Below are 60,948 nucleotides of genomic sequence, written 5' to 3' on the forward strand. Positions count from 1 at the left end.
AGGTAAACCCATGTGGGGCTGGTCTGCTTTGATGCAGGGGATTTGGCAGTAAATTGAAAGTGACTGCTTATTTGCAACAGTAAACACATTCCAATAGAGGCAGTGCTATGCTAATAAAATGAGATGGGGCAATGACTAGGAAAAAAGATTCTCTTAGCCTGCCAGTAAACCTTTTGACTTCATATATAATGTAAAGACACTGGAAGCATGAAATGCATTCCGCTCTCTGGGGGGAATAGAACGAAGCAATCTTGCAAGGAACTGGCTCAGAACCTCACCTCCTCCAAACCACAGTCTATTTCCCCAAATGACAGGAACACTCAGAAATTAGCAGGAATCTGGGAGAGGAATGCCCAAGACAGTCAGATGGAAAATTGCCAGATTCAAATGCCTCAATGTCTACCTCCCTCCCTGATGCCACGATAGGTCTTTTAGGTCAGATGAAAAGAGATGCTTCTCCAATAGCACCACCTCAGCTCTGCTCAATGGCATAGGGTAGTGAGCATGCCATGCAACCTCTTGTAGGAAAGGTCAATTTGCAAGAGGACGTTTCCCTTTTGTTTTTGCATAATGCAAAGGCATAGACCAGAAAACCAGCCAAGTCATCGGAAAAACAATATCAATACAAAGCTGAACAAAAGACTTGCAAAGACTGTTCAATTCTCAACCACTATCCAGCATATGCATCTGCCACTACAGTTGTATATCTCAATGGACTGTCTGACCTACCCTTTTTATGAGCTTGTGAGTAGGGCACTGACCAGGAAAAACATAGTCTTTTAGTTTCGCTTAGCCTATAGGCTATTCATTTGAATTACAAACACGATTAAGTCAGATTTACTGACATTATAAACCTGCAAAAACCTGTTTTAACTATACTGAATGTCTGCAATTTTGATAGATCAGGGTAATCTAGATAATTAGAAAATAGATAATGACTATGCTCTACATTGAAAATAATATTCTGTAATGAGAGTAAATGTGAATAAAAAACAAAAACATTAGTGCACCTCCATAAAACCACACTACTACAAGACTACAGACACACTCATACCCAGTTTTACAACCTCCCTAAATCCCAAAGCTTTGATTCCACTGAAAATTGGCCTGCCTCACTAAAACCCAATTACACAGCAGCATGATTTAGAGGTTATAACATAAATACGATTCAACAGATCTCAGATGGTAGGAAAGCTATTCATAATTCATCCCCTCAGCTGATAGCCTGACATTTCTGAGTAGGGCAGAATGGTGGTAGAATGGTGGTATTCAGTAATGGTGTTAGCAGTGTGATCCTGGAGTGTGCACAGTCTGCTGTTTTAACATGCCAGAGTCTGGGTACTACAGTCTAATGAAGAACAAGTGATAAGGGTTTTGGATAGTGACAGATGGCATGTTGCTTCACTGCTTTACAAAGTGCTGGGGACAGATACAGTCAAATTGTGCACTTCGATGCTTTATAAGGTCAATATTCCTCCAGGAATAGGAGAGGAAATTGTATTTTGTTAAGGATTTAACCTGCTTCAGCAAGAGTTCTATGAAAGAGACTGTAGTTACTGCTGGAAGGAGCAGATGGTAAACATTTTGGCTTGCCTTTTATGACAGAAAGGTTGAACAGATTTGCTAGACCATAGAAATTTGATTGGCAATCTGGATGTGTTTTATGCTTCATTGCTTAACTAAAACCAGGGACAGAGTGAGCGTATTTCCTAGAATCAAAATTAATTAAGTGTCCAAATTAATTCTTTCAATTTGAATACTTCAAAGCTTTTGAACAAGTCTTCAGCGCCCCAGGAAAAACATGAAAACCTTTTAGGTTTGTGTATCAGAGAGATTATGAACACATAGAAATTAAACAAAACAAGTATGTTTTAATGGTCTCCGTCTGATTAATAACTGATGAATATGACATTTACATGACATTGCCAGAACAATAACAAGTACTCAGCATGGCCTCATTTCTAACAGCATACAGGTTATTATTATTAATCCTTTATTTAACCAGGGTAGTCATATTGAGACAGTAGCCTCTTTTTCAAATGAGCCCTGGCCAAGAAAAGCAGCACTTAATTAAAAAAGACACCACATACAGTATAAAAACATACAATATACAACATAAAATAACAACAAACAAGCAACAGAAACAGTGAGCAGATACAGGCTATAAAAGATAACCTAAGCACATTTGCATGTATGATTCAAAATCTCTGTTACACACGGTTTAAAGTAGAATGAACATGCTAAGTTTAAACTTTTTCTGAAGTACATTCCAAGTTGAAGGAGCATTTCCATTAGAGACTCACCTCTGATCTTGTGAACAACCAGGTCCACTTTCCCATAGGTCCCCTTGCCGAGCTCTCGGATAACCTCATAGTACTTGTTGATGTCCAGCTTCTCCAGGTTCTGGGCTGCGATAAGCTGGAGTTCCTCCAGGATGTCGATGGAGCCACGGGAGACATGGGACGAGGAGCTCATTCTTCCAGAGGGAGAGGCCAGGAGCTGAGTAATGTTCTGGTGAATGCCGTTGCTAAGAAGAGGAACAGGAGGAGAAGGAAGAAAAGCAAGGTTAAAGAGATAGGCACCATCACTGACTGTGGCTTTTGTATCCATCCGCTCATAAAAAAAAACACACAAACAAACAAACACACACACACACACACACACACACACCTCTTGTTATCACCAACATCAAAGAGAAGACTGAGTTTTGTATCCAAGCCAAATACGCTCTTATATAACCTTTGAGTCCTGCAGTAAACAAAGATCTACTTTCCGCTATGTGGAGCCCCTTTCAAGTGTGAAAGATCACAGGCCTCTGTTTCCCAGCAAGCAACACCATCGGAGAACACAGGACAACTGCAGAGGTAGGAATGGAGAGGGATAAATCCCATTCCACATTACAGATCTGTCTTTCTCATACAAAATTCTGCTCCTTCCTTTCCGTTAAGCCTTTTAAAACCTTCTCGAAATATTTCTTCTGTGAGTTACACAATACCTCTTAGAAGTGTTTTTTGACTCTGTAGGTTGAGCCTCAGTCACAAAGAACATCAACTCAACATCCAGTTGAGTAGGAATGGAGAAACGCAGGGAGAACAGTGAACCCAGGTAAACTCCAGTTACAGAGTGTCAATTAGGGTATCACTGTTGTGGAGCTGGGCGAAAAGAAGACAACGACATTTGTAACGGGATGTTTATGATCTTCACCTAATTGTAAACTCTAGAGAAGCACTCCTCTGAACTTGCCTTGCTTGTGAAAGTTTGTAAAGCTGGTCTCAGCTCTCTGTGGATCTGTTTCTCTCCCCCCTCTGATACGAGAGAAGCCAAGTAACACTCATTTGCAATATCGTTTCTTTCATCACCCGCAGAGGCCAAATCTCTGAATGACTGAATAGACTTCACAACCCTGATGGTGCTGCAGAATTGTGTCATTTCTCATTAATGAAGACACTAACGTGTTGAATTAGACAGGATGTACATCCTGTGCATAAAGTCCATCTGGGTATGTCTTGGGGGACAACTCCACTCCATTATGTGTGTGTGTGTGTGTGTGTGTGTATGTGTGTGTGTACAGGAGCTTGTGCGTGTGTTCCCAGAGGGAGCTCTTCACACAGGGGAGCCAGCTGGCCACCACAGGCCCTCATGAGTACTACTGTAGATGTGGTACTAGCCTCAGTCAAGGCATCATCACAGAACAACACAGAACAGCCCTGCCCAGGCCTTTCCTGTCCACTCCCACCTATAGAAACAGTCCAGAGCCAACAAACAGACATTAACACACACACGTACACACACACACACACACACACACACACACACACACATCCTCCAGCATGGCTCCTGTCATATCAAAGAGCTTGGAGATGAAAGGAGAGTCAAGCCTTAGTAATTATGCGCTGTTCCTCTGCAGCAGCACTGATGCAACCTTTACCAGCCAACAGTCTCCAGCCCAACTCCCCTCCCCGGGGTAATCATGCCACCGTTATTCCCCAGAGGGCCTTAGGGAGCACCAACCCCTGCCACGTTTTCCCCTCAATGGGATTCAGCTCATTTGTATTCAAGGCACAGCTGAAGCACCACTTACTGGGTCTAAATTGCGTCACAGGCCATTCTACCCCCCCCTGTGACACTCGTCTTGCATAACACACTGGAGAAAAGGTGAACACTATCTGGTGAATGAAGGGCCTTAGGGGGCTGCACTGCAGGGGGGGGGGTGGAGAGCTGGGCGGTGCAGAGAGAGGCTTGGTCACTGAGGACCGATCTCTCTCCTCGTTGCAGATTATAGGGAGCTCTGACTGTGTACTAAAAGGCAGGCGACAGCGGTGAAATGGAGTGCTGGTGTTAGTGCCAAATGACTATAGTTAAATGTGACAATCACCGAAAGTGTTGAGCAATAGTCATCTGTGTCCTGCTCTCCTCACACACACACACACACACACACACACACACACACACACACACACACACACACACACACACACACACACACACACACACAAACACACACACAGACCATATACACACACAACAACCCACACACATACTATACACTCACACACACTCACACACACACACACACACACACACACACACACACACACACACACACACACATACACATGCACTCCACCCACTATCCCCGTACAGAAAGAGCAGCACTGCAATAACTGTCTCGGCCAACAATCAATGCTGTCTGCCAAACTCCGTTCTTTAACATTTGCACCTAATAATCATGTCTAATGTCAAATCGATACTTCAGGCCGTTAAGAAATTCAGTACAACACCTACAAAATGTCAACATCTCTCAAGCTTAATATCAACTTCAGTGCTTCGTTTGCAGGTAAACTGTACCTCAAGCTGAGATAAACAATCTGAGATAAATAATGTTTTTTTCTAGAGATAAATAATCAATCATGTAAAATGATTAATGGTACTGTCAAAAGTCACACAGATGAAGACAGACAGACAAGGACATTCAAAACAGAATGAAATTGAATCACAGTTGTGAGATTTACTGCTTCTGGCACTCACTGTCTCTCATGGTTACGATGTGGATGATTGCTGCCCAGTCCATGATTAAATGAACAGTCTGGCACTGGGACACACTCTGTCCTTACATACACTCTGCACCACTCTCTCCGCTTTGTCTTGGTTATGTTCACATTCAAATGGCACTGGTGTATCTATCATCAATCTATATGAATGTGTTCTTGAAGCTGTTTCTTTTGTCTACAGAACAAGATGTTCTCTTGTTAGTATTATGTGCATGAACAGAGATGGATGCAATACTCTCCCAGAGAGGTTCAACTCTCCATTGATGCATTGGGATTGAAATTTCAGTTTTGCTGGCCTGGCGGGTAGTTCAATTACCTGGGCCATTGACCATCTTGGCCAGTGCACTCAAGGAAAACATTGAGGCAGTGTAATGTGTTCTTTGTTTAACTGAGGAGTGGAGGCAAATTCACCTCTGTCTACTGTAAATGTTTAATCAGACCATGTCACAGTTGCCCCACATTTCTAAGTCAAATGAACACAGATTTTCATAGAGAAGCACAGGGCAATCGGGCCTATGGTGGTCTAAAATGCTGGATCAGGAATCGGAGATAGGGAATGCTATGTAATGATCCGATGCCATGCCACAAACTGCAGTAAAAAAAACTTGCCAAACATGGCGTAGACTTGACGGCTGCACGGCTGAGATGACACACGAGTGTGGTGACAACAATAACAACCATGTTTGCAGCCTGGAATTACTGTCACGCTTGAGACAGCCACCAGTAAAACAGCTTGCTGCAAAATGTGACACGTCTGGTCAATTGGTCCGCAAGTCGGCAGCTGATTTAATGTTCAGACTTTTTTTGCGTTGTTGGAAATCAATGACACACTCAGCTTGTTTTGTGCTGCAGTATTTTGGCTTGACTAGCGAGTTTGTGTTGTGATTTTCAACAACCATAAAATATATTTCTGTGTTTCAAAATAAAGGTCTGAATATTTTGATTGGTTGCCAACTTGCAGCCCAAATGACCAGACCATGTCACAAATTTGCAAGGAAAGTGTTTCGAGGGGTGATAGTAGCATTTCACATTTTAAAAAAGAGCCTTGCATCACATTGGTACTTGGTATCGGACAATATTCAAAGTACTCGGAATTGGAATCAGCAATGAAAAGGTGTTAGCAGTGCATCCCTAGTTATGTACAGTGTGTATTATAAAACCACATCTGTGTGAATAGGTCAGTCGGTGTGGAGGAGAATGCATTGGTTGTCATGGCAACTCAACACGTAATAAAACCTAGTGAATAATAAGGGTCACAGCGTATCCAGTATTTTAGAGTGGAAATCATCTTCACTGTAAAGACAGCACCACAATGTCTCACAGTGCTATCATTCTAATAGCTCTTCATACTTCTACCATATCAATGTCTCACTATCCCACTCTAATGTCTGTGAAGGCTGTGTGTTCATTTCTGAGCTCAACTATATCTGTGTCTTTGGGTGCTCTCCTCCTCCTTGCCTCCTGTTCTCTACCGTATGGGTACCTTCCAGAGGGCCTGGCCGCCCAGCCTCAGCCACATCCTCAGGAGTGTTAGTGCCAGTCTGCTGCTGCTGCTGCTGCTGCTAGCCCTGAGCCCCTGTACTCCCAGAGTGTTCATGGAACTGTGGAGCACATCAAAGCTGCCAGGCCTTGGCTGGGCGTCAGCCTGCACACAGGGCTTTGTGCTAGCCTGTACGGCGGCGACACATCCCTGGACACACCCTTGCCTTTCCGTGCTCCCCACACAGGGCACCATACTCTCTGCTGATAGACAAGGTTGTGTCCCAAGGACTGTGTTTATGTGGCAATGTTTATTCCACCAGTCAAGGGGGAATGCCAGACAGGGTGGCACCTTGGTGCCCTGAGCGAACTAGAACTAGAATAAGAGAGTGCTTAGACAATGCCTGTATCCCAAACTATCAGTTGTTATACGTATGTCTTTTATCTAACATATTTTAGTATGATGTGTATTTGAGTGGTATAATTTTTACAACCATAATCATATAGTTGGATGGAGAGGATTGCTTTCTGGTGTCTGTCTCCAACCTACAACAGCAACAAGGTCAGCTGGTTTCACTGGGCTTGTTTACATAACACAAGCCACTGGCTGAATGGAAAGTCCTCTAACCTGCTGCTCTGGCTAAACACACATATCTGTTGTTCATCTGAATATGATACCATGATATCTTATACCAGTGCTGAATAGACTGTGCTATAATATTTCTCAAAAACGTAGCTTGGATGATATGTTCTAGATACTGTGGCTAAATGAGTGTGGATCACTTCACAATCATCTTTCCAAGAACCCCTCTCCGTAATCGCCAGCACTCCTTCAACATACTGTAGGTCATGTGTAACTTCACCTGATAATGATAAATATGTTTGTCAATCTTAATGTTCTAGCACTGTGGTTCCTACTAGCACCTATTTTTGAAGAAGGTTTCACATTCCATGATTGGGAAACATGGTTGTCTAATCAACTTGGTTAGGCATCTATTGTGTTTATTAAATGACGGAAATCATAAATAAAAAAAAACACTGACAAATAACAATCAATCAATCAAGATAAGAAAAGTATAACAAGAGATCTAGTGACATTTGCAACTAACTATGTGACTCTACTGCTAAAACTACAGTGGTGATGATAGCAAATGTGGTGTAGCTATTTGTAGAAAGAAAGGATAGAAAGAAAAATTAGGATAGAATAAAGTGTGTGTGTGTGTGTGTGTGTGTGTGTGTGTGTGTGTGTGTGTGTGTGTGTGTGTGTGTGTGTGTGTGTGTGTGTGTGTGTGTGTGTGTGTGTGTGTGCGCGCGCGCGTGCGTGCGTGTGTGTGTGAGAGACAGAGAGAGACAGAGTGAGAGAGCCGAAAATCGACAAGGCGACAGAGAGGCATCTATACACAGTGCACACCACACAACCGTACACAGCATAGTACATACAAATTGCTTTTTGCGCCACTAAAATGTAGGAATGCACTGGCATTCAATTATTATTTCGAACAACCAGTGTTCACTATTATTATGCTTTATCCATTGTTAATTGTTTAGCTTATTTTAATATGTAATAATATGTAAATAATACAACAAAACTACAATTTCAGCGATGTAGGCTACATCATGAATTCCAAACACTGCTAGACAATCGTCACTTGTAATCATGCGAGTAGTCCAAAGCATTGCAATGAAATGTATGTATCCCTAACCCAACAACTACTGTATGACCATTGCTATTGAAAATCAGTGCTATAAAAAAAGCTAAACCCGATAAGAAACGCTGAGTAATTGCACTGATACATTTATTGCAATGACCCAATCAACAATGATGATGCATTGTTATCAACGTACCTTTCAGGTTGTACTGCATGCAAGAGCTTGTGCTGTCATTCCATTCCGGAGAAACTTTAATTGTATGACTGGAGCAAAGGGCTATGGACTGGGTTGATTCCTCCGCCTTCGTTTCTGAACTCTGCAGATGCTTTGTTATCGATACATGCACAACCTCGCACAATACTGCTGGTGTTTCTGTCTAGCTCGTTGGTACCTCTGACAGTCTGACTTGTATTGCCCTATTGTCTCTGCACGGCTGCTGGATGCAACTACTGCCAGGCAGAGAGGCTGCAACAAAGCCAGCCCACATCGTTCACCGACCAATCGGAGAGCACACCGTCTCCGTAGATACCCAACATTCGCTACAGCGCTATGAGAATGAACAAAGTGGAGGACGCACTATTGAACATGTGCCATACTGATTAAGATATTGCATGGAGTGTTTTCTTTGTCTGTGTAATATGCCTGTTGAATAAAATGCCAATTGAGGACGAACAAGCTTTGGGGTAGAAGGCCATTGGCAATTAGGCATATCAGTAAAAGACAGCTCAGGACAAGGGTTTTGGTCATTTACACAGTATACTATGGAGTGAAACTGTTGTTCCCTAAGAGATGGAAAGTGATAGGTAAGTCAAGTTATTCTTAGAAAATACATGCTGTAAGAATATGCAGCAGCATCTGATCACCTGCAACCTAGCAAAACCATATCAATATGGAATATGAGAATGAGAAAGGTATTGTAATTGTACTGTGTGTAGTCTTTTCTTGCATAATTTGATTCAGTGTAAAAAATAAATAATTGAAAAACATTTTGTTTAATTCAACATATTTCTATTGCAGAAATGTATTTAAGAAGCCTTTGTTTCCAATGACAGCTTCAAGACGCTTACTGTACGAAACAACTCATATATCAGGTGGGATTTTGGCCCATTCTTCAACACAGACAGACAACTTGACGATTCCGGGGGGCCCGCTGGTGAATCTTCAGTTCCTTCCACAAATTCTCTATTGGATTTAAGTCTGGTGATTGACTACGCCAGTCCAACACCTTTATTTTCTTCCTCTAGAACCAATTGAGAGTCTCATGCAGTATGTTTTCGATTGTTGTCCTGCTGGAAGATGCGTCTCATCCTCATCATCCTGGTGGATGGCAAGAGATTCTTCTCAAGAATTTCCTGGTATATGGCTCCATTCATCTTCCCTTCGATAATATGGATTCCACCAGTACCATGTGAAGAGAAACAGCCCCATGCCATGATGCTTCCACCTCCGAACTCCGAAAAGTTCGATTTTTGTCTTGTCTGACCAGACTCCCAGTAATCTACAGTTGTCTCCAAATGTTCTGTAGCAAACTTCAAATGAGCTTCAACATGACTTTTCTTCAGTAATGGAGTCTTCCAGGGGGATTGCAAAGGTGGAGTGCAATGCCTATTGTGTTGTTTGTGACAACAGTACCCGTTGCTTCCAGGTCTTTCTGGAGCTCTGCATTGCTGCAGAATGTAAGAGTAGTTCAGAATAATTATATTATAATAATTGCAGTTATTAGCAAACTAATGACATGTGGGGTAAAGACAAATTGGTTTGCTGTTCTTTTCATTTGTTACCATTCATGCATTCATACAGTATTTCACACTTGACTTGTTCCACTCAATTGCTTTAGTGAATTTTTTAAATGCAAGAAATCCATCCTTGTGTGGACAAGAATGTGAACAGAGAACTGAGATTGTGCAAAACAATAGGCAACTGCATCCATGTAGCTTATTATTATCAGGTTCTGTTCTAAGCAAATGGACCCCATCCCAGGCCTTCTCATTTACACCGTTTAATTAGAATTTCCGCTGGCCTGTTGTAACTGGATTTACTCCACGTCAGATTATTTTGGTGGCGTCTGAATCTTCCTCCTCTGCTTGGCCGTGTCTGCCAGACACAGAACCTGCGTCACCACTGTGGATTGGTATTCTGCTGGTAACCGGATTTGCCTCAAGTGAGACGGGACCATTTCTCAAAGGCAGAGCTGGACAGTTGATAATACGGAAATTAGACATGCAGACAAAAGCAGTAGGATAAAAGACATGAGAGCACATACACACACACAGACACACACACACACACACACACACACACACACACACAGACAAAACACAAACACACACACACACACACACACACACACATACACAAACACACACATCCACACACTATGTCTGTATTGTATGTAATGCATAGGGCCAGATAGGTAAATTAATTAAGTGGTCATCAAAAATACACTTCCACAGGCCACCCAGTCTTCACTGTATTCTCAGCCCTTCTCCTACTCAGACCCAGCAACAGCAGCCCTTTATGCTAGAACGGAATGCCTAACAACTCCTTGAATTAACATTAGTCTAAATCCCGAGAGAGAGAGAGAGAGAGAGAGAGAGAGAGAGAGAGAGAGAGAGAGAGAGAGAGACAGAAAGAGAGATAGTGTGCATGCGTGCGTCCATGCGTCTGTGCGTCCATGCATTTCGTGTGTGTTTGAAGTGAGAATTGCATCCCATTTTGGCCACTATACACATCAGTGGAGTATTGCTCACAACAAAACCACCAATAATATATTTATATATGATGAAATGAATTACATGAAATTAAGAGGCAATATCAACATGCTGTAGGCCATACCAGCACCAGTGTTCTCAGTTAAATGCTGGCTCAACTTGATAGTCAACCTCCATCAACACAGTACTGACCCCCTCCTCGGGTCCTTTGTCCTGACAGTTTACAAAAACCCTGTCTGCCCTCCTGAGTTACAGAAACACACATTCTCATATTGTTGGGGACTGTACAAACACACTCTGGATTCCGAATGCTTGGGAAATCTGTACCAATGTTGTAGCAGACGGCTATTTAAAAACACATTCCACATGACTGGGCACATGACAAAAACAGAGTCCAAAAACAGTCCAAAATAATATTATGCTGGACAAAGAAAGAAGAAAAGAGCTTACAGATGAAAATGTTTGAAAAATAAGCACCGCATTATACCCCTCACAGTGAAATATACAGTATGTTATGAAAATTGGATCAGGGTTGGATCAAAGGTAGCAGTTTCCTACACAGTACGTTCAGAAATCCCATTTCATTTTATAAAGAATAAATTCTTATTTTCTAATATCTGCAATCTCTTCATCATCATATGCTCCCCTGGCTCTCCCCCCAGTGTCCAGAGTTGCTTGTCTCACTTGACACTGTGAAAGCTTTTGATCAGGTCGAATAGGACTTTCTCTTTATTGTTCTGCAGAAGTGCAGGCTAGGTCAAAAAAAATCCTATTTTTAGTTAAGCTACTTTATGCCTGACCAATGGCGTCTGTATAGAATAATGGCTTTTGATATTTTTGTCTTTGCATTGTGGCACTAGGCAGGGATGTCCTATCTGTCCATTGAACCCTTCGCGATCTTACTTCCACTGGCGTACCACACACCCCCACAGCCCCCACAATGCAAAGTATAACTTTAAGACTTTGCTAGAACGCACAATAGCCGATCTTTATTGGTGGTCACATCTCCCCATATCCTTAGCAGGCAGAGTTAATGCTATTATAAGATTAATATCCTCCACAGATGTGTATTTCCTTTTCTATGTATCCCCATCCTTATCAAAAATATATTTTCAACACATTTTAATATTTTTTTAATCACCAGTTTTATATGGAACGGAAAACCCCCTTGAATTAGAAAATACTTCCTGCAGAGGCCAAAGGTGTCTGGAGGTATCTCATTTTCAGCTCTATTATTGGGCTTGCAATGTCTGTGCCCTCTCCTTCTGGGGCCAATCTTTTGTGGCGAACAATATACCTGCCTGGTTACAAATTGAGAGAGCATCATGCCAACTCTCCTCTTTAGCTGCACTTTTTCCTCATTGCCTCTGTCACAAGCATTGGCACAATAGTATCCTATTGTTTCCCATTCTCTTAGAAACTAGGTCAAAATTGTAGAACATTTTGGATGGCAGGGTGGCTCTCTCCTGATTCCTCTTTCTGCAAAACATTCCTTCCCTCACTTGTTAATTCATGCTGTCGACAGAGCCTTCCCCACCTTTGACACGTTAAGCACTGAATTGCATCTGGCCCAAACTATTTTTGTTTGTTTGTACAAATCTGTGACAAGTCAGTGACTTCATAAGACGTAATACTGGTCCAACATTTCCTAATATCCCCGATTGCCGATGGAATCACTGATACATTTTAACACTAGAACAGCTGTGCCTTTTTTACCTACTAAAAGAGCCGCATCTTTACAATGCCACTAGTTGGCCGCTTGTAAATTAGCCTGCTTCCTACACAGAAAAACTTCAAAATAGCTTTATATTAGCTTATCCTGATGTGATTTTGAAAATGTAAGAACCCTTCATGGCTGATTAAGTGTTAAAGTGCTGCATCATGGCCATCTTACAAAGACCAAACTAGCTAAAATGTATTCTAATGTTTACCCCCTATGTGATCGGTGCAGTCAATTCCCTGCCTCTCTGGCAGTACAGTGTCCAGTAATTGGACAGTATTTTTACTTCGTTTGGCACTACACTCCAAAAGTTTGGATTTGAAATCAAACAATATAACTGTTTACTGTAAACTAACTGTTATGTTAAAGTAGAGATTCTCAGCCTTTATTTAATGGTATTTGTGTACATATTCACCATTCAGAAATTACAACACTTTTTAGACATAGTCCCCCTGTTTCAAGCCACCAAAAGAGATGGGACAGATTTATCAAATGTCCAAATTAGCTCACCTTTAGTATTTGGTCGACAATTATTTGCATGCTATAACTGCCTGAAGCCTGCAACCCATTGATCACACATGTTTGATTTCTGATTTCAAAACCAAACAAAATATTCACTGTCCCATTACTTACGCAGGGCACTGTATGTTCTGGCTCTGTCCAAGGCAAATTTCTGGAGCTCTATTTTTTCTATCAGACATCTTTGGACGGGCCGGAGAACTAGACCCATTCATTGTTCTGTTCGGGGTGCTGGGAGCAGATGGCCAGATCTTGGGTACCAGACGACCAGGAGACAATATTACCTTCCTAGATTGATCCTACTGAGTGGGAAAGTCATACTGCCTGGATTAGAGATATGTTGCAGCATCTCCAACTTGAGAAATGTAAGTTCATCCTGCGGGGATCCAAAGATAAATTCTCCATTCCATTGTCCCCATTCCTTTTTCTATGCCTATGCCCATGTTTAATATTGTTACATCGACAAACTTGTGAACAAGGAGTAAAGTAGGCTACTTTGTCATGTTCTAATATATTAGTTTTTTTGTACCTTAGTACAATATATACAGTACATATATTTATCTGTACATTCCTGTATGCCATGTTTAGTCTTGTTGTTCAATGTTCATATTGTACTGTATTACATACATTCATACATCTGTTCTACGTATACTTGAAAAAACAAGACTTAAGAAAAAAAAGGTAGAAATCTCATTTCGTTTTGAATGATTTGCATGTCAAATGCGTTTATCCAATGTGATTGGTAGGAGCCATGTTTATTAGCAGTCCGTCTAACAGCTGGGGCTCCTTCTCTGAAGGTTACCATGGCAATCTACCAGAGTGGTCGGCACCCAGCATCCCCTCGGGCTAGAGTCCAATGTCTCAAATCTCAACTCCCCTCACAGCCTCCTAAACAACACCACTCAAACCCAGGGGAAACTGCCCATCTTTTTACACCTCCTTACAGCCATTTCCTCTCAGATAACCAGCCTTAAGTTCTTTGACCTGATGTTGATCTTGTATTTTGTTTTCTGTACACGGTGTTACTCTGTCAGGCTTGTGGAAAAGATCAGATGAAGATTGATGGAGTTATGTAATTAGGGCCTTGCAAAGGGAGTGTTTGCATGGCATGGGGCATTACTCAGTAATCCCCCAGCGCTGTGGCAGTGCTTTGAAACCTGACAGCCACTCATGTATATATGTGTGTACGAGGTTGCCAGCATGTTAAGAAGTTATCTGGCAACCAGCCAGCCTGGAATCTAACTTGGGAACACAAGTGACCGCAAACAATAGGCTAGGTGCACGATCTCACTACTTCCTGAAAGGCAACTGGTATGAACATATCCTGTCTCACTCTATTGGTTTAATTGATTAATCAGCTGTGCACTGTGTGTTCCAACGGTTTACCGCACAGCTGATTAATCAATTAAACCAATAGAGTGAGACAGGATATGTTCATACCAGTTGCCTTTCAGGAAGTAGTGAGATCGTGCACCTAGCCTATTACCGACCTCTGGCGGCACCCATTTCCACCCTCTTTTGTTTACCACAGTGACTTTGGCACAAGTACTAATAAGACCCTGGAGTACTGATTCCTAGATGATTTGGGCTTCGTCATCAGGTTTCCAAGGTGATATTCACTGTAAAAGCTGTTGTTTTTTTAGGCGGAGACTGAATTTGAGATGTTTTATAATATTCTAGCTCTATTTACTCTGACACAGTAACATAGATTTTGATTCTGACACTTCTACAGCCACCCCACAGGTGTTAGCTTTCATTTGATAACAAGATCATTATGAAGGCCCTTGTGATTGTGGAGATATTCTATATTCACTGTGGGCATGTCATTTCGAGCAGAAAACCAGAAAAATGAGGTGGATAAGAAGCCCCCCACCCATCGAACAGTATGTAATGAGAACAGGGGAACTGCACTGGCTTATGTAACACATCTAATGGGACCTTCTATTTAATCCTCTCAACCCATTGATTCTATTCTATTGATCATTTTTGGAGCTGTCTGTTTATATAAGCACAGAGTAGTAAGGAAATAAAATCAACCATCCCATTGCTTTTCTTAAGCTCTCCTGTGAATGTGAGCATGTGTCATGTGACATACAGTATAGGTCAAACGTTTGGACACACTTCCCCATTCAATTGAATGGGACAGTGTGTCCAAACTTTTGAGTGGTACTGAATGTGCTAGTTTAAACAGTTGAGTTAGCAGTCGCCCACGGAGGCCAGGGCACTTGAGCGATTGAGAGCTTCTAAAAAAGCAGACACTAAAATACATACACACACTGATAAGATAGATAGCAACCAGGTGACCCTCATGAGTGGACAATAACTAGAGCTAATAATGCCTTGTATTTGTCCAATATACAGATAATGGAGTATTCCAATGCATTATTTGGGAAGGGACAGTGCACGTTAATGAACAAAGTCCATGTATTACAATGTATTATGAGAAAACTTGTAAACAAGCCAGATTATAGCCAAGGCTAGTTTCCATCTGTTGTCCCTTAGAGCAGAGGTTCCCAAAGTGGGTGCCGCCAAATCTGCTCGTAAAAAAAAAAAAAAAAAAAAAAAGAAGTATAATATAAAATTATAATAATAATACATGAATAAACGTTTGTTTATTACATGTGCAATGGAGTTCATAAGCAAATAAAATATATATTTCTCAGATTTGAAAGATATTAATTTACTAACTAGGCCTACTAGTTACTAACTAACTACTCCTCACTGAAGTCTTGGACCAAGCGGTGAAAATGGTTAATTATGTAAAATCACGCCCGCTGAAGTCACGGCTGTTCAGCACATTGTGCAATGAGATGGGGTCCGAGCATGAGGGGCTCTTATTACACACAGAGGTCCGCTGGCTGTCGCGGGGCAAGGTGTTATCCCGTGTCTATGAGCTCCAAGATGAACTGATGTCAGTGAGCACGACATGCCATACAAAGAACAATTGGAAGATGAATCGTGGTGGATTAAGCTTGCTTATCTGGCAGATATTTTCAGCCACCTTAATGACCTCAACATAAAAATGCAAGGGAAGGCTGAGAATATCCTGACAGCGACAGACAAACTGAACGGATTCCGATCCAAATTGAGACGGTGGCAAGACGGGGTGGCCAAGAAAAACACAAATGTTTACGTTGACGGCCAATGACGCAGCACACAAGTCAGCGTCTTTCTTGAATCTGATCGCTGCGCACCTACGTATGCTGGAGGAGAGATTTGAGTCCTATTTCCCTCCAATGAACGAAGACTTCGACTGGCTCCGGGATCCGTTCAACCCCCTCTCATCAGCATCAGCCGCTAGTTTGAGCAGCAAAGCTCAAGATGAACTGGCAGAGCTCATTATGGACCGCACACTGAAGCTCAAACATGGTGAGCTAGGTTTGGATAGGTTTTGACTGCTTGTGGGACATGAATATCCATCTCTCTCAGAGAGCGCCATCAAGGTGCTTTTACCCTTCCCAACCTCCTACTTGTGCGAGCTGGCTTTTTCTTCTCTAGCATACGTCAAGAACAAGACACGCACGCGTCTGTCAGTGGAACAGGACCTGCGTGTCGCGGTGTCCACTATCTCTCCCCGCATAAAGAGACTCTGCTCCCAAAAGCAGGCGCATGTGTCCCACTAATGCGCACAACATATTTCTTTGTTTTGTATTTCTCTCAATTTTTACAATTCTGTCATGATTATTATTGTTAAATTATTATACCCGTTTGGTTCAGATGTGAAATAATAATCTCAGAATGAGCATTGAAATGAGAATTACATTTTAAGGCATTATTTTAAGCCCCCCAAAAAAGCATTGTTCCATTGATTGATTATACAGGCCTTTGATATTTTATTTGTGTGAAGAATTCCCTCTGAGTCTCCTCCCATATTGTACAATCCTTGAGGGCCACAATTTTATTTAATTTAGCGATAGTTTGACTGACCTATGCATTCTTGCCCATCCATTACAGTTCATTTATGACTTTTATTATCTTGTTAAAATTCATTGGGGCAATACTTATGTATTATATATAAACACACATTTTCAAACCAATTCATCGTGTATTGTTTTTAGTTTAAGCTCCGAGGCATTTTTAAAATCTTCGTAGAGTTGGGGTGCCTTGGAGAAGGGGGAAAGCTTCAGGGGTGCCTTGGTTAAAAAAAGTTTGGGAACCTCTGCCTTAGAGGATGTTACCTGGAAACATAAAACTTCTAAAAACATACAATCATTCGATTAAGACAGCAATGACAGTAGTACTAATAATAGCAAATGAATCAGAAAATATGGTACTAGCCATAGCAAATAAATATAGGCCATGTTGCATATTGAGGGAAAATACATGTATGCAATGCATTGTGTTGCAGTATTTTGGCTTGACTAGCGAGTTTGTGTTGTGATTCTCATCAACGTTGAAATGTAGTTCCATGTTTCAAAATAAAAGTCTGGACATTTTGATTGGTTGAATGATCAGACTGTGTCACCATTACTTGCAGTATTGCCTCAGATGTATTTTCATTCATCATAGAGAAGCATAATTCACTTTGATTGTGTGTATCCTGTGCATTGTGTGTATCCACGCACAGTAGGCTATATGTGCCTCTATCAATAAAGGGTGTGTGTACATTATACTTGCAGGATTGCCTCAGATGTATTTTCATCAGTCATAGTCACAGTAGACTATGTGTATGTTCATATATCAATTTAAGTACCTGTGTTAGAGTGTGTGTAAGTAAAGTAAAGTTTATTTATATAGCACCTATCACAGACCAGCGATCACAAAGTGCTTTACATTATTATAAAAAGCATAATTAAAGAGCAAAAGTAATAGCAGGTTAAAAGAATAGGTAAAAAAGTCAAAATAAAAACAAGAAACAAATAAGAAGTGTACAACAAATAATAACCGACACAAAAAGACAGGCTTTTGGGGTTAGCCCAGGGGTCTTCAACCTTTTTCAACCCAAGGACCCCTTGGATGAGAGACAAACAGAACAGGGACCCCCACATGTAATATATATATAAGCCTAAAATAACTTTTATATTTACTTCATTCACCTTTTATTTCACCATATTAACCTATTTATATACTGGGTTATTAGCCTATATGTGTTTATGATTGATAAAACGTTCATGCATGATTGGTTATTATTATTATTATTATTGTTTTTGTTGTTGTTGTTGTTCTTGATGAGGCTTATATTTTCTATTATTATTATTTTTCAACAATGAAACGTTTAGCTTCAGGAAGCAAGGTATGCCTACCTCCTGGGTGGAGGTTGTCAGGCAGAGCATCATGTCATCCTCAGGCTGCAGTCTGGAACTGTATTTGCTCTTCAGGTAGGTGAGGGAGGAGAATCCTCTTTCACAAAGATAAGTTGTTGCAAAAGGCAAGAGGCTCACCATGGCCTTTGCTGTCAGTTGGGGGAAGTATTTCTGGCAATGGATCCAGAACTGGGTGAGAGGCTGTGACTCGTACACATTCTTGTGTGTACTGTCTGTGGTCAGGTCCAGGAGGATGTCATCAGCAGTTCATTCGTCACCCTTAGCATAGCCGTTTCTGTATTGTGGGCTGAGCGAAAGCCTGACTGAAATCTTTCAAACAGGTTGTTGTGTTTGAGGTGATCCTGGAGTTGGGAAGCAACTTCCTTCACTAGCACCTTGGACAGGAAGGCAAGGTTGGTGTATGACTTGAGCAGAGCAGTGGGAATGGGGTCCAGGGCGCAAGTGCATGATTTCATTCCTCTAAGGATTTCCATAATGTGGCTCTGTTGAACCTCTGTGAAACATGGGAGAGATGGCAAGCTCCCAGGCGAGGGGTTGGTAGCAGAGGGAGACAGAGAGGAAGAGCTGGGCATCAGAGAGCGAATGTTGTTGACCTTGGATCTGAAAAAGTCAATGAAGCTGTTACATCGCTGCTCTGTAGCCTCAGTAGTGGGAGATGGTTGTGGCTTCAGGAGATGATTTATGGTGGAAAAAACTAGCTAGCTAGTTATAATAATAATAATAATAATAATAATAATAATAATAATAATAACTTGCATTTATATAGCACCTTTCAGGGAACCCAAGGTCGCTTAGTTATCTAACCAGCTATACATTACCACTAACTCTAAACTAGCTTGCTAGCTAAAGTTACTTGAGGTAACTTACCTCTAAATATGGATCTGGCTGGGGCTAAGTTAATTTATTTGAGGAGGTAAACACACACTTTATTTGTTTTAAGCACTTTGTTTTAGATTTTTATTCTGGAAAACTATGTAAATTAATGCATATTTTAAGTAGATAATGTATCATTTGTATATTTAAACATACAAATTCAGAAAACAATAAATGTACCCATCCATGGGTTTGACCTTTCATCTGACTCCGCCTCAGTGTCCTGCATTCGGGTCCCCAAGTCCCCTGCCATATTTTGCTCCCCTTCGCGTCAGTCGCGCATAGCTCTGGCTGTGGTTGTGATAGAGACATGAGCCAGGTAAGCTTTATGCGCCTGGGTCTCCTAAACACGTAGAGACCAACCCCGAGTCGATCAAAGCTTCCTACGCTGAGCTATGGTTTCCCGCACCTACCGCACAATACCTCCGGAAAACCGCAAAAATTAGGCATTCACCGGTAGGGGGTAGGTGCGGTAAAGTTACCATAGCTCATCGCAGGAAGCTTTGATCGACTCGGGGTTGGTCTCTACGTGTTTAGGAGACTCAGACGCATAAAGAACATGAAAGGGCTCATGTCTCTATCACAACCACAGCACAGCTAGGCGCGAATCATACGAAGGGGAGCAATATATGGCAGGGGACTTTTTTTAGGCAAAACTCCGGTTTTGAAAAAAAGCACTCCGTACCTTTAAGAGGTGATAACCACTAATAAGCTGCCAAACCAAAAGGTCTATCATATCAAAACATAATCTAGGGATGTATAGGAATACAAAAATCACATCTAGAATTTGCCCAGAATTTGGTAATGAAATGTTCAATTTGGGGGTTTGGCCCAAGGACTAATCAGAAGTAATAGCTAATCATATTATGGTATATTTCACTCTGAAATCCAAATCACAGATGTTCCTTTGCCAATAAGTCATCCCAAATAAACAACTTAGTATAAAAAAAAGCCATTATTAAGTAAAATGTCACATGCATCAAAAGCTCTCAAAATTAAATTCTTTATTGGAATATTTTCCATATCGCTTAGCTATCTTATGACAGCAGCAAACGACTTATTTAAAAACGAAAACATTTCTTTACTGACTCAAGATGGTTCTAAAATGCACTGAAAAGCATTTGACAAAAATACATTGCACAAGGTCCTATCTTGCAGTAACTAATTCTCTTCCAAAAAAATACAAATTATTATTTTGTACATTTAGACTCTTATGTACATTTATGACTCTTTTGTACATTTATGCCTCTTATAGTGTTGTACACTACCTACTGTGACTTGGACATGGTTAAGTGATCTGTGTTAGTCAGGAGAAGAGTGTGTGTGTGTGTGTGTGTGTGTGTGTGTGTGTGCGTGTGTGTGTGTGTGTGTGTGTGTGTGTGTGTGTGTGTGTGTGTGTGTGTGTGTGTGTGTGTGTGTGTGTAGTGTGAGTGTTAAGAAATACTGCACATCTCAGAAAATTAAGCAGCTGCAGCCACCTCCCTGCCTGTGAGCAAAGGGGGATTATAGATGCACAGCCAGCGGTAGGCGCAATACATAAACCGAGATGCGCTATCACCAAAGCACAATTCAGCTATTCCCTATTCATTCCATTTATTAAAGGCAGATCTGTGTTTGCCACGTGTGACCTCCCAGAGCTGAGCCAGAGAAAAGAGAATACTATTCTAATCATAGCTGTGGAGAAGGGCTGACACAAGCCTTGAATATGACAATTACTGTATCTTTCTATCTGTTTGGAGGACGAGGAGGCACATGTGACAGTGATTCGGTTTCTTCACTTCATGGTCAACAGAACCATTTTGAATGTCTGGTACTGTGAGTGTAACTACCAAGTGTTTGGTATGTGGTAGACACGTGTATGGACATCAAAGAGACAAGGCAGTTAAGACTGGCTGACTTGAGCAACGTTTGCAGTAGCACATTTCTTAAGGTGAAAGGACTGTTTCAAAATAATCAGCGGCAAATTCTCATCGAGTGTGAAATTCACTTCTGTGTCTCAAGACCTTTTCCACAGTAGAAAATATCATGAAAACCTGCTTCTCAAAATGAAACCAATATATTTTCAAAGAAAGATGACACATGAGGGGTTCTTGTCTCATCACCAGCCTGAGAGAAACTGTGAGTGTGTGAGTCAAAGAACCTCTTTGACTCACATACTCACAGTTTCTCTGTTTCTCCCCTTCTCAAAGAAAGATTTTTAAGATATTGAGAAAAGGTTCAGCAAAAGATTTCAGTGTACAACAAATATATTGCCAAATATAGACAGGAGGAAAATGGTATGACTTTCAGTGCTTAAGATGAGTAGCACAAACACATTGCGTGGTATCCGAGGCATGGCCTTAAATGAAATAGAGGTCAACAATAACATATGTGACAGCAACTGCTGAAAGCGGGAACAACCAATCAAAATGTTTGGACTTTTATTCCGAAAAATGTAAATAAATTTCAACGTTGTTGAAAATCAATGACACACTCGCTAGTCAAGCCAAAATATTGCAATGCAATGGATTCGGTGAGTAATCCCCAATACTACCTAGTTAGTGTTGCATTGCAATCTTTTGGCTTGCAATTCATTTGGCTTGCAAGTCATTGATTTTCAACAACGTTGACATTTATTGATTGCAAAGTCGGCTGCCGACTTGTTCCTGGTTCACCGGCTGCCGTCACATGGTATTTGTACAGTGCACTCTGCTATTCCATAGGCTCTTATCACACCTCCTATAGTGCTGCCTCAGTGTAGTGGTACGTGCCTACACACAGGCAAAGCTTGAAGGTTTTCAACGATTCTAAACCTCTCTGGAGTCAGTGAATAAGCTCTGCTCTCAGCGCTGCAGAAGTGAAGCTCTCCACCCCTCCTGGCTGGGGTCTCTCTGCTCGCCAGCCATCAGACATGCCACTGTCCTCTCCTCTCCCCTCGACAGCAGCCCTCTCTCAGAATCAAAGCAGGAGGATTAAAAACTGCCTGCTGCCTCTTCTTCTTCAAGCTCTTATTTATTTATATCCAGAAGGCAGTGAATGAAATGTCACTTTGAACTGACTTCAGAGGGGGCCTTTTTCAAAGTGATCATCATTATGGCATAGCTTGTGATTAGGTCCCCATCTAAGGATAAGCTGAATCCCAGTTAGCTTGGGCTGATCTCTTTGACTGTTCACTGCACAAGGACATAGAGCATGGACAGAGACAAATTAAGCACAGGCCATATCAGAGTGCAGCTAGACACCTCATGGATCTATGCTGACCTAATCAATGACAAGGAATCCGTGAACCTGAATATATAATGTCTAAATGTCAGTGTATGCATAGTAATGTCATAATGTGCTTGGCAGATATACATCATGCTAATTTGTGGAAATATAAACAAATATGGTTTTCAACTGTTCTCATCCTGAAACCTCAGTTGATGTTTTCCATATCTATATATACCTTTACCTCAAATATTTTCGTACCATAACTACAATGAGACACATGTAGCAACAAAATAGCCACGTCCTCAATCGATCAGTAAGCAAGCTTTGTAGTAAATTGAGTAAAAAAACGAATGGATCTCTACAAGTCTCAATCCCTAGAGGGACTAAGGCTTCTACTTGGCAGACTGTGATGTTTGTGTTATTGTAGCTATTTAGCTGCCCAATAAATCCTCTCTTTTGTGTATAGTTGCTTTAGGCTATATTTTACAGGTGTGCGAGAGAAAGGACGTTGCATTGTGTACTGTGTATTGACGCTTTTGTTAAGCAGACGCAGTCATGTGTAATGTTTATCCTAGCTCACCCTCTGTGTACTACTTGCCTCCTTGATGGAACCATAGAGACATTTAATGCTTTTCTCCCAGTGTGTGTCAGAGTCCTCCAGGGGGCGCTATAGTGATGGGTTCCACGTGCTATGCTAGCCTGTGTTTGACTGAGCGGAAGACTACATGCCACCTCTCCAACGTCGCACACTTCCCATTCACTCTCTCTCTCCCCATGATCTTCCTCTGTCTTTGTTCCTCTGCCGAGAAGCACCGTGGAGCTGCTGCAGTCACCGCGTCAGTAAACAAAAGTCACAGTCACCGAAAACAAGCACAGTCAGCGGTCACCAAGGCACAGCTAGGGCAGCAACAACACTCACAAAGGAGATGGAATTAACTCAGGAATACAGGATTATAAAGCTTCAATGGACAAGAAATACTACTAATTAGTCCCGCTGTCAAAGATAGCACTTCTCTTTTGTCTCCTCTGTTGTGGTACTAAGCTGCAGGCGATGACTTATACACAAAAACAATGTCCTCGTACAATATCACGCATACTCACAGGATCACATTTACATTCATTACATACATAATGGGCCAAGGATATTCTAACAGCCAATTTATTCGTGCTTATTCAGGAATCTGTGCACATTTTGGGAAGAGAGAGAGTTGTCATAATCCCGGATAGCATTGGCCTGTGGTAAGGTGAAATCTGTCATAGACCAGAGGGCTTATGGACTTACTCAGCACTCGCTAGAGACCAAGACACTTACATGCATACTGCATCCCTTGTAAATATGCATTGCATGGATTTTAAAAATACCTGCCTGGAAATGTGAAGTGGATCTGTATGAAACTGTACTATTGTTCTCTGGTTGACAGTGCCCAACAGTCCTACGTGGCTCCTCCCCTAGAAGGTAGAATATGTAGGTAACCTATGACTCTCTTTCCATCATATACCCATTTATAGACAAGACCAGGAAAGTAATCAAACAAACTTAAATACTAAATGTTACAGTAGCATTACTAACTAATTTCCCTGCTTCTTTGCCCCAGATGTGCGTGTGTACATGTGTCCACTCAAACCCTTTGTTTTCACTGTGTTGTTGAATAAAACCCAACGGTAGCAGATGGACTAATGTATTATCCTTGTAATAGACAAAGCTCATAAGCATGTTGTACTTCTATGGTTTAAAAAAAAAAATAGGTGGTTCACTGTTCCAAGTGATGCACTTGATATATCTATTAAATTAATCGAGTACTATCTTGCTGTGCACAAACCACAACATCAAAATGTGTCCAAATGACTCAACACAGGTACAGTATGGTGTGTATTAAACCTATCGAGAATGAGACATCAAGAAAGCCCGTTATAAATCAAAACGAACAAAACTGAAAGTTGAACTTTATATGAAGCTATAGACAGAGATGATCGGATACTCTTTTATCTGAATCACCGGTAGGGTGCCCTGCTCCAGCTGGGCTTGGGAGGTGATGGAATGAGAAGTGCCTTGCCAGCCTGCTCTCCAGTCTAGCCACGCATGGAGGAGGAGGAACACCCACTGAGCCCCACGCTCGCCTGGAAGAAACGCTTCACTGGCCTGCAGAGGAACACAGAACACAGAATAGAATAGAGATACAGAATAGAACCACAGAATGCAGGGGCGGAATACTAACCAGCCTCACAGTGGTGGTGAGAGCTGAACTTTACACAACCAAACAAACACCGCCTTTTTAGCGGTAAGGTCTAAATAATTCCAAAATGAACCCTTTTCAGAGGTCATAGAGTTCGAAGTCAGGTTACAGAAACAATCATACTGTAGTATTGTACTGTAGTACTGTAGAATCAGTATTGTTTTATCCCTATTTCTCCTTTACTTCAGACTATTTGGTAGACTTAGCAGCCCATCCTTACATAGCGATTATTCGGTCACTACATGATTTTTAAGATGCCATCCTACCTTCAGGATACAATGCACACAATTTCCTAAAAGCACAGCAGTGTCATGCATCGATAAGATTGTCTCTGGGAGGCCCCAGATGCAGAGCTCTGCCACAGCTGACAGTACATGACCTCAGATGGGGCTAAAGCACTGAGTAATCTGACAACTTGTCTTGCCTCATGTTCCTGAACATGCTGGGATCTGTGAACATTCTCCTGTCACTGAGGAATTGCAAAAAAAAATCCCCAAATCCTGTAGATCCTATTTCTGTCAGATACAGGCCTTTGCACAACCATTTTGTAACTGAATTAATGACTCATGGCGTTTCATAGTACATTTTCTACTATAAAACCGACATGTCACATGAACAGTAGTTTGTATCCTAAGAATGATATGATATGAGTCTAGCCCAGTCTTTCAGCCTGCTATGCTCTCCTGGCCATAGGACACCACTCACAAGACTGGTAGGTAGAGGTTAACTATAACAACTGATACAGTGTCAGATAACTTTCATATAAAGTTAGAATTGGGGGATAGAGATAATGTGGTTCGAGGCATCTTCTACCGCTCTCAGACCCGCATCAGCCTAGTTTGATGGAAATGCTGGCACCTTGTGGTAAAATCATGAATTAGCTGCAGATAAGTGGTCATCAGTATTAGGCTATGGCAGACAGATTATTATTGTGTGTATTAAATTCATACCATAATAAAGCGAAGTAATTGATTGGAAGTAATTTAAAGTGAATATTAATAACTATCGCAGAGCTGTGGGCCTCGTGGTGAATAATGTACAGATTCCCAGTACAACTGAGTGAGCATGCACATCCTCCCTGGCCAGGGCAGGCTAGGGTCAATAAATCACTCCATGGCATGCCTTCTTCTGGCTTCCCTTGGCAACGAATCAACAAACTGTATTAGGCAAGAGGAAAATATCCCGAAAAAACAAACAAACGCCAATAGAAGTAAGTATATATAATAGCACCCTAATAATTGTATGTTAATAGTAAAATATCTTGTTATAGTTCGCTGGTTACCTTGAAGCGATCAGACAAGGATACATTGTGAAGTGAATGAGCGAGTGTGTGTAGCATTAGAAGTACAGTATCGTAGGAGTATGGATGGGGGGTATCACCTCCAAAACGATGTCACTTATAACTTCATTATAATGGTTACAGGCTGCTGTTGTTTTGCTACATTGTAACTACAGTGTTTTATTTGTATAGTATAGTATAGTGGATAGTGTACATAGCCTTTATTTATGTAAACCAGCTCTTTTCCCTTCTTGTTTTTAGTATTTTTTTTCCTAGCACCAGGGGAGCCCCCCCTCCCAAATTTCATTGTATGGTACCTGTACTATATCAATGACAATAAAGACCATTCATTCATTCATTCATTCATTCATTCATTCATTCATTCATTCATTCATTCATTCATTCATTCATTCATTCATTCACTGTGGCAGTGAGAGCGCAATGATGTTGTTCTTCCTACGGGGGGCGTTATAACACAAACAACTGTATAATAGTGGAGGTGAGAAACACCAACTTCAACCCTCCAGTCTAGCATAATTATACCTAATTTATACCTAATAACGCCTTAAACCAGTTCAAAACACAATGGACATAGCTTAATCTTTTCACTGGGTTGATATATATTGCTGTATTACTGTAAGTTTTGATTATGTTTACACAACAGAGGTGGAAGATGAGGCATAGAAAGCGTTCTTTGTGTTTCTTTGAGAACGCAGAGGCAACCTGATTAGGCAAACACGATTTTTCACGGATGTTATTATTCTGTAGGTCTCAACCATTGTAAAGGGATTCCACATTGAATTCGTTCAAAGGGGGCGGCCAGGCAGGGTAGAAAGTTATTGAGTTCATGGGTAAAACCTCTTTCTGTGGAGGTTGGAGTTAACATCAATTGGGATTATGTGAACAGTAGACTACCTGCTGTGAAGGAAAATGTATCTGCTTCAAAGGCTGAGAGCAAAGTTATTGATGTCTGGATTCATATTTAGAAACATTTTCCTTTGATTTACTGCCTCAATTAATTTCTCAGTCACACAGGAGTTTCCTAGACCTTAAGCACAGTCTTTCAGCTGCAATGCCAACCATGATATGCACTTGGGGGCATTTAACTGTAGGTTGTCATGGTAGAAGATATGGCACAGTGTAGTGAGGCTTTGTCTTTTGCTAAGTAGCTGTGTGAAAAGTCCCTGACATTATTACTGCATATAATCACTAAAACAGGCATTCGTATGGAGGCCTAACTGAATTGTATTTGCAGATTCCCTTATTAGATTGGATTAGTATCCCTTTTATCAATAATTCTTCAATTTGTGCAGATCAGGTAAGGTTTTACTTCCTCTTATCCATATTTAGTTAATGCATCAATGTATTACTCCTAGGTAACCATTCTAATATGGACAACAATGTGCCTTGAGGATAAATCCAAAGAGGAAGGCTTCAGTGAGAGATAATCCTTTTGGCCTCTGTGAAATGAACTGAAAGCATGTATTTTACCAACACGTATACCATGCAGGGCCAGACATCAGACATTCCAGGACACTCTAGGACAGACAGGAGATACTCTAGAACCCCAAGGTCAGACAGCAGACAATCTAGAACACTTGGGTCATACAGCTGACAGTCTAGAACTCCAGGGCACACTCTCAGGAGCAGACAACAGACGCTCTAGAACACCGGAACACAAAGTCAGACTTTGCCTGTAACTTGGTCAATACTTTGGTTTGGTAGGTTAGAGGTTAAACGTGAGCTTTCATATTTGGATACTGAGAACTGGTGAAATGGTGTAAGTCAATGACTGACTACATAATTGTTGTCCCAGTATAAATGGAAATTTGTACTTTTGTGAGTACAGTTTAACCCTAAGCCTGATACACTCTGTATTGCTGTTGGCAGTTGTGATTTATTACATTTGAACATAGATAGCACCTGCCTACAAGGTCCGTTTCCTGACTGGAACTGCAATGTGGAGATGACTCATACACTGGAGTATTACTGTGAGTTCACCTGCTGTTGGTCATCATCTAGACGCCCCCCTGAGTGTGCTGGGAATGTTAGGTCTCTCTGACGAGATGCACCCCAAGAGCTGACGTGTCCCCCTGCGGAGCGCCACACAAGGCACCTCAGTCTCCAGACGGGATTTCCTGTGTCTGAAGGAGGGGCCGTGCCTCAGGAACCACACCCCAGCAGAAGCAGGGCTGTCAGGGCTGGAGGCTGACAGAGGAAGCCTAGGACAGCAGTGACCATACTCAGGCCCTGGGTGTTTAACTAGTCACCACAATGTTGTTTCCTGCCCTCATTGTTTAAGCTTGAAAGGAAGGATGAGCCATCACAAACCATGATGGTTCTTTTGCCCTTTGTAATTCATTTCCCACGGCGTCTATTTCTGTTGGTAGCTATTGTATCTGATTTAAAAAGATTGCTCGATTGCGCCGCGCGTCATATAATTGCACCATACAAATCAATTGGAAATAAACTTTCTTGGATGTATTCTCCAAATGATCACTCTGTTTGAATGCTCTGTGGCTTTTAAGCTCAATAGAAAGATGAGACTGAGAAGCATTTGCAGTTCAGTCACAATCTCTTCCACCATGAAACACTGTGGTTTTACTTTCTTAGAGAAACCAGAACTAATATCTAATTGTGTCTTGAGAGCACAGAGCAGAGACTATGAGAAGAGCATCAGCGAGACACTGCAGTCCAGCCTTGGGCCAACCACAGATCTAAACACAGAACCCAGTACAAGCTCTTGTTCAAGACAACGTAAGAGGGCATCATGGGGAAGAAGAAAAAGAAGGCATTAAAAGTGACCAAGAAGAAAATGGTACGGTGCAACACAATTTTAGAAAACGTTGTATGAACACTGTAAATGCACTCTGTGTTCTAGTGTAATGAGTGTTATGGATGCACTGTAATGAGGACTTGATGGTGTTGTTTTAACCCCTAAGGCAACCTCATTGAAGGGAGCCTGCCAGTCCGTCAGGTCAGAAACTACACAAGAGGAAAACAAGAGGTTCCTGGACCACATGACGCTTTGGCTCCACGACCACCAGCTGCAGGCTGAGGTGATCTTCAGCTACTACGACACAGACAGGAGCGGAACCATCAGCATGGAGAACTTAGAGCTGGGTAATCTTCTCCCTGTACTCGACACCCTCATTCCCAGCCGGCACCAGCTAAAAATCTGTCTGAAAGCTTTCATCTGGGTCTCATGGCAACAATTAAGGCATTTGTGAGGATTACCTCATAAAAGACGACAAATACTCTACTTAATGCTGTTTTACGATTAAGAATTCAGTTTTGAACTTTTCGAGCCTTTTTGACAGTCAGTTCCTTCTAAAGCCAACTGTAATCAGATGTTCCCAGCTCATTTAAAAGTATTATAAAGGAAATCACTGGTGTAAGAGATACATGTACAAAGGTTTTTTTATGAGACCCCTTAGTCATTACTGTCTAAATGCCACTGTGTGGTTTCATTGAAGATATACTGTAAGTGCTTATGCTCTGACAGAGCTTTGAATTGGGGGCTCTCACCCCCCCCCCCCCCCCCCCCCATAGATAACAGCTTGTCCTGGGAAACAGAACAATGTTCCTTTTGTCCTTCAGGCCACGGACATTGAGTCAACTGTACATTGGTACTGACGAAAGCATTAATCCTCCAGAAAGTTTGAGCCAAGGAAAGTCAAGGAGCACAGTCAGCCTAAAACCCAAACAACCCAAGCCCTATGGCCCTGTGGCTCTGTGGTAAGAAGCCATTCAATGGGTGATTCATTTCACAGATAGCATCATCCTCTATCTCTCATCATAGATCTAAGCAGCACAGGCTAGAGGATAAAATGTTTTAGCCACAATCCTGCCTTTTCTATTTATTTGGCTCTGTCTAGCAGCCCCTTTGCGTTGGTGTCTTTGTGAATCATCACAAAAGAACCTTAGGAGACCAATAAGTCGAACCCATCTGCTGGCTTAAAAGATACATGTTCAATTTCTCTAGTGCAGGGTAGGAAAAACCCACTATTAGCAATACATGTTTCACTGAATCCTTCTCATTCTTAGGGATCAAAGACTTGGGAATCCCCTGTCTACAGTTTCAGCTGGACATGCTGGCTCGGCTGCTGAAGACGGAAGATGGAGAGATCGATTACAGAGACATGAGCAACCAATTACAGAGAGCCAGGTACAGTAGGTAAAGTATATTAGGAATTGTTTGGGGGGTCAGTTTAGCATGTTTCCATTGACTGACATTAATGATGGTCAATTATATCCCAAAGACTGGAGGGTACAAGGAGAAGAGATGGGAGAGGGGAGGATGCTGATCAAATACACACATTGATATCAGAGCAAATGGAGGAGGGTGGAGGAGAGAGAGTAGAGGATGGTATCAGACAGGGTTCCTGGGGTGAAGATGGTCCCTGCTGTTTGGAAATCACCAGAGAGACACTGAGGCCCTGCCCTCACTGCCAGCTGGGACTGTGGAGCCCAGCCCATCCTGAGACAAAGACGTAAGCAAGCACATTTATTATATGTATGACACATACCGTATGTTATAATAGACACATACATATCCATACACACAGGCTACACTACAAAGACATTTCTATATAATGCATACTGTACAGTACTTTTTCATAATACAGACTAAAATTCAATACCATTTAAGATGCATGTCGGGAATGTATGTTTGTCCTGACGTTCAAAGCGCCCTCTGTAAAATGTTTTATATGTAAGTCAAAAGACAGACATCAATTTGTACCTCAGAGGAATGGTTTCACACATCCTTGTGGTTAAATTGGAATAAACACGCACCACTTGACAAACTCTAACTATGTAGGGACCAAGCCACAAATTGCTGCTACTGAAACAGAATATCTACAAGGTTAACCATGTGGACCAAACCTCTCTGGACAAAGTTATTTCTGACAGTCAGAGCTCTGTGATCAGCACTAAATCACTTTGTGACACACGTCATATAACTCGGCATCTCACGGCACATGGAATAGACAACAATAAAGCCATTGGTAAGGAACATATTTTCCATTCATCTTTTCCATTGTGAAACATGCTACAGGTTCGTTCTTCTGAGTCTCAGACTCATACCGTTTGACTACGGTGGACCCCATCCAGGAAACGTTGAGGTGGTGGTCCCTAGCAGCACCAGGGTGTGGAGCCTGACCAGGGTGATCAAGGAGCAGGTCGGGATCTGGAGCTCCAGGCTGCAGGTGTTTAGAACCAGGGTCCCCTCCCAGGAGTCCGTCCTCCCTCCAGAGAGCTCTCTGAGGGAGTGTGGCTTCACAGGGGGACCAGAGGACTCACCCCATCAGGTTGCACTCTTCTATGAATACAGACTGGAGTTCACAGACTGCTCCATCCTCAACTGTGACCACTACTTTGGTTCAAATCTGCCTTTGCCTCGGGAGAATTCTTATTTTTAGCTAGGCGTAACTACTGCAGAACATCTACTAATACGTGTACAGTGTAAGTATCATTACATGTATTTCCTGATCACCAGATTATCACTTTGGAAAGAAGGTGTAACATCTTGAATCAATCACAGTTTACAGTTGTCTGGGTTCAGCTGAGTTCATGTCAGCATTAGTCTGCACCAGGGGAAGAAAAGGGGATTCAGCACCTTCTGTCATGTTTTTGCATTTACTGTAAGATATGTGCAAAGCATTGCATATGCAACATGATTACATTGCCTTTTTAAATGGACATGTTTAGCGTGGGCCTCAGGGCAAAGTGGGGAACACAGGGGTGTGTTAAGCGGAATGGTGTGTTTGAAAGTGCTGGTCTAGTGGAAACCACAGGGCTCTATAAATGACGGCTCTTGTGGTGGCCCACTAAAGCGTGCCCTGAAAGAGGCACACCCATGCTTCCCCGCTGCTCCCACATGTTTAAAAACACTTGGTCAACAGCTGGATTCCTAATTCACTCCAAAGTGTGCCAAGACTTGATTTGGCCTTATTAGGAGGAGGCATGCTATAGTCTGAGGCACCAAGCTCTGTGTACATGAATAAGAAGAATGAATGTGACCAAAGCTGTTTTGCTGTAAATTCAAAATAATATTTATTCAATAAGTTCAAAAATACTGGACAATATAAATATTAGAAAATGTAATACTTCTTTCTTTGTCATCAATAAAATTGAAGACATAACACTGTTACACTGGCAATAAAAGAGAAAAAAACATTTCATACTGTATAACAGACCTTGACTTAAAACTGTCATTATGAGTAATTATACAGTCACGAATTCTAGTGTCACCACAGGAGAGGAAATAAGACAAGACGTCTAGCAGTAAGGCTTTGATCCAATGGCTAACTGTCTACAATTACAGACAATAACAGTGCTCCACTGAAACCTTAAACTACTGAAACATTGGATTCTATAGAAAAGCATAGCATCTTGTAGCGATTGACAACATTTCACTACTGTTCTGTAGACTTCAGTGAAGATCCAACATATACGTACTGCTGCCTGATATGATAGAAGAATGGTTCATCGTTTTAACTTAAACACAACATTAATATTTCCAGTTTATAATATATTGCTAATATTTGTATATTCTATGTTGTTATGGGGTTTAATGTTTGTAATGCTGGGCTATGCTCTTGAGACAGAATACTGTGCAAAATTCATTTGCATCCAGCAGCTAGTGGCCTTGAGGACACTGGAATAGCTCAATCGTGCTAACCACAGTTATTTTTTACTCTACCAAAGCCACAATGTGTTTTATGGGGATGAAGGAAAGCTAACCATGAAGAATCCTCCACAGGCCAGTTAGAATAAGGAGCAACAGAGAACACTGTTAAGCAAAGCTGTCTAGCCTATACATCTTTGTACATGTGGGTAGTGTTTGGTTTTGAATTGGCATTTGCATTCAAAAGGGTTCTTGAGAGAGGGCGTAAGCAATAATGGACTCAGTCTAGCTGTTTCATAATGCTGTGAGTAACCCTCTTGTAGATTCTATGTACAGTATACAGTTGAATATTCTAAGTTAGGTGAGAGGTGAGTATTCACCAAAACAAAACAAAGAAAGCTATTGAAAACATGTTTCTTTGGTCGTCTTGTGAAGTGCTGCTGACACACACAACTAAATGTCCTTGGTTGGGTGTGGAGAAGTCGACCAGAATCACACCCTCTCCTGAGTGTCAAAGTGCACTTGGTGGTCCAGGGGAACCCTTCACTCAGCACTTTGGAACCTTTTATCTCGACTGTATTTTGGCCACCAGAAATCGGAGTGAGTCTCCAGAAGTCCGAATGATCTCTCTACCACTGTGGAGGATCACAAAGGGAGAGAAAGAGGGTGTCAGGGAGAGTGCATGTTAATGACATGTAGATGAGAGATAATACAAATACCAATGTGTCTTTAAAGCCCTCTAAGCCCTAATATCTAGTATAACATACTCTCAATTTGTATCTCTATTCAAACAGAGCAGCATGAGAGAGCGTCAGCGGTGCAGTACTCACATATGGTAATCCATGCCCACCAGGCTGATGCCATTCACAGCCAGGATGCGGTCGCCCTTCCTCAGCTTCTGGCACTGGGCAGCAGGGGAGTCTGGCACCACCGACTTGATATAAATCCCACTCATCCTCAGAGACATTTTCTACACAGAGAACAAGACAGAGGAAACAGCATGAGCATGAGGTGGCCTGAGGACACATTAATACAGCGCAATCACTGCTGTTTACTCTTCGTCCTACAGGGGGCACCACGTGTCATCAAATAAATCCACCATCTTGAACCTGCGTACGTGTGTTGCTCAGAGTATCACTTCCCAGATAAGACTCACATTAAATGATAACATTTGGAGAAATCCATACAAAAAAAACACACAAAATCTAATCAGAGAGTAATATTGATATTATGATATTGATATTATTAATGATAGCAGTGGTCTGTGACCTCCCATTCTAAAACTAGGACATTTGCCATGGTCCATTTGAAGACATAATGGTGAATGAGGGACATAGATTGATGGAGAGACTGTCAAAGGAGTAATGCTTGCTGGAGTGTTTTCAAAGTGGGTGATTACTGCCTTGAGATTGAGCCATATGGAGGTCAACACATAAACCACATAGTTTTCCACCTGCTTGTAAAGCGCAACTTTAACTCACACCCACATACGGTACCACCCACACTTCCACTCATGCATGCATACACACTCAAGCACATCTCACATAGACAGCTCAACAACTCTTTCCTCTTTCTGAGAAGTTAGCTCTAGAATACGACCACAGGATGTAGAGAGGGCTCCTTTTTGGGGGGGGGGGGATGACGATGTAACACAATTAATGGCCAATGTGTGTGATTGAATAGCACTTGGTAGCCTATTTTATTAATAATAATGTAATGATAATAATAATAACCTTTATTTGTATAGCACTTTTCCTGCAAACATTGCAGCTCAAAGTGCTTTAATAATTATATAATCATCATTTAATCATTTAGTTATTTAAAGGCAATATTAAATCTTGACTTGAAAATATTTGCTGAGGTTGCATCCCTACTGTAAACTGGCAGTGCATTCCACAATCTGGGGGCGTAAAATGAGAATGCAGCCTCACCAAATCTCTTCTTTTGTACAAAAGACGAGTGTCAGAAGACCTGAGAGCTCTATTGGGCTGATATGCTAGCAAAACGTCTTTCAGATATTCTGGTGCTGTGCCAGTGAGAGCTTTATGAAGAAGCAGAAGGATCTTGAAATCTATTCTGAACTTAACAGGAAGCCAGTGTAGAGTCTCCAAAATGGGAGTTATATGAGCTTTGGTTAAAACTCTCGCTGCTGCATTTTGGACGAATTGCAGCTGGCCAATAGCTTTCTTAGGAAGACCAGGGAGGATTTCAACAATTCACAATTAGGCATGTGGATCTCATTTAGATTCTGCTACTACAACATGACTATTCTTTTAGTAAGAGCATTTAATTTGATAATTGGTAGATAGGTAGTGTAATTTGATTAGCCTCTGACTATTAGGTTTGAACAGCCATACAAGGACTTTCTGTACTACTTAAATTGGGCTTTCATTTAATCCTACTGTATGACTAAATAAGAGCCTCATATCCCTGATGTTGACAAGGCTGTAACTTAAAAACTACAAACTGCCTTGAATTACAAGCTTTTCCAAATCGAAATAATTCGATCATTTACAGTATATATATGAAACCAACATGAAAACAAGATCCTATGAAAAACTGGGAGGGGGGTGTGTCATTAGAGATAAGAGCTACTGTCGCTCACCATTCCATCTACAAGTGCCAGGCCAAGACCATGAGGTCCTCTATGCAGCTCCACAGTAAACACTTCCTCTGGCTCTTCCTCCTCCTCTTCCTCAACATTCCCATTCCTTCGTTCAGCATGTCCAGTTGGGCCTGCTGAGGAGAAACACAACGAGAAGCCCAACATCAGACCAACACCAACAGTAACAAAGACCCCTCACCTCAGGTCAACTCTGCTTACAGCCTAGATGGTTACCTTGTAACAGTGGCCCACAATGTTTAATGACATTATAATCAAATCATATCACTGTGCAAAACAAGCACAAGTTCACCTCAGGGCGAACATGAAAGAAATGTCTGGTTCTCTTCAACAATACCTTCTAAGGCTAACTGTCTGACTGTCTGGCCATGTGAAAAAGCTGTTCACAGTTGTTTTGAAGGCCAACGACATTAGTATTATGGATAACTATTCTATAAGAAATATGACTCAGTGTGGATCAAAGACAGAGAGTTACACATGGCTGTTCAAAAGGAGTACATACTTTGTCTGACCTCTTTAAGGTAGTCAAACATATGCTAGTGCAGATATTCAAGACAGATGTTTCATTTGGACCTTGTATAAAAACAATGTCTGCGTGTGATAAAACTGCAGGGAGTCCACTAAATGCCGCAACGTTGTAATGAGAAGCATACACAGGACATTCTACAATCAACACTGTGGAGGGCAACCGCATATTCAAAGGAAATGTTCAGGCTGCTTGGGAAAGGGCACTTCCTCAGGCTGGTGGTGAGGCCTGTCACAACAACCGAGCCGCAACAACAGTAGCATTCCCAACACTTTCACATCTCCCTCTCCCCCTGCTCTCCGCACTCACACCCAGCCTGTCTGCCCCCCACGCAGGACCTGCCCGGAACAATGCCTGTCCCGATTAAGATTCCACGCACCAACCCAACTGTAAATTCCCATGACGGGTCAGCCACTGCTCTTTTCTCTCCTGACATCACCACCTCTCTGTAATTCTTGGGCCAGATTAAAGGATTAGCAATGCTACCAAAATAGTGTTACCCGTTAGCGCCCAAACCACCAGAGTTGAGCTGGAGTTTTGGATGTGGGAGGCCATAATGTTTGATGGGAAGCTTTGGGTTATGTCAGAACCAGGCAAATGGGATGATAAAGATCATAATTCAGTCTCTGAAAATAGGTACAATAAACAGTGATTTTCAGAATTTCACAATCATTTAAACTCATGGCCTATTGCTTTATAGCTGTATGGGTATATTACTGTGTAGAGCATGTAATAAGACAGAAGATGATGGTAATAAGATCTGATAGCATGATCAACAAAATGGAAACCTAAGCTTTTGTGAAGCCCTATTTAAAAACAACCACACTGGGGAATCTGGCAGATTAAACCAGCCACTTCACAGCAGGGAGTGTTTCTGTCCAATTAAGTGTTGGGGGAGCTTCTGTTTATCAACAGGAAAGACCACCGCCTGCTATCAGATTCTACTTGGTTAAGGGGCTTTCATTATGCAAGCTTTTGTTTGTATCTGACAGGAGATGAGACTTGATTCTCTTTCAGTCGACTCGGTTCGACCCCTCACTATGGAGCACACACTCTGTGTACCTATTTGCTGAAACCCTATTCAATCATGCCAGGTACACGCACGCTTGCAGGCATATAAACACCGCCTTGTACCCAGCCTATAAAGTGTCATGCATTTTCACGCTGACAGTCCCAAGCTTACTGTAGTGCGTTTGCGTGTCCTATGATTATCCTGGGGGCGTTAGGTTGTCTCTACTCAAACCCTACAGTGTCAGCTCAACATTCACTGAATAACTTGATAGAATAGGTAAGCCAAATTTGAGTTTTCACCTTGTGCGCACCTGCTTCTCCATTTCAGCAGGCGAACACAAGAACATTGATAGCTAGCTTGGTGCTTTCGATTCCATAGGATGTTTGAAGACTTTCTAACTTGACTAATTCCTCAAGTTTTACAACGTGTTAGGGTCTTCGTGTAGGCTACAGCTAGCACTTGGTCGGTCAGCTAGCTTTGCAGTGCTTGTGGTTACACAAACCATTTGAGCCCATAGCTCGCTTTGACAAAGCAATTTTTTCCTCGCCTCGTGCAGGAAATATTAACTCCCTGCTTGCAGGAAGGTTGGCTAATTTCTGTGTTTAGAATTCTTTGAGACCTTTAAAAAAAATATATATGTTTTGAGGACATTTCTGCTTTATTGGGATAGAGACAGTAGAGACTGACAGGAAAGATGGGTGAGACTACCAGAATCAAACCAGGGACCCTGTGATTACATGGCTGACGCCTCTGTGTGCTACGCCACCAAGCACCCCAGAACTAGCACCCTCTTGTTAGCTACTGCTAACTTCAGGGCTAGATAGCAACACCACCTATTATGGTCAGGCAATTCGCCTGCTAGCTGTTTTCTGCCATCTTAGTGAATCTTATCGCATGGGCCAGAGTTATAAAGAGTTCCTGTAATAAAAACAAAACTCCACCTCAAGCTCAACGGACATGCAAGTCCCCTCTAGGGCCTTAATAGATGGGCCCCTGTGCCTTTATAGGCCTACAAGCATCATTAGCCTGGCCCTGTACCAGGCGTGACTGAAGGTTTCAGCTAATAGGTACACAGAGTGCATGTCCCATAGTGAGGGGTCTCCCTCATCTCCTCTAGAGAACCCTAGGTCTACGATACCGCTTTTATCTGAAATCAGACTTCCCACAGATGTTTTCAATGAAGCAGAACGATTGAATCCACTAAGATTACAACAACATACAGTACGACTTCAGTTCATACTGTGGGACTTCCAAGTATGTAGACATCTAAAGGTTCTTGTTTGATATTTGGTCGCTATTTGATACGGAGGTGACCTGTGTCCGTTTCAAGGAGGGGTGCAACAGTGCACTAGGGTAACCCTGGAGGTTTCCCTCCTAGTTACGTGATGATAAGGTTTGATTCAAGGCTTTTCCTCACCTTTAAACAACAAAACAATCACAGCTCCCCTCGAGAGCAGCAAGCCCTGATTTCCACTGCCTCTCAGTCCTAGAGATGACTTTACGACTGAGGCCAAACACAATAGAGCAGGGACGGAAATGGCCTTTCCTTTACTCAGGGAATCCACCCAGCAGGGAGAACGCTCAGCCCCAACTGCCTGTAGTCTCAGTCCAAAGTCAACATAAGACCAAGGGAGGATGAAAGTTGTCCTCATCTTTCATATCAAGTACCTCATGTCAACCTGGGAACAAATAGGCGACGGGGTCTACTGGGTTAGGGCGCCACATTCTTCCTTTAATAGAGGCTGTCAATCATTGTTGGGTTAATTATGTGTGTGTGGGGGAGGATGGGGGTACTACAGGGGGTGTATGAGCTATCAGCAGTTTGGGCTGAGGTGCTCGTATTCGAGTGACAGCACTTTACATCACTTTAATCAAAACATGCAGAGTGAGGAAAAGCTATGAATGGATGCTTTGGTTTTCTTTTCATCTATCATTCGTCCCAGTTGACTAGGACAGGCTCTGTTCCTTTTATGATTGCTATAGAGTCATCAATCATTTTTCCTCCTTGGCCAACGCATTTCAGCTGTCACGTTGCCTTTTACGCTCCTGTTGTATGTGAACCTCAGTTGTCTGTAAGTGGGTCCTCTGCATGTATTCAGATTGGTATGCCCAGTATGTTTGCGCCCCCGGCATTACCTTTCCTGAGCTGGCGTGCTCCCTCCTGCAGGTCTGCCTCCAGCTCGGACAGCTCCATGCCCTGGGGGGTGTTGGGTGGGGTGAGCAGGCAGGAGGGGTCCAAGGCCAGGCTCTTATGACAGCCAAGGTCAGCCTGTCCCGGGAGGGTGTTCTGGAGCTCCAGGCTCTTCAGCTTCTGGGTCAGCTCTGCCTCACAGCAGCTCAGGTCGCCGTGAGACCCCCGGGCTGCAGGGGTGTTGGGGTCCACCTCTGCCCTGAGCGTGGGGCAGGTGATGGGGTCAGGGACCGCCTGATGGGTAGGGTCCTGGAACACTGTGACGGAGGGAGAGGTCGCAGACTGGGCATCTATAGGCGTCTCTGCTGGAGCCTGACGGGGGAGAAGTCAATGAAACTGAGATGGAAAACATCAAAGCTAAATATGTCTCATTTACTAAACATCACCAGGACTGACACCATCTTCTCATTATATTTGCGACGTCTGGGCGCCACCGCTAGTAGAGTCAGGAGGTCAGATGAGTTACCTGCTGTGGTCGATCTGGGTCAGCTCCTGTTTCATTGGCCGGAAGGCTGCGTAGGAACTCCTGGAGACGGCCTAGCTGCTCGTACAGAGCGGGGTCTGCGATTGGTTTGCCCAGCTCCAGGTGAAAGGTGCTGCCGGGTAGGATGAGGGGTGGGTGGTTGTCGAAACTCTCCAGGATGTCGGCTAGCGGAGGAGGAGGGAGAGGGAGAGGAGGAGGTGAATATAGATGACATCGTCAGAGATAAAAAGCATGAAAAACTTTGTGTTTTGTCCCCCGCCCCCACCTGTGGTGTATGTCCCCACCTGCCCTACCCGCTGTACATACCTTATGTTTTGTTGTATTGTTCTTCCCATGATGGATGTGTGTTTATCTTGTAGATAGTAATAGTTATTTGTCTGTATTATCTTGTAGATAGTACTAGCTTTTTTGTCTGTCTTACATGTAACGATGAATTGAGAATCAAGGACCCCAATTGAAATAAGCCAGTGGCTTTCTTGGGTTTTTATCCTGTTAGTTGACCTTGTATGTAATATGTACTTTCATGTACCTACTTCTGCAAATCTTCTAATAAAGTTTTCAATCAATCAATCAATCAATGACTCAGACATGATAAAAAAAAAGAGGCTCTCAAAAACGTTCTCATAGTGTAGGGTCCCGTTACTTACAGTCTATCTGCTAGTTTTAGGTAAACAATAGATTAGAACCGCTTCTTAAGAAAAGACTACAGATACTGCAGGGCCCGCCGGCGTCCCCTTAACTTGAAGTGCACCCTGGGGGGAATCACACACAGGGTGGATTTAAGAGCTAACTCTGCAGTCAGGCTTATTGGTGTGGACAGACTGAGGGGACAGCCTGGGCTACCCTCTCTACACCCATAATCATGGGAGTGAGAGCGGGACAGACAGCATTACTCCGGGGAACACAGCCACTCTCAAAGGTTGACACGGAACAACCCTTGAAGAGGGGAGCAGTTCTGTCCCCGTTCCTTGAGATTCCCTTCCCCCCCCCCCCCCCCCGATGGGCCACATGGCCGTGGGCTCTCTGGGAAGTACTCTGGACGGTGTCACACTTGTGGTGTCATCCGAATAGAATTGATAGGATGAATTCTGATTGGTCTCCTTGCAAACAGCTCCTCATTTAAATACTTTAACAGGAGTAGGAGCACAGATTCATTGTCTTTGTCATGGTGTGTGGTTCGACAGTGGATAGACTATGTGGTCTGGGGGGGTTTTCTCTCCCTCTCTTCCTCTTTACGTCTCTCTCTTTATCTAACATTTATCATTGATGTATGATTCTGTAATTTGTTTATTTAACCTTTATTTAACCAGGAGGTCCCTTGAGATTAAAATCTCTTTTTCGAGGGAGACCTGGCCAAGAATGCACACCAGTACAGATACAAGTTACAAAATCATACATATATGATATGTATTTAAAAATGTCCTATGAAGTATTTGCCTTGTAATAATTTTATAACTATACAGTATTATTAAAGCCTAATTCGATGAATTCTATTTAACCATTCTAATAAATTCTACCATTCACTAAATCAGCATAAACTCAACAATTCTTTGCATAGTGATAATTGATTTGCTATTAACAAAATATAGCCACATTTCCATGCCAAACCTTCACATGGAAACTGCCATCTTAAATAAGACCTATTACCCTCTATTTCTATTACCCTCTATTTACACGTGAGAGTGACAGCAGTGTGTGCATGCATGTGTGCATGCTTGCATTTGTGTGTGTGTGTGTGTGTGTGTGTGTGTGTGTGTGTGTGTGTGTGTGTGTGTGTGTGTGTGTGTGTGGGTGTGTGTGTGTGTGTGTGTGTGTGTGTGTGTGTGTGTGTGTGTGTGTGTGTGTACATCTGTGTGTACAGTTTGTGAGACACTTACTGGTCCTGAGGGCAGCCTCTGCCTCCTCTGGGGAGGGGTTCCAGCCAGCAGGACAGACCCGGACTGGGTTGTACTCCCTCAGCATGTGGTGCAGCTGGGCAGGGTTCAGGGGCAGGAACTCACTCCTCAGAGAGCTCCACGAGGCCTGACACACACACACACACACACACACACACACACACACACACACACACACACACACAACACACACAACACACAACACACACAACACACACAAGCACATCCACATGTTACAATGAGCAGGACAGACAGAGTTGTTGTTTTCTGACAAAACAATATACAATGAGTATCAAAGGAGAAAGGCTAAACGCAGGATATATTTTATGATATCATCTGCAAAAACTGCAAGAGCTAAATCGAAGTAAGATGAAATATGAAATATATGACTGCACTTGTTTTAGGGAAATCTTGGCAAGTGAAATTGCTTTTTTTCTTGTTTTTAAGCTGTTTAATGTCATTGTTGTTGTTCATGAAACAAAGAATGACAGGGTGGATAGAGAGAGAGAGAGTATTTTCCCATGATAGTTAATTCCAAACAAGGCTATTTATGAGCAAAATGACTCAAACCACTAATCTGTCCAAGTAATTGCTTCTTTTTTGTCACTCGAATGGAAGCTTGTGTGGAGATGAATTCCATGGGAAAAGAAAGCTTAGTCTGAATGCAACATTTGTCAACCAACGTTACTGACTGCAATAATAATAGATAAATACATAAAAAGCTATGTGTATAGAACCCCAGACACACATTGAGATATTTATACAATTGCCTTGTCACCTGTCTAAGTTTTATCATTGCTGAAACATTCCTGAAAGTCACATTTTTCATTTTGGCCATTAATGAGGAGATTTCATTGTAATAAATCGTGAGCTTAGAATTATAAGGTTCTATCTCCGTTTAGGGTAGTTCAGAGATATTGAGCTTCAAAGTTTTTACATTCCATTATGTTTTGTGAGATGGAACCTTTGTAGTTGATTAATTACTAACTAAAAAATGTCAACATTTTAAAAATAACACAGGCATTTAATAAACACCTAATGGATCAGATTATGTAAAAAAACTAAATTTTGACAAAAATGGAGATAGAACCTTGTAATTCTAACGTCACAAAATGTTGAACACAGACTCTCCCTTGTGTGTGGTATGAAGAGGCAGGAGTCTGAAATCCCTTGAAAATAGTACACTTCACCTTCAAGTATTTATGTATTGACACAGACACACCTTTTGAAAGCTGATTTGTTATTTTGGTGACTTAGTAACTAGAAGACCAGGAAGAAGGTGAGTCATTTTAGGATTACATCATTTTATAACCGATACACAGACGTCATTGTTTGAAACATCAGACCATATGTGCCCTTTCGTTGAATTGTGTAGGTAGAACAAATATTGCAAACAACCTGCCCTTGCATAACTGGTACAGTGGGCTAAATGTGATAGGATACAAGGACACAGGACACACCCTCTGTTTTGTATAACATGGTCACAAGACCGACATGAGCTGAGGAGAGGGTGGAGCGTCGAACAGGCTTATAAACATCAAGATTCTATTTTCAAGATTCTTTCTGTTTACCTTTCATGTGTGCTGATTAGCTTACTGCCACTCGTGAGTGTTTGACATCGCCTTCCTAACGCTACGTTGTCCCTAATTGCTAGCGACGGAGGACAGCAGCAGCCATAACAAAAGCAGTGCCACATCACTAGCAATTTACTGTGGAGCCAACAGGCTGTCCCTACAGCCAAGGACTCCAGATGGAAAACTGAAAAATATGATGAGGGTGTGTGCTCTCTTCCACCAACCACTAACTGTGACCTCATGCCATAGGAGTGATACACATAACCACCAGCTTCTTAGCAACCGTCCCCACGAATAGAGCAGAGGCAGCAGCCTTGGACTCACTGGGAGACTGGGGTGGTGCTACTGGATATCTGTTTGGGGCTGGTGCCATGGCTGCTAATCATACACAGAGAACAGGTGTTGTCTAATATCAGCCACATATCCTAATATGGTGTGACTTCTCTGACCTCTCAGATCAGAACTAGATACCATGTCCTAGGTGAATCACTTTTAAGAGCAGCTCCCAGGAGTATTATCTGATCTAAATGATTTGTATGGCCATGAAAACTGTTAGTTAAACTGACTGTATGAGAAAACTGTATGATAAAACCCCTGAGCACCAAATAAGTATAAAACAGCTATATAATAGATCATTGCAGGGTGAGTCATTCTAACGTAATAACCCTAGTGACCAGTACACTGACAGGACATGTTAAGGACATTAGGTTTCTACACCCTTCCTGTAGTCCTTGTACAGTACATTCATGGAATGAGGCAAGGGATGTCACCCTGTCTCTAGGTGTGCTTGTCTGTGAAGGTGGACCAACAAAGACAGGGGTCAATGGGGTAGTGGTGGTCTAGTGATTAGTGAGTTGGACTGGCGATTAGAAGGTCATGAGTTCAAATCTCACCTGGGAACACCCTCCACTACGTAGTGTGCCCTTGAGTAAGGCACTCAGCCCTAAGTCCAGATAACTTGTTAGAGTCAAAGCTTGTTTACACCGTGACTATGTAGTGGCGCTCCACCGACGCCAATACAATCAGCTTCACAAGGTTACTCGCTTGCTACTGTCTTTCAACGTGCCATAAACATAACCGTGGAGAGAATGTGATTGTGTTCGACCTTTGCTCCACCTCTCACCTGTGCCACACTACTGTATATGGTGGTCTCTCTTTGTGGCTCTGAATAGTCCTCCTCTCTACTAACTAACTAACCTAAATCCCCACCAGGCAAGGCTCAGGGCAGAGCTACCTCCACTACAAAGACTAAACAAGATGCCCCCTTCAATGGATTACAGAGAGAATGGCATGCTTAAAAATGTTAACTGTGAAGTGAAGTGAAGTGGTCCACAGCTTGAAACCACAGGCACAGCTCATAAATTCTTTGTCATACAGTATTGAGAAATGAGTTCGGTTCCGACCGTCTCTCCGACCGTTCTTTTCCGTAACTTAGTTGATGATGTCATGTCACGTGGCAGGCATGAGGTTCAGTCAGCTGACCACAATGTCAATAAGCTTTCAACTTTGACATTTTGAATGTTTTCCGTAAATAAAACGGTGGCCTACAATGGATACATTCCGAGTAGATACGACGGAAGATAAGTATGTTGACAGAAGTGGGTCGCGTAATACCTGAAGTCTGAAGCGTTCTTCCATATCTAATGCTAAGTGACGGCTTTATGATGGTGCTATAGGGGTGTTAAACAAACAGCTCGTGTCAACATTACCTTTTCCCACAGCTAGTTGTATCACTGAACAAACAACATATCTCAACTTGAAATGCCCCATTCAACAATGGGTGACTCTCAATGTTATCATCTAATGACTGCTTTAACAGTATCACTTAGTTCGACAACAACAAGCACTTTGAGAAATAGAGAGACGATGAGATAACGGAGATAGCGGGGAGACTTGAAACAGAGGGTTGGCTGTGGAAAGATTCTCCCATGACAGGATTGGCAGACAATGCAGTAATATACTTGAGGATGAAGCATATTGTTTAGTAAAGACGTCTTGACTTGGATAACGCTCACTGCTACTTTATTACCCTGCGGGGAGGGGGCTGGGGGGGAGGGGGGGGAACCAAACAGGAAGTGAAAGCAGGAAGCCCTGCAGAGCTCTCTGACCTGTAGAAGGTTCTCTTTGGGTGTGGCCAACAGATTGACAGCAGCAGAGAGCTTCTGGAAGAACTCCACAGCCAGGTCACCCAGGCCTATCCCCTGGATCCAGTCCATCAGCAGGTCCAAATTGGCCCGGATCTGAACCCCCCGGGACCACTGGTAGAACCCACCTCCAGACCCTGAACACAACAAGAGCACACCAGGCTTACCAACACCCACAGCATGCTAATATCACTACTAGCATAGTTGTTGACTAGAAATAGAATGCCAATTTCACGTGTAATGAATCTTGATAACAATACATTACATGCAATGGGGACGAGTGAAAATTAGGTCAAGAACCCCAATGGATGACAAATAGGTCTGGCTCACCTCTCTCCATGAGGGCGTTGAAGAGCGAGGCGTTGGTGAAGAAGAACAGGTAGGCGCAGAGCTGCGAGGAGATCTCAGAGTGCACCTGGAAGGCGTTGAGAAGACACAGCGCCCCCTTCAGGACCTCCAGGATGCCGCTGACGCCCTCGGGCACACGGAGCTGCCCACTCTCAGAGAACGGGTTCCCGTCCAGCAGGCCTGGCAGCGCCGCGTACATGCTCTGAGGAGAGAGAGAGAGAGAGAGAGAGAGAGAGAGAGAGAGAGAGAGAGAGAGAGAGAGAGAGAGAGAGAGAGAGAGAGAGAGAGAGAGAGAGAGAGAGAGAAGAGAGAGAGAGACAGAGAGAGAGAGAGAGAAAGAGAGAGAGAGAGAGAGAGAGAGAGAAAGAGAGAGAGAGAGAGAGAGAGAGAGAGAGAGAGAGAGAGAGAAAGAGAGAGAGAGAGCATCTTAGCGAACAGCTTAGAGCATAGGATACCTGCGTATGTTTGCTGAAGCTGTCAGTGACGCTCACATTATCAGCTATAGATCCCTTTTTCTTTGACATACTGTAAAACCGTACTGAAGCTGTCTGGAGGGCAAGGTCATGACTCTGTGAGTCACGGGAGGGTTAAAGGAAACCCAGCAGGGACAGACTTCCCCTCCACAGGAAGATAGCCTGGGGCCTGGAGAGTGTCCACTCCTGACAGACCATTGTTAATGCCCCGTAAACCAGTCCTGGGAATCATAGTGATAAGACTGGTACCACAGACCATTCCTTACAGAAACACATGTTTCCCATAGACTCCACTCTGCCCTCTGAAGTCTCCTGACAATTCTCCTGATGATAATAAAGCCAAGTATCTTAAGTTACTTGCTCATCATATTCAACACCATGGAGGGAGAGAGAGAATATTGATATCAGTGAGTCGGAGGGTTTGTGTGAGAACATACTTCTCACACAGCTGGTGAGAAAAACAGGAGTGTGGGTTTTGTTGTGTTTGGTACCGTGTAGTGTACGCTACAGAACATACTGGTCCAGAGAGAGGAAGGCTGTCACAGAGCAGGCAGGAAACCACGCAGGAAAGCCTGTTTCCCAGATCACATACTGTACTGTTGGAGAGCTGTAAGGGAGAGAAGGAGGGACTCTGAAACATACTGCTCCACTGCTCTTTCTGCTCTACTCCTACGTTTTCAATCTGAATTCCAGTTCACAAATGTATTCTAAATCAAAATACATCAATAACAATAACAAAATTAAGAAAATGATATTAAAATGCAATCGAAATCACGACTGAGCGTTTATTCAACCTCATGATTTAAAGGTCTCCCTGAGACCTCCCATGCACACAATCTACCAAATCAAGACCCTAGCGTTATGTGTCAACAATGTTTACAATGCTTTCATCCAGTATCCACCTGCTTGCTGTCAAATAAAGTGATAATATCTTAGCCTAAAGTGATAATATCTTAGCGTCCAAAACAACCACCTGCTCCCTCGACCCCCTCCTTACCACCCTGACCAAGGCCTGCCTCCCTGCCCTCATCCCCCACCTCACTGCCCTCTTCAATCAGTCACTATCCCAAGGCCACGTTCCCTCAATCTACAAACTCGCCGCTGTCACCCCCATTCTCAAAAAGCCCACTCTTGACCCAGCCAACCTCTCCAACTACCGCCCCATCTCCAACCTACCATTCTTTTCCAAAACCCTAGAGCGCGCTGTCGCTGCCCAACTTCACTCCCACCTCCAGTCCAACAAACTGTATGAACCCCTTCAATCTGGTTTCCGCCCACATCACAGCACTGAAACAGCCCTGGTCAAAGTAATCAATGATCTCCTCACATCCGCAGACTCAGGTGCCCTCAACATCCTAGTTCGACTAGACCTGAGCGCAGCCTTCGACACAGTGTCCCACTCCATCCTCCTTCAAAGGCTGCGCCAACTGGGTGTTGAGGGCACCGCCCTGGACTGGCTCACCTCCTACCTCACCAACAGACAACAGTTCATCTCCCTCTCCGGTCACACCTCCTCCTCCTCCTCTGTCACACAGGGGGTCCCACAAGGCTCAGTCCTCGGCCCCCTGCTCTTCCTCTGCTACACACTCCCCCTCGGTCACATCATCCGCCAATTCAACCTGGACTTCCACTGCTACGCCGATGACACCCAGATTTACATCACCACAAAATCCACCCAGAACCCACCCCTCAGTCACATCGAAAACTGCATTTCAGCAATAAAAACCTGGCTCACACACAACTTCCTCAAACTTAACAGTGAAAAGACCGAAGTCATCCTCATCTGCAACAAATCCATTCTCAATAAAACCGGACCCATCACACTCACCATTGACGACACTACCATCACCCCCTCCCCCCTGGCTCGCAACCTCGGCTTCATTCTGGACCCCACCCTCTCATTCGATCCCACGTCAGTTCTATTGTCAAGACATCCTACTTCCACCTCCGAAACATTGCAAAAATTAGACACTGCCTCTCCCCGCCCGCTGCTGAATCCCTCATCCACGCCTTCATCTCCTCCCGCCTTGACTATTGCAACTCCCTACTCACCGGCATCACCTCCCGCTCCCTCCATAGACTCCAAATGGTCCAAAACTCTGCTGCACGCCTCCTCTCAAACACCCGCTCCCGTGACCACATCACTCCTATCCTCCACTCTCTCCACTGGCTCCCCATCAAAGAACGTATCCAATTCAAAGTCCTCATCCTCACATACAAAGCCCTCCATAGCCTGGCCCCCCCTTACCTGACTGACTTCCTTCTCCCCCACCGCCCTACCCATACCCTCCGATCCTCATCCATTGTTCCCCTCACTGTCCCACCCTCAAAACTCAAAGGCTTCGTTCACCGTGCCTTTTCACGAGCTGCATCCCGCCTCTGGAACTCTCTCCCTCAACCACTCAGAGACTCACCCTCACTCCTCACTTTTAAATCCCACCTCAAAACCTACCTGTTCTCCCATGCCTACAGCCTCCCCTACCCCTAGCCATCTCCCCCATCCCGGCCACACACCCCCCCCCCGCCCCCCCCTGGACACGCATACAACCTCCCCTACCCCTACCCATCTCCCCTAACCCTGCCACCCCCCTGACATGCATACAGCCTCCCCTACCCCTAACCATCTCCCCTGTCCCTACCACCTGTCCCTACCACCCCCCCCCCCCCTCCCCGTTAGCTAACTCTGTGTTCCATGTGCCCATGTTATCTGTTGCTTGTTGTTTCTGTGTTTTCCGTTTCTCCCATATTGTCCGCGTCTTTGAGCCTCGGAAAAGCGCTATATACATTTAATGAATTATTATTATTATTATTATTAACCTACTGTATATATCAGGATATATACAGGAATCTTGAGGTTAATTTCAATACCTTTCTAAGACTTTTTAAAGACCTTGTCAATATTTTTCCAGACCTCACCACCACTTCGAGCTGTAACCGTTTACATCAGTGACACCTTTAACTTAACAGTTTTAGTTTGCAATAGACTAGACCACTATCATACAACACAATTTCCGGTTCATCTTTGTTTTTTAATAAAACTAATAAATTCACAACTTTTACTAAAAGTTTTTAGGACTCAAACTCTTTGGACAGAGTCTAATTCAGAAAAATACCAACAAAATTCAAGACCTCATAAAATCGTGATAAGACTTTTTAATACTTATTAAGGGTCTTGATTTTCCCAAAATTGATTTATCAACTTTTAATACTTTTCAAGACACCGCGGATACCCTGTATATATATATATATATATATATATATATATATATATATATATATATATATATATATATATATATATATATATATATATATATATATATAAACCTATATTATTAACCCTATGTGCTTAAGCAGCTGATGGCAGGTTGTCCTGTCACAGAGATCCAGGCCCTATCCCTCTGTCATGGATTTAATTGATTCTTAATAGATTTAGTAAAACGTATAAAGCACAACGAGCTTAGATGAATTGTCTCCAAAGAGGCCTTTTATTAAGCAAAGTTACATGAGCACAGAGAGAAACAAGACCAATAAGCAAGAAGCAATAGCCAAAAAGCCAAAAGCCCCCAACGATGGGTGCGACTCATATTTATAGAACTGTCCTTGGTCATGAGGTCACTATTCTTGGGAACCAATCATATTATACAAATCTGTGATTACACAAGTTATGGGCCCTGTCCATAGTCAGAATTATTCACTGCGCCACAGATCTTGGCACATCCCTTACAGGAAGGAAATGGGCCTTCCTTGAGTGCTAGATTCGCCAAACTGTAGAGAGACTTACATTTCTCAGTATAAAATCATAGAAAACTACATCACCTCCTCCACCACTGACACAGCTCTCTCCCATTGTTTCAGTGCATGACATCACCTCTTCAGTCAGCAGGCACACACACTCACACACACACACACACACACACACACCATGACTAAGAGGCACACTTCAGAGACTCTCAGGCACCATAAAAAAAACAAGTCATAAAATCACAATCACCATGCATTCCTTATGGCACAGGTCATTTCACAGATAACAGGCGGGCTCAGCTGAGCTACAGGTGCTGGTTAGTAAGGTGGAGACTGGTCCTACGGAGGGAGTTGTGGGAATCCTTTTCTAAGGGAAAGCTATAGTGTTCTCCAGCAATGTGTTTAATATGCAATGTGTTGTACCGTAGCTGTTTCTGGGGGAGACAACTCCTGGCTTTAGGTGTGAACATGAGTGATTTCTTACATATTGATGAGAGAAAGAAGTGAGAGAGAAGCAAAAACAGTGTCACACTTCTTCTGCGGCTCTTCTGCGGCGGTGTCTCTACCTCAATCCCAGAGAGAGAGGGAGAGAGAGAGAGGGAGAGAGAGCGAGAGAGAGAGAGAGAGAAAGAAAGGGAAGAGGCGACTCCACCCATACCTCCCTCTGGTGTGTGTGGTGTGATAACAACCCTCTCTTCCTCTGCAGAAACAGACTGTTGGACAATAACTCTTTTCCACTCTGTTTCTCTACCAGACTACAGCTGCTTCCCTGAGTTCTGCCCCTGCAGCCCAGCTCACCACATCACCTTTCCTCTGGGCTCCACGGTTGACTCTCGAAAACTCTTCAACCCCATGGCTCAATGTTTTGCTAAAACTGCTAAAATGCCATTGGAGCTTTTGGTCCCTTGTACTGGACCTAGTTGTACTGGGCTAGCACTATCCTATGCCACTGTTAACCAATGAATGTTAAATGGACTACACTTATATAGCGCCTTCCAAAGCGCTTTACAATGGCCTCTCACTCACCCATTCACACATACATTCACACACCGAAGGCGACAAGCTACCATGCAAGGCGCTGTCCCGCTCATTGGAAGCAATTTGGGGTTCAATCAATGTCTTGCCCAAGGACACCTCAACACGTGGCCAGCCGGGGATCGAACCGCCGAACCGCAGACCTTGGGATCATTAGATGCCGGCTCTACCTCCTGAGCCACAGCCACCCCAATGTTCAACAAGCCCTGTGACCAATCGTGAGAAAGCTCTTCTCCTTAAACTGTTTATTAGTTATCAGGCTTTGAGTTGAGACGTACGTGTAAGCTTTCCTTTTATCAACGGTGGCTGTCCTGAAATAGAAGGGACAGGTCCTCTCAGAGTATCCAAAACAACAGCAGCACACACTGTCCCTAACGTTCCCATCCTGGAACGGTCACCGCCAGGCATGGTCGGCATGGTTACGCGTGTCCCCAGGGCCTCTGTGCGTTACGGTGGGGCAGCGACGTGGGCTCTGTTTAAGTAATCCAGTCAGTTATACTGTAGGACCCAAACATAGGAAACTCCCCTACAGTCAGGCTGGGAGTGTCTTCCTGAAGCTCTTTGTTAAACAGGACATCAGACTTGTATTGTTGTCTGTAAGAATCGCATCTAAACATCTACAGTAGCTTCACCTGGGAAACAACCTGGAAAAGATGGAATAATCTCACATTGTAAAAAAAATCAAATAACGGAGGTATTAAAAAAAAAACTCTAACTACGAGTTAATATTGTTATTTCATTATGCAGTCATTGTAATCTTGGGAGATGAGATTGGGTTTGTTTTTCCATTCCAGCGGAAAAAAGAGTAATCACTCTCTCACGGGCCGATCCTGACTGAGGGTGCCAGAGAGAGGCTGTGTTTCCACTGGCTTCTAAAGGCTTCTCTGGCACCGCAAACGGAGAATGGTGTTTACACTGTCCCATGTCCTGTTTCACATATCCTACAGGCTGAGGAGGTCTTCTTCTAGGGGTATGGAAGGTGTGCAGGATCATCTCCAGATTATTCTTGGTGAGTGTGCACGTGTGTGCTTGTTTATGAGTGTGTATTTGCATGAATGCACTGTATAGAGAATGTGATAGTGTGTGTGTGTGTGTGTGTGTGTGTGTGTGTGTGTGTGTGTGTGTGTGTGCGTGCGTGCGTGCGTGCGTGCGTGCGTGCGTGTGTGTGCGTGTGTGTGTGTGTGTGTGCGTCTTACCTTGGTGAGGTAATAGACAGACTGCTGGAACGTGAACATGATGACCTCCTCCAGGACTGTCATGGCCTCCTCACTGGCTGTTCGAGTCGACGTCATCTCAGAATCCAACAGGCCTGACGACACAACACAAGACATACACCTGTTATAATGACTATCATACAGCTATTATTACATGTACCGTAATATCGTTTATAAGCAGTTTCAAATTCAGTGTTTCCTGCTATTCAATGAAATCCGGCACGCCTACCGTCGTCCTCTTCGTCTTGCCTCCAGGGCAGCAGCTGGGGGACGTGGTGCTGGATGAAGTGCAGCAGCTCGATGGAGTTGGCCATCCACAGCACCAGCGGCTGCAGGCCTGGGATCAGCTCCTCCAGGCCTGGGATCAGCTCCTCCATGGCTAGCAGCTTCACACTCTCAGGCTCCTGCTTCCCGTCCGTGGAGCTCCTGCAGGGGACAAAGGACAAATCTCAGATTCAGGACTGACAACCAGGCGACTCTCACATCTGCATTAACATTACTCACACACTACTTACGACATAAGCATTACATAGAATTGGGATTTAGAGGGGAATTTAAACTGACTGTAGTTCATTGTGACTTTGTGCCCCAGCAGTACATGGTCATTTCTAATGCATTAGTAACTTGCGTGCCTTACTCAAGAGCACACTAGTGGTGGTTTCCAAGTGGGACTTGAAATCATGATCTTATGATCACCAGTCCAACACTATCCACTAGGCCATGGTGAATTTTGTGGAAAAGTAGTGTACTTCGATGTTCATGCTGCATAAGAGGATTCCCTCTGCTTTCAATTAGGTATTGCAATGTGAAATACTCTGCAATAGTGCTACATAACATTAAAATCATATATACAGGGAACTATGCACTAGGTCAGTGAACATGACTCACTGTCAGCAGTTACTCTTTTACTCTTTGTTTGCTAAAAATATGTCAGAGAGACATGTGTCAGTGAAAGAGCTTTATCATCATGTACTCGCTCCACCCCAACAGTTCAGAATGATTGTTTGCCAAAGCAGTCAAGCTGTATCAGATTCTAAGACTCCTCACATGCTGTACAGATGTCTCCAGGCAGAGACTAAAGCTGAGAGGGTGTGTAAGGGTCAGAGAGAGCAGGTGCTACAGATCTGGTCTTTGCAGCAGGTCATGCTGTAATATCTGGGGCAGGCAAAATGATTGTGGTTAGAGAAGCTACTCACATTTCTGGCTGGATCGCGGCGAGTTCCTTTGTCTTCTCCTGAGAGAGGGCAGAGGTAAAGAAAACACACGTTTCAAAAATCAGCACAGGCAGCCAAGACGGAGCCTATACATAAATGACATCCAATCCTGATGACACATTTCGATGTTACTTTCCTTTCTTTACAACCCCCCCTGAGAGTATGTTGTTGAAAGCGTAACGGATTAAGCTGAGGTTCATTTGAGATACAACTGGTAAGAAAGATGAACGGTTCAGCTAAAGGGAGACAGGATTTTGTTACTTACCCACATGGTGAGCTGGATCTGGCTGGCGATGCGGAGCAGCAACCTGCGGAAGTGCGTCAGCTCGAAGGTGGCGGCCGAGTGCTGGATGCACAGGCTCAGCAGGAAGGCAGGGGTCAGTTTGGGTTTGTCCCCACTGGGGTCAACCATGCCTAGGATCTCCTGCAGGACCCTGTCCTCCTGCTGCAGCTCATACCTCAGGAAGAGGTCCCCACCCTCTGAGTCCTTCCACAGGGGCGGGGCAGGCTTGCTATTGGCCCTTGGCCTTTTCAGGGGGAGGGAGGAGCCACATGATTGACAAGACGACGACACTCCCCCATCCAGAGCTGGGCACAGCTGGCTCATCCAGAGAGGGGTCTGGGGGGTCCCTGAGGTGGAGGTGGGGTCCTTAAACATGAACAGGTAGTGGCGGCCCAGGCCTACCAGGTCCCCAGGGCTGAGCTCCACTTCCTCCTTCAGGAGGAAACCATTCCGGGTGACGGGGGCTCCGTGGAGGGGCTTCAGAAGGGTCAGTGTCCGCTTGCCTTCCCCCCCTGAGGAGTCCAGGCGCCTCACGCAGCAGTGTTGGGGCAGAACGTCAGGAGCGAAAAGGAGGATGTCCACCTTCAGCCTCTCCTCGTCCTCGCCGTTACAGTGTTCGCTGCAGCAGCCAAAGATGGTGGTGGTGCCACTCATCAGGTAGATGACAAAGTCCTAAATGGGGGGTTGGTGGGGTGAGAAGGGGGAAAGCCAATGGAGGTTGGAATGAACTTCAAAATACAGTACATGAGCGATAAAGAATCTCTGGAGAGAACATTATTTATAATATATTATATATTCATATTATTACAACTTTGAGTGTGTGTACAGTGATACTGATGGGAAAGGCATCCGTTCCCACCAAGTTCGGTAGAAAAGGAACAGAAAGTGGATCTCATATTTCAACCTGTTTCTAAAGCGGTTTCAGTATGAATGCTCTGGTTTCTGGCTTGCGAACACAATCGCTCCAAAATAGGAAATGTGCAGTATTTGCGGGGTTGTTTGAGCTGTGTAATGCTTTGGAGATTAATCAAGCGGGGTGGTGTTATAGTCATGTGATGTTTCGGTACAGATCAGTTCCAGAATTAGTCACAGCCTTGGCACAGCCTGTGCTGGTTTGCGACAGGACAGAAATGGAAGGGCTTATAGGTGTGATTCTTACAGTCATCCATGACCTTACTGACTCCAAGCCAACACCATTAGTCTGGTTATGATACTGGACCGTCTCAACTGGAAAGAAAGCCAATCAGCCGCTAAGACCTGTGGGAGAGCAGGTCGGCTACAACGCATTCAACTACTAGCCAGCCAATGGTACTGGATCCTTATGACAACTGAGCCAAAGCCATATAATTATATAAATATATATAAATATGATTATTGGCAGAATCGGTCTACCTGTTGAGGATGCAGTTCATCGGTCAAATTGTAGTTGAAATTGACATTTCAATGTGCTGACATTGACCTGCACTTGAACTCACAACCAGATTTGTAAGGACTTTACAGATCCTCATTGTTCTGGAAGATTACATTCAGGAAAGGCCTGGTCTACAAAGACACTTGACAAAAACACATTCTGTAAAGCCTTAACATCCTAAAGCTCTCACATCATGGAACATTGTTATTCCATACGGCGATGGCTCCTTCCCCTGGGTTGAAACCTACCAACTTATTGTTATGGACTGGTCGAGCCATGCTGCCCCAGTATTTAGTGGCACACCCAGTGTCCTGCACACTCAGCAGTCTCACAGCCAGGAACAAACAACAGAGAGCACCAGTGTTTCCTGTTCCTAGGAGTGGGCAGGGCTCAGGACACAGCCTGGCTGACACTCTGGTTCAACATGAAATATGAGTTTTGTAAACTAAATTAATTAAGGTAAAGAAGAAAAAAAAGAGTGTCACACAAAGACATTTCTTTATTTTTTTACAGTGATATTTTCTGTTCCTGCATGGGTGATGAGCTGTGTTTATTCAAACATTCTTGTTCCAGAAGATTATGCCTGAGGGCGCATTTGTGTGTGTACGTGCATGCGTCTGTGTGTGAATGCGTGTGCGTTTGTCCGTTGTTTTGGCTGTGGCTGTGAGAATGGTGTGAATTTTGAATGTATGCCTTTAATCAGTGTAGCTATCTCCACTTTTACTGCGGAGACTGCGTCGTTCAGCTGTGATTGTGAACAGAATGTTCCTTATCCTTTCCTTGGGCTCTGCTGACACAGATTGCTGGGTCCCGTGTGGGAACTCGACTAATCGGAGGACGTGGGCTCTGTTTCCCGCCCCTACAGGCCACAGAAAACTGTGGAAACGTGGATCACCTGTCGCAAACATGCCGTCTTTAATGCACTCCAGCAGTCGCTCTGAACCCATACACACAGAATCCAGTTTAAAGCCTCCCTCCCTCTTATAGGGCAGCCAAAGCCCTGCTCTCTGACTCTCTCAGAACCAGCTGGGATTTTCACTGCAGGTTCTTAACTGAAGAGGTTCAGTTGGAGACTGCACTACACTGAGTGTAGTGGAGAGTACTTGTTTACGCCTCAGTGTCTTCGATAAGCTTTTTCTTCTTTTCTTTTTTCTCACAGCGCCACAGTGGCAAGAGACACTCAAGGACCTTGAAAGGTCTTCAATGAAGCAGCCAGCTAAAACCAATTACAGCTGCTATCTGGCCGGCTGGAACGAGGCAGACACGCAGAGAGGAGGAATTTCAGCACGACACCTCAGCAGGAACCATCTCCGACTTATACAAACACAGTTTGAACTGAACTATATAAGAACAGGCCGACGACTTTTGCAACAAAGTGAATTCAGCTGTGTCAACAGAACCGAAACCTCTCTTTAAGTGATCAAGTTACTCATTGTTTCATTTCGAAGTTAATCAACACAAGCATCCCTTGGCCCTCCTACCTGTCTGTAGCTGTAGCCCTGCAGCAGCAGGAAGTAGGGGAAGTCGAAGGGCGGGTGGATGGAGTACTGGGTGGTGTTGTCATCGCTGCTCTCCGTCTCCTCCTTCTCCATGCCCAGGCGGAGGGCCTCTTTATCAGCCTCGGCCTCGGGGTCCTCCCTGAGCTGGGTCTGCTGGGCCCTGCTGGCCTCCTTCTCCATGGCCGACAGGTCCATCTCACTCAGGCTCCTCCACATCCCCAGGCCGTCCACATCCTCCCCGCTGCCGTCCACAAACAGGGAGGTCACCCGTGAGCGAGTCTTCTGAAACTTACGTGCCTGGGCATTGATGCCTGGGGCAGAGAAGAGCATGGGAGAGAGAGTGAGAAAATGTCTGAATAGGTTATTTCTAATCCTACTTTTACTATTCTTGTGAAGTGCTTAAATCACTTATTACACCCCAAATAAAGTATCGAATTAGAAAGAGTTAGAGCATGCATACAGCATGGCGACCACACAATAAACAATTAGTCCTCGGTCAAATGATTCCGGAAAAAAAATCTACAGCATCATAATGTTTCACTGAGTTGGCACTTGGTCAAATCAAACATAGCCGGTGGGAAGAGAGGAAATGTGGAGGGAGAGAGAAAGGTGTTCTCCTCTATCTGATATAAACAGGCGCTCCCGTTGGGCTGACGTAACATAAACACTATTCAGCTCATTTGGAGCCATTAAGCACCATGGAATGTCAGGAGAGTGCAGCTTCACACCCAACTCCCAAGCCCTTATCAGCTGTGGAAGTGGGCGTTGCTCTTCCACATTGTTCTACCACACTGTGACAGGGTTCAGGGGTGGCCAGTGCTGTGGAAGGGGCAACTTCCCTCAGTCAGTTTGGTAAGGGAGGACGGGACGGGACGGGGCGGGGGGGGGGGGGTGGAAGAGGGGGAACCCTGAGAACGACAACCAATGCGCGCCAAAGACAACAGGACCACACAATCTCCATTGTGCAGGAAGCAAGCACTGATGGAAAGAATAACACACCAGCCATCTCAACACATTACAGCAGCCACTGGCCAAGTGGGAAAAGTCCCTTGAGGCTTCAGAGGGTCCTGATGGGACCCTGTAATAAAACAAGATAAGAGAGAGAGAGAGAGAGAGAGAGAGAGAGAGAGAGAGAGAGAGAGAGAGAGAGAGAGAGAGAGAGAGCGAGAGAGAGAGAAGCCACTCTGACCTCTATCTCTCACTGCAGCATTGTTTTTCTTAACCTCTCACATGGCTGTCATCTCCCCTGCACTGACTGGTGAGAAGTTACACAATGTCTTCTATGACCCAACCGTTAGAGGTGGCAGCAGGCCATAGAGACAGACTGATTACCTCAGATTGTAGGTGGTTATTGGGGTCACAGAGTTGCACCTGTATGGGTGACATACCTGCTGTGACTGTGTCTGTGTCCTTAGCACTCCGTTCCTCTACGCTCGCTCTCTTCTGGATCTCAAAGCGCCGGGAGAAGCCTTCTTTGGGTTTCCATAGCGACTGCAGCATAAGGGGCTTCTCGTGGTCACCCACGACCCGGAAACACTCTGTCTTCCATTGGTGGTCCGCTCCCGTCTGGCCAATCACGTCACACAGCACATATTGACTTGCATCCTCTTTTTCGAGACAGTATCTGAGAAACAAACAAAGCAAAAAAACTAAATCAGTCAACATATCCTGACTCAAATCAGGTGACTTTGACCTGATTTTGAGTTTCATTCAAATAGGAATGCTGCAGCTTTAAGTGTTGTGTCCATGTCATTGAGCTTTGAAGTATTATTCCAACCCTCCTTAAGCTAATTCTAATCCTATTCATGACGGGCATCCCTGGGCCCTCACCTCTCCAGGGCCTCCTTGACCAGTTCCTTGGCACTGGAGCGAGTCGTGGCCAGCACGCTCTTGTAGTTGGTCCCCTGGCAGATGTCACTGCCAAAGATCTTTAGGATGCCAGGGGCAGACACTTGACTGGACAGCTCAGCAGGGTCGTCTCTGGCCTGCAGGTCTCCCGCCATGCTCCGGCCTCCTGGGGCATGCCCGTTCCCACTGCCCAGCAGGTTGGGGCTCCGGTTAAAAACTGTCGATAGTCTGTTGTTATGGCGGCGGATTTTGTTCTTGGCGGGCTGCCTGACGGTTACACTCTCAGCTGAACGTGTGGTGCTATCAGAGGTGTTGGACCTGGGGGAAGGAAAGATAGAGCAGAGAGCAGAGCAAGTGAAGAGAGAGAGAGAGAGAGAGAGAGAGAGAGAGAGAGAGAGAGAGAGAGAGAGAGAGAGAGAGAGGGGGGGGGGGGGGGAGAGGGAGAGAGAGGGGGGGGAGTGAGAGAGGGAAAGAGAGAGAAATAGGAGGGGAGAGAAGAAGAGAGTATATGATTTCTTCTCTCAAAAAAAGTTACTGAACTAAATTTGTATTACTACAAGTCCATTGCATTACAGTACTACAGGAGGTAGCCTGGCTTACTAGATTAATTCTGACATTATGCTCAAACATTCATGATAAATTCCAAATTGAGACGCATTTCAGCAAAAAATATTTCCTTTTCCATCCACACTGTAGCATTTTGCAGTAATTTACAGTTTAGTAATATGACTCACTGCAGGGACCCATTGCTTGGCTTCCTCCCGAGCTTTGCCAGGCGTTTCTTAGGCGACCGGATCAATAAGCCCACGGGGAAGTTGAGGGCTTGTTTAGAAAACTGACTGCTTCGTTCCTCCGAAATCATTGTTTCTTCGAATTATTCCTAGTTATAAATGTCAAATAGAGCTACCTCCAAAACAGCACAATTCCGTGAATTAAAGTTTCAGAAAAAGTTACTTTAAAGTAACTCCATTGCAGTCGGACTATTTCGCCACACTTAAAAAAGTTGTAATGATAAGGAAACTTAAAAGTTAAATGTTACATTGAGAACGTCTCCAACTGACTCTGACAGGTTGTCCTGAAGCCGATCACAGTAGAGAAACGTCACTCGTCTTGCGGAATACACATCCCAAAATGATCCTTGTTTCCAGTTATAATCCGACAGAACAGTATAATCAAACAACAACAAATATCCGATTCTACAGGTTTTATCCATCCAGGGCTTCGACACAACTGTTGGAGAATTGTTTCCATGAACTCAGGTCGGTCAGATACAGTGTCCTCGTACGGGACAGCCATACGCTGCGCTTGAAAGTTTATTTTTTTTAACTTTTCTGCACACAAATAAATCCTATAGATACCTTATTTCTTCTCTCAATGATCCATTTTAGATATTTAATTGACAATCCGTTATTCGCAGCTCTTTCCAAATATCCTGACATATCTTTTCCATGTCATCTCTTCCGACCCGTTAAAGTTGAGCGCATCCCAGACCTCGGAGAGCAGCGTTTGAATGCGACCTGTTTGAAACGTTGTCCTGAAGGGTTACTACCCTGACGTCATGGCCCATTGCGAGCATGGTAGGTGGAGGGGTGGGGATTTGAAAAGTTTGATGGACTCAAGGAGGAGACAAGTGTCCCCCCCTTTTCTTTTTTTTAGGACAGACAGTCAGACAAACAGATAATGATAGTGATGGGCGAAACCCTATTGTTTTTGTTATTTCTATTATTCAGCCTTTTGCCGTTTTCATGAACGCCATGACTCCCACATATATTGGTAGATCCGACTCCTCAACACGAACAAAAAGGCTATTTATGAAAATTAGGCCATTTATGCTAATGTATGTGAAATCTGATGAGCCTCAAGACAGTAATATGATATTGGTGTGTACCAATTCCAACATGATCGGATGAAAAACATGGCTGCCACATACCACTCAATATTCAGCTTTTCCAGCCATTTTTAAATATTAAAAAATAACACTTCTTCTCATGAACTGCAAGTCCGATTGGCACAAAAAGAATCATGAAGAATCCTAATAATAGTCTATGTCAATATGAACAGATACAATTAAAACATTGACCCGTTGAATTATCAAGACACAGATGCATTGCACATCTTGTGCACATTTTCAGCAACAGCCGCTAGATGGGTATTCAAATAAGAAAAATAGCCTACATAAATACATAGGTAACATTGTCATACATAGTGTAATACACACTGGTATTGGCAATGTTGCTCTGTGTAAAGGGCCCCATCTAGTGGACAATTGATAGTCATAAGCAATGTTTGGAAACCACTGACTTTTGAGACCTCTCTCTTTCGGCTTAGGGGGAGCCAGAGGACTTTAGAGTTGTTTATCTGTTCATTACTGTCTCTCTCCCTCCTCACCTTAGTGAGAAAACAGACAAGTCAACATCTTAATTCTGGGTTCTGAGACAACACATACTGTATGTCCTCTCTCTCTTTCTCCCCCCCCCCCTCTCTCTCTATAGCCTATATATACTGTATATATATGTGTGTGTGTGTGTGTGTGTGTGTGTGTGTGTGTGTGTGTGTGTGTGTGTGTGTGTGTGTGTGCGTGTGTGTGTGTGTGTGTGTGTGTGTGTGTGTGTGTGTGTGAGAGAGATAGCTGAAGCTTTAGTGGTACAGAGGTGGGTCTCAGACGGATGTGCGTGAGCTCCACCTGCAACTGCAGATGGCTGAGGTGCTAAAAATGTGGTGTGGAAATTGTGGTCTTATCTCTCTTAAGGTCTTATATGTTAAAAACTCAAACAGAAACCCAACACTTGACTCAAGTCCCCAAGTCAAACATCTCATTTATATGATTCAC

The 60,948-nt window shown here is 43.5% G+C and overlaps 2 protein-coding genes across 2 annotated transcripts in view; both read right to left on the reverse strand.

The window, feature by feature from the left end:
* Nucleotides 1-2,475, reverse strand: part of unm_sa1261 (un-named sa1261) — a gene marked incomplete at both ends in the record, with an annotated part of 4,202 nt that extends 1,727 nt beyond the window's left edge. Inside the window, one exon of the mRNA XM_080524777.1 lies at nucleotides 2,304-2,475. Coding sequence (XP_080380903.1) covers nucleotides 2,304-2,475 — 172 coding nt within the window. The remainder of the gene's footprint in view (nucleotides 1-2,303) is intronic.
* Nucleotides 2,476-33,125: 30,650 nt separating this feature from the next.
* Nucleotides 33,126-58,980, reverse strand: radil2a (Ras association and DIL domains 2a; the record flags this gene model as incomplete). Its single annotated transcript, XM_080550650.1, has 16 exons — nucleotides 33,126-33,235; nucleotides 33,431-33,570; nucleotides 35,206-35,336; nucleotides 38,898-39,264; nucleotides 39,419-39,600; nucleotides 41,314-41,458; nucleotides 45,014-45,186; nucleotides 45,380-45,599; nucleotides 51,846-51,958; nucleotides 52,093-52,289; nucleotides 53,060-53,097; nucleotides 53,343-54,032; nucleotides 56,253-56,581; nucleotides 57,659-57,894; nucleotides 58,101-58,436; nucleotides 58,853-58,980. 16 exons carry the CDS (start codon nucleotides 58,978-58,980, stop codon nucleotides 33,166-33,168), a joined length of 3,495 nt encoding a protein of 1,164 aa, XP_080406776.1. The 3' UTR covers nucleotides 33,126-33,165.
* Between the last annotated feature and the right edge of the window lie 1,968 nt (nucleotides 58,981-60,948).

Source organism: Nansenia antarctica (assembly GCF_963989245.1).
Source record: "Nansenia antarctica genome assembly, chromosome: 2".
NCBI lineage: Eukaryota > Metazoa > Chordata > Actinopteri > Argentiniformes > Microstomatidae > Nansenia > Nansenia antarctica.